The sequence below is a fragment of the Nothoprocta perdicaria genome, unplaced genomic scaffold (genome assembly GCF_003342845.1).
Source record: "Nothoprocta perdicaria isolate Ctin4 unplaced genomic scaffold, notPer1 scaffold_2, whole genome shotgun sequence".
Lineage (NCBI taxonomy): Eukaryota > Metazoa > Chordata > Aves > Tinamiformes > Tinamidae > Nothoprocta > Nothoprocta perdicaria.
In genome coordinates, this window is record NW_020455204.1 from 13,708,222 (window position 1) to 13,778,686 (window position 70,465).

Here is a 70,465-nt window from a genome sequence, read left to right on the forward strand (position 1 = left end):
AAGAAATTCAAAGGTAAAATATGCAGCAATAAATAAATAAATTAGAGGTTAGCTTTTACTGAAATAATCACTTCTATGATAATTTAATAGAATCATAATGTCATCAGTAAAATGTTAAAGCAAAGCAAAATTCTGGAATAACTCCACAACTTTTGCATACTATCTATGTATTGTCCAGAGGAGCTGAAGGGGCCATGTATACTTAAAAAACCTCTTAAAGACCTCGCCAAGTGCTGAATGTAAGATCAAGTCATACAGCATTGACATAATCACACACACATAAAATGAAGCAGGTCTCTGTCAGGTGCTCCATGCGACCAATACAGGAAAGTGGTAGGGGAAAAGGAAATACAGAATTACTTTAGAACACTATCCAGTCCAAAGGTTAGATATTTCCCTGTGGTATAAGAACAACAGGATTCATTTTCTTTCTGATTCAAACTTGGAGTGAAAAAAAATCTCTTAAAAGATCTCTTATTTCCTTCTGTTGAAGCTCTCGCACTTGCATAATTAAATATTTATGTTATTAGAGGGAGCTCATATCCTGGCAGCTAAGGTCTTATTCAGAACGCGGTAACCCAAGATTCAGGTCCTTGATACAGTTAATATTTAACCACTTTCACCAACTGTCAGTGCTTCAGGGGAGTTAAAACAATGCTCATCAACTTCACCTAGAAGAGACTGAGATTCAAGCTTCAAAACTGGGGGGATTTTGAACACAAAACACGTAAACTTCAGTTTGATGCTCTGTATGGTCCTACTGTAAATTCTAAGGTGTAAACTTGGACTAATGAGAAATTTCATCGTGATTCTCAAAAGATTGCAAACCAAAACTGATGCCTTTTTTTTTTCTAGCAAGAATTTTTCAAATGGAAAATTATTTTGTTGTAATATTTCCATCGAGTTGTGTTTCATTTTTATTTTTTGTGCTAGCAGTCAGTGAGCCTTCTTTCATTATTCCCTCAAAGTTGACTAGGAAGGATAGAGTCAGACTGGCTGTCTTTTGTTCTCCAGCGTATTCTTTGCTTACAGTCTGCTGAGTACTGACCATATATATGAAGTGATAGTCTTTGTGCCAAAGAGTCTATTGTGGTCACTGCAATAAATGTCTCTGAAATGATCAGACAGCTTTCAGGCATGTCACCAGTTGAATAAATGGACTGAAGAGTCTGAAAAGCCATCCATATGTCAGATCGAATGACAGTACTAGGTTACCCTTAAGTTCATGGTAACATAAAGCAGTCTGAATTTCCTACCTGGATTTCCTAGTAAAATGAACTATTTCTTATATTTTTCTAACACACTGGGTGGAACATAAAATGCAGTACACGTTTCCTTGTCAGTAGTGCCTGTCTGAGTCACTTGACAAAATATTTTCTCTGATCCTGTATTGCATTTTTAGTTCCATCAATAGCAAGATATTTTAAGGGAAATAATAATAATGCAGAAGGAAGGCAGTGAGAGACTGTCTTGACAGCAGCAGTTTGATGCATCTGGGAAAACAAAATTCATTTATAGTAAGTCTAGATTCACTTACAATGACAAGTCCTTTAAAAGGGCTCTGAGATTCTATTCTTTTTCTCTTTACTTTTATGTTCTAATTCCTACTAAGTTTTCTTTTTTCTTATGGCTAGGGGAAGAAGAGCTTTGACTGCTGGTGAACATAAGATAATTTACGTGTAGTACCTCCAGAGTTAGATGTGATTGCTAGCAGAGACAACAGTGCCAAACTTTTCCAGTAGAACTCAAATCAAATCAATTAATTTTACCTATGATTTTAAACAGCTTTGGGATCCTCTTGGCTGAGTTAGATCTGAACTCTGCAGCACCTCCCGGCAACTAGTCATGGCCTGGGAATTGGTATTCCTGGAGGATTTCACCAAAGTCCAAGTTTTGTGTCAAAATGAGTAGGTCCACACAACTGTGTGAACCGAGCAGTTCTGTATGTTGGGTATTTACCAATAATGCCCCCGAATTTGTGCCCTCATCACCCCTAGCTAGGCTGGAAGCACCCAGCGAGCTGCTTCTCAGAAAACCTCACATATTGCCTTTTGGTTTATTTGTAAAATCACAGTGTGTTTTGAAATGTGTCGTCTCTCCTCTGCCCGGAGAGAAAAAAAAAAAAAAAAAAGAAAAAAAAGAGATAGAAAAAGGGGGAAAAAGGAGGTAATATCTAATACAAAAGGCAAATAATATGTAAAATATGTTCAAGACCCAAAAGCGTTAAAGAGGGAAAAAGAAACACCATCACTTTAAAGACCTCTGTTGTTTGCCTAAGATGTGTCCTTCACGGACTTGCCTGGGCACAAAGGATTCAACATAAATGAGTAACTGCTCAACGGCTTCTGATCTGCAGATCATATTGTCCTGCTGACAGACCATGCATGTGAAGCAGAAGAGCTGATACAGGGTAGTGAAACCAGCAGTGAACCTGAGAAAATTGAGGAGGCGCAGCTGGCATATAAATGGGCAAAAGCAGCCTCTGAGAAGGCAAGGCAAAATCAAAAGGAAGAAAACAGGTAGGAGAGTAGATAAATGTGATGGTACCGCCCGCAAACGTAGCGTGCCTCCTCCAGAATGCATGCATGAAGCTGGGGAGGTTGGATGTTTATCTATCATCAGATTAAAAAGAATGTGAAAAAGAAGATTTCTGATACAAATTAGCACAGGTACTAAAACGTCTGTTCTAGCTATGATAGGTTATATCCTCATTCAGAGGCAGTTAAACCCTCATTACATGGAGCCCTGCAACATCTGTAGAGAGTCAGATTGAGTCGTTCTTCAGGAGACAAGCACTACATGTTTTCATTATGTTTCAATTACGTAGGCCTGTCCAGATCTTAAGGATTTACATGCTGGTGTTTTTTTTTTTTTTTTTTTTTTAATAATCATCCATTTCTTTAAAGTAGAACATGGATGTATCAATCATGTTAGTGCAGTGGCCACATGATGACAAAAATCAGCAGCAAAATGTGAAGTCATCCCCTTCTTAGGTCTACCTATGGATAAAAAAGGGTTGTGTTTTCCTTGATGCCTGGCAAAGACACTCTGATTTCTAAAAGCTGTATTTTAAAACACTTGCTTAAATCTCCAACGTGAGTATATCTGAGTAGTTGCATCAAAGAGACACAGTAGTTTGTATCTGATCCTGAAATTGTATTTTTTTACAGAAAAAAAAAAAAGATTGGTTTAGAAAGTTTGAAGCCTTCCTAATGAACCATGGAAAATGCTTAGAGAAGTGGAGAGTAATCTCCTGAAAAGACAGATGAACTCAAGATACCTACGGAGATTATAGAAGTGATAGAAATATGAGATTGAAGGGGAAAAAAACGGTGTTTGTGATTACAAAGCAGAATTGCAGAGAAGAAAGATGAAACACTAGAAGCAGATAAGTTTATCTAGCCAATGTATGGAGAAAGAAAGCAATGAAGATAACATATCTAGTGACAAAGACCACAGCGGTAGTTGAAGAGGAAGGCTGAGAGTTATTTTTTCAGACGTTGAATGACAACAGTGTATTCCTCTGATGCTGGCAAGGTGATGGCAGAAAAGTAGCTGCTGAGGAACAAGAAGAATCGAGACACCTACTTACTTTTGCAGGGAAAGCAGCGGACTGGTACTTGTATAACCTGGATTTTCACTTCCCGGTTATGTCCAAAGTCCTGTTTTTCTTGGCCAAGGCAGCTGCTTCTCCCTTCACTTTCCTATTGTAAGCTGGGGATGACTGTATTACTTTTGTGTCATCTTGTTCTTGGCTTTTTGGTCTGAGTTAAGGCAGGTGCTGTATGTCTGCTTAGACAGTAGCGGGATCCAGGTAGGACCTCTATGTAGCAGTATTGGAGAAGCCACAGCTAAGAAAGAGAGAGGATAAGAAAAGTTGAAGCTGTCAAAAGGCTTCGTATCAGGCACTAAACGTGATTATTTAAAAATACATATTGGGCTCTTTTATTTGCGTTCTGATCCTATCAAGCATACTCAAGGCATATTTCAGCTTATTTTTCACTTATTCCCTTGAATGTTCCTTTACTTCAAAAGAAAGTAGTGGTTGTCATCCAAGAGCTTGGGCTTTCTGAAAAACTCCAGCTCTCATCAGACTTATGATAGAAACATAAAAGCCAGTAACATTGAGAGTTCCTTTTGTTTTATAACCTTTCTTTTGTGAATATTTATCTTTCATTTGAATAATTAGCATCAAGAAAAAATGAAAACATTACGTTTGTGGGGACTGCAAGAAATTCTGGAATTAAAACGAGTGACATCCCTCAAAAATAAGAGATGAGAGTTATCTTTCTGCAAGAGTATTCTAAGTCTAGAATAAAAGACAGGAAAAAAAGAGGACTGCAATTCTCCAAATGTGAAGAAAAAATGGGGAAAAGATTCTGTGCAGTTTATCTACTAGGATTTATATAGTTTCACCTGTTTATATACTTTTTCTATGTTTTACTATTTACCTATTATATAAATGATGGGCATTCTAACACCATAACAATTCCTTTAATCAGTGGGTTTAATTTATAACTTTTTGATTTATTTTTCATTATTTGCTATTTGCTGGTGTAAACAAGAAGCTGTTTTCAGCAATAGGTTGTCACAGAAGCCTAAGAGGACATGTAAGATTGTGATATATTGCACAAATGATACTGTAAGCCACAGAAAAAATATGAACAAAGAAGAAAGATGAATGTACTCTCCAGAGCAGTACAGTTATAGGAATGTTAGTGAGAAACAGCAAATTTAGAAGAAAATGGACTACATTTTGGACTACATTTGGGGAAAATGCCTAAGTTTGATCTATAATTTGCAGGTAAAATATATGAACTCTATTTATGTCTTCAATGAATTAGAGTTGTAGGCTAAAACTCGTCCTTCGGGTTGTTCACCTCCAGTTTCAGGGGGCTGTGATCTGTAACGAACCATGGGCATTTATTAAACAGAATAATCCTAGGCTCAAAGAGAACTCCTGCTGGGTTTAGCCTATGATGTGGCTTGTGTTTCTTCCCATATAAACTGTAAGTGGCTGGAATAGGAGCTTTATTAATGGCGAGCCTGAGTGCTCGCCTGCTCACAGGGACACGGTGCTCTGGCAGGCCTCACAGCCGCTCCAGAGAACCAAAGTGCCGCTGCGCCCAGATGCCAAGGCACAAACAAGGCCGAACAGGGGCGAGATGGATGGTGGCGAGCACAATGGGTGCATGACTTGTTGTTTTGCCTCCTTCTGCCTGCTGGGGTGCTTAAAACAAGGCGCAATTGTGGGCGAGCCCACGCTGCCTGTCTGCGGCGCTGCAGATGAGGGCTGTGGCCCGGGGAACGGGGTGGCTGTGCTCCGTGACCCCGCGGCGCAGACACGCTGCCACTCGGGGGCACGGCCAGCACCGAGTCCCGGTGGCGTTAACCGGGAGCGGGCCCCGTGCCCCAAACCGCGCTGTGGGAAACGCGGCTTTCCCGCTACTCTGCCCCTGCGCGCGCGGGCGCACGGGGCGCCGCGCGGACCCCCGCCGCTCGAGGCCGGGCGCCTTGGTCCCCGCCGAGGGGGACGAACCCCGCCGGGCTGCGGCCGCCGGGCCCGCGGCGCCGCTGGGCGGCCCCGGGCGGGCGGCGAGCGGAGGCCGCAGGCCCCGCCTCTCCCGCGGCGCCTCCGCGCAGGCCGCGCGGGCCGCACCGGGGCAGCCATGAGCGCCCAGCGCAGCGAGAGCGACTGGCAGGGGCTGCTGAGCGAGGTGAGGCGGGGCGGGCGGCAGGGCCGGGCGCCCGTCACCCTCGCGGCGGGGCGGCCGCTTGCCCCTCCGCCGGGGCGGCCGGGGAGGGCGCGGGGCCTCCATGCGGGAGGCGGCTCGGGGGGCAGGAGCGGCGCCTGGCACCGCCTGCCGCGGCACGGGGAGGCACCCGGGTAACGTGGCAGTCCGGGGTCAGTGCCACGGACACCCGTGTCATCAAGTTAAATAGCTGTAATAGGCAAAATAAGCTGGAATTAGGCCGGTGTGCTTGAAGGTTGCATTGCTGTGCAGCGTGACAATAGAAATAATGCTCTTGTGTCTATAGCTTGGAAGCCAGGCTGTGAAAGGCACGTGGCCGAAGGGCATCGGAGTCTCCTGTCCCAGGCGGTGATGTTCGCAGACCAATTCCTTGGATCTCAGTAGGGTTTTGCCCCCGTTACGTTACCCACTGGCAGGTGCAGGTGCAGGCGAGTGGGCCCGGCCTGTGCCCGGCAGCGCTGCCCGGACTCCTGCCAAACACACTGCCCAACAAGAAGGGGAAAGAGCGGCCCTGCCAGCCCCCCGAGGAGCACGCGGTGCCCGAGGCTCCCCCAGGGAGCTTGGTTTGGGGGCGCCGGGCGGTGCCGTGTGGGTGACGATGGGAGAACTGCACGGCTGGGGGCACAGGAAATGTCCCCGTCCTTGACTTTCAAAAGTCGTTCCTATTTGCTTGGGAACATTCAGACTTTTTCTATGATTTAACCTACAAAATCAATCCTGAAATCACAGTGTTTGGGTGAAGGCTTATTTCTGCTTTAGAGGCTTCTTGATGGTAGCAAATTTTAATGACTGTGCTGAGCTACAGTCTTGCAAATACTGCAGCATATGTATAATTTCTTTTTCTCAGGAACAATTAGAGGCATAGTGATTTATATTCCACTTTTCCTTCCCTTCTCTCTGTTCCACAGCAGGTTTACAGCCTGTTTTCCTGCATGAGGTCTGTAGCACACACTGTCAGGGAACGGGCTTCCCTCTTCTGCCTCCCCTTCCTTTCTTGTGATTAACCTTCTGTGCTTTAGCCATTAAGTTCGGATAATACTCACGGGTGTGTGAGAAAGCAGCTCTAACTTCTCCAGTAACTTGTAATAACATTTTTTTTCCAGTTTACTGCGTTCCTCAACATGCAATTTCAGGTGAAGGTACAGAGGTTATCGAGGCCTTCTAGTCTTGGTATATGCTGGGTAGTTAATGGTTTTTTTCCCTACACAATGACAATGTTTCCTAAAAACAGAAATGCTCTCAAATGGAAGGCTTAACACGGGCAGAAAGAGTCGTGGTGGCTCTACTCATTTCCACATCCCATATGTTTTTGACAGCTAGGTGTAGAACTGGGTACAAAATATATGGGTGTAGACTATATGGGTATAGAACGACCAGAAGCCAGTGGATCCAGATCCCGTTTACTTCCACCAAATTTGAAAGTGAGGAGGCACTCAAAATACTTGTCAAAGCATCTGTGCCACGTGTTAACAGGTATCTTGGGTGTTAAGAGGAAAGTAAGAAGTGCTTTTGATCCATAATTGTACATATGCAAACACTCATGCACGTATCTGGATATTTTTGTAATTTGGCTTTTCAAAAATACATGTTTTTTGGTTTTTTTCGGTGGGTTACACACTTTTTTTCAGTATTTTTTCACCCTTTCATTGCCCTTTGCTGTGTACCCCTTCACACGTATGCCTTTCTCTACTTTTCTGATGTTCATTTCCAGGTTCTTGCTTGTTCTTTTACAGTTAAGTTACAGATTTTTTTCTCACTTAATCTGTTTTAGGCCTAGCATACAGGTGTGCTGAGCTCAGGTTTTCACCACCTGTATTTCTGAATGGCCTTTAAGCAAACTCTGAATAGGGTGACGTGGAAAGAAATACTGGGAAAAAGCCAACTTTCCAAGTGCTGTAGGAGGAGTCGTTGATAAGCTCACGGATACATAACAAAAGAACCAGCTTCAGGAAGGAGAATTCACATAAGTTTTGCTGTTCCTGAGCTGAGCTCAGCTAGTGATGCATGTACGTTTGTATGTACAAACATACAATAATCTTAATACTTTACAGAACTTGATGGAATACAGTAGTCTGTTGTGCGCAACTTTCTGAATATATAGAGTTTGCAGAAGTTCTGAGGTGAACCTGAAACTTGGCTTCTTAACTTTCCTTATGCTCTTCCTGGTTTTCTCTTTCCTGTGGAGTGACAAAATCCCCAGCTGAGTATTTCAGCTGAGCCCAAGCAATGTGTGTGCCACAAGGACAGGCCGGCCACTTTAATTGTTCCTAATGATCTAAACATTGAGACTAAGCTGCATGTGGGGAGGTAGTTTTTGAGAAATGTGTGTCAAACCCGTGTTCTGTTTTTCTCTTGAGTTGCCACAACGTTTTTGGTTACAGTCTGGATTTTGGTCTCATCTTCAGGTCACTGCCCAGCCTCGGTTACAGGCAAAGGCAGGATATTTAAAAGCCTGTGTTAAGCTATAGGGTGGAGACCAAGGCAGTAACTTTACTTCTTTGACACGAATGAAATGGAACCATAGGAAGAACTTTCTTGCTGACTAGACTGAGATTGTGGCCTCCAGAACAAGTGATCCTCATAAATCTCCAATTGCTGTCTCGAGAGTAGGACACATTCCTTTGAATGTCTCTTATTTAAAACAAAACCTTTTTCCACCTAGAAGAGGGTGAAAAAGAAAAATCTGACAGATAGGAGTTGCTTTGCCGAGTGCACCGCTGGGAGGTTGTTTTGCTGTTCTCGTACTACAAAGAATAGAATTCTTGGAAATAATTTTGGCCAGCAATATCTTGGTAGTAGAGTTCTATCTGTTTGCCTTCAAATATTGTTTAAATACCGAGAGTTGCTTCTTGGCCTGTCTTCTCTGTGGATAAGCTAAGGTGTTGATTTACACAAACTTGGGAGTCCTTTCCCTGCTGCCTCAGTTCTCCTTCCTCTATAATGGGCATGAAGTATATATAAAATAAAAAAAAAAAAAAAAGAAAAAAGCTCTCTATGAACTCCGAGGGTGGTTGAAGCAATTAACCCATGTCTGTTTTGGGAGATGGGGAAGCTTCCCGCTCTGTATGTTCTGCTGTACAGAAGGGTGGATTCTAGTCTTTGCCCAGATTCGGTGCAGTCTCTAGCAGTCCTTTGATTTGTGGCCAGTGACAGAATAAGTGATTGGAAAGGACCGAGTGGTTTCGCCATCGTGGTGGCTCGGGATGGTGTCCGGAGCACAAGGCCATCATGGCTGGGTGGGAAGGAGGCCTAAACGTGTGCTGGGCACGACCGCCTCCGTCCTTGTCACGGAGAGCCGACCTCCTGAGGGCTCGGCCTCCTTTCTGCTGAAGTTATTGAGGGTCCTTCCACCAGCTCCCTTGGGGGTTGGCCCAGGGCCCAACGTGGTGCTTGGAACGTATGTTCTGTGGGCAATTTTCTGCCTGGAAGGAAGCAGGAAAGGCTTCCTAGGACACCCATACTCTAGGGAGCCTGCGCTGTGTTTTACTGCTGGCTTCTCCCTTGCGTCTGCCAACTTCCAGAACTAAATCCAATGTCAAAATGCTTCTCTTCCCTGTCACCACCCACGTTTCAGCATTCACCGTGTGCTATTTGCAGCTACTCAGAGGTGACTGTACTTCCTAAAATTAGTTTGAAGAGATGTAGTCTCCATTCAGCCCGTCGTTCCAAGAGGCACTTTCTTGATCATTATCTCTTCCCTAATAATTGACAACTTAAAACTTGGGGAGAGAGTTGGGGGAATCATTTATCTCTTATGTAACCAGAGAGCAACAGTTCTAGTTGAAATACCTAAATGTTCCAGACGTGAAGTCTTCATAAGAGTGGGAAACCTAAGCTGCCTATAACTCTTTTTTTTTTTATTTATTTTATATGGACTAGAGAGAGAAGGAAGGAAAATCAGCGAGATATCCATCTTTGTAGCATCTTTTGCATTTTCTGTCACACTACCTTTTCAATAAGGAATCTTCTTAACCGAACCTGCGTGAAGGCACCGAATGTGTTTGGAACCGCTAGTTCTGGTGCTTTTCCAAATGTGGGCAAAGGCCGGAGGCCGCAGACTGGAGCGGAGCCCCCGACAATGGGCTTGGGGGTGAAGTGGCCTTGTGGAAATGGTGAAGGTGCTGACAGGGTGACACAGGTCTCAGCAGGGGCGAGCGGCAGTCTGGGCTGTCAGGGAGCAGGACACGGGTCTGCTGTCCAGGTCCCCCTGCTCCACGTTGGAATAAGACACCCAAAGGGATACTGAGAAAAAGGTGTAGAGAAAATAATGGCTAACCTGATGATGCATGGAATACACATGGTGAAGATTATCAGCAGAGTTATTTAGAATAATCAAATCAGACGACTTGATGCTAATTCTTAAACAATTGGCGAAGACACAGCGTGGTAATAACAGTGGTGGTGATATAAAGTACCAATAAAACCAGTGACACCGATAGTAACGCAAGGCGAGGGGCTTGGGAAGCTGCTCGAGTTGCTGCCCGTGAGGCAGTGGCACCAGCCTGCGCTGCGCCGCTGCAGCGAGCAGGCCCGTAGTGAGCAAAGCAGGAGGGCCAAAATCAAAGAAACTGCCTTTTCTGGGGGTTTGTTAAGGATGAGGGCGATGAGGTGGGCTGGAGGACACGGAACTGGTTACTTGAGGATTTCTCGGGGTTTGAGTGCTTCACTGCTCCAGATGTGTTGCCCGGTTTGATCTGAAGCCATAGACCACATTACCCAAACACGGTCAACAAGCGCCCCTCTAAGTGACCTCGCACTGCGTTTTGGTGCGTTTCCTTAGATCTGTCATTTTCACAGAAAAATCACCTGCAGGAGCGTGGGGAAGAGCCACTTGGTAGCAGTTAAATAGGAGTTGTAGCTCCTGTCGCAAGGGTGGTGATTCCATGTGAGGGTTTACCTGAGATCTTGGTGCTTGTCAGGTTTTCAGCCCATGCACCAGCGAGTTCACATCAGCATTTGGGAGATCGCTCAGTCTGGGCACCTGGGAATGCACAGAATGTGATCCACAGGAATTCCAAAGCAGCATTTGGAGATCCTGACAATATTTCTACTCTCAGGAAATTCCATGCTTTCCTTTTTGACTCCAATTCACATAAAATAGCCAAGCATAAGACAGTAATTATACAAATTTAAAATAAATCATTTTATGATATCAATTCAGTGTGTTTGTTAGTTAAAAAAAAAAAAAACTAAAACCCTGCCAGTGTCCCAGCTCCATCTGATTATTAGACCACGTCTACGTCGTCGCTAATGAGATCTGTCCAGATTTGTCACTAAAAATAGCGATGGACAAATAGTAAGTGTTTGATGTAGAGGGTCACCTTGGAGCAATTCCACTCTCCTGTAATGTCAGTCTCTTTTTACTCAATTTCTCTAAAGTAGTTATCTGGCTGTAAAGCAGTTCAGGCAGTGATCTAGGATGTCGTATATATTCCTTTAATTATTATGATCTTCCTTGTAGCAATTATAATTCGCTTTATTGCAGATAACAGTGAATTGGTAGATAAAAGTCACTAGACAGCTAGGAAAAGTTGCAGATTGAAAGTACAATAGCTGGTTCATATTTAACTTTGTTTTTTGAATATAAAGATTCTTTTTCAACATCAAATAAAAAGAAATAATAATAAGAGTATTTATATAAATATCTCTGTAACTAGAACACTTGACAGAAATAACTTTGTTGTCACATTGATTATTCAGTAACGCTAGCCATAGTATTTTTCCGTCAAATACAGAGGGAGAAATCTCTATAGGAATGTCAGAAGCATCAAGCAAATGCTTTTTCTGAAACTCTATTTGAAAATTTTGAAAATTTCCCATATTGCCATAATCTGCCATGCTCCCTGTTGAGAGCGCACCAACTTTCCTGGGCCTGTTCATTCATATCTAGGGAATTGTATATTACTTATTTATTTCCCTGAATAGAATCCTTTCCACGCGCCTGGCTGTTAAGTCACTTGATGGCCATTATTAATACCTGCTTTTAGCATTCAAAAGCGTATCCATTGAGTAACCTCTTTGAGGTCCATCCGGGTGTAATCTGTGTTTCTTTCGTGCTTGGAATTGGAAGCATAGTTTTGTTGAATAATCCCATTCCACAGGAATGCTCTGGATTTATTGTCTCTTGTACCGTGAACACATGGAAGCAAACTACTGTACATTATTACTGTTTTTATCCTATTGGGGGCAGAAGGTCAATACACACAAAGGGCAAAAATAGTTTCCGAAAGTCTGCTGGGTGCTTCTTTTCCTAGCAAAACGCGGGCAGTGCTGAGGAGAGCCGCACAGCCGCTCCCTTCCATATGGTGCTTTTCCAGTGCATAATTCATCAGGCTAGAAAGCGGTTTACACAAGGAGGAGACCATTACTCCTCTCCATTTCGGCTCTCAACACAGTTGTCCCCACAGTCTGTTTCGGGCTCGGTGCCTGTCACCCTCGTGGGAAACGCGCCATCCCCCCCAGTTTTGGTTAGCCCCAGATCTGCATTTCCCCCCCGTTAAATGTGATTTGGGGGTCAGTTGTGCCGGGCAGCAGGGAGCTCAGAAGCTCGTGCCTATCCAGGTGAGGTGTTTGCTTTGCTCCCCTCCCGTTTGGCTGCTTTCAGCCTGGCTGCTGATTAAAAGGTTTTTTGGCTTAGGGGTGGGTTTTTCTTTTTTCTTTATTTACTCAGTTTTATTTGCAATTACTGTGTCAGACTGTTAGTATTTAGAAACAGTTTAGTCAAGACATATTGTAGAATTGGCTGAGACACGAGATGAAACTGGCAAAAAGAAAGGAGATTGTCAGGACAAATATTTCACTGTAAGTGAAAAAGTCTTGGCTTGTTTGTGTTTTTTTTCAAGTTGGAAATTGCTTACTGTGTCACTATAATCACTTGCTGACAGTATTAAAGTTCAGTTTCCGGGACCTTTCAGCGCTTTATCGGGGGACCTGTCGTTTGTGTAAGGTATCAGTAAGGACACAAGCACATAGATACAGTTGCCTTTGGAAAGGTGATGCCGAGGCATCATAATCCAGAAAATTTATGGCAGAATTTCAACTTCAGTATTGCCAGAAATAAAATTAATCCAAGGTGGAAGTGTCCTTTCTGAGAGTTCAGATTCTTCTTAGAATTGCTTTTCTCCTTCCCTCCCTGCCTTTTTGCAAGCAAGCGTTCACAATTTTGGGGAAGTGTTGGCTGCACTAATGTGCCAGACTCCCGTTTCACTTTCTCATTACTTGAAATTGAGGTTAACAAAGTCAATTCCAAGCAAATAGTATATATGAGTAATGATTTTTGTCCCAAAGAACAGCACTGACTTGAGCAGTATGGAAGTGCTGATGCTCTTGCTTTGTACAAGAGCCCATAATGACAAAGTATTCTTGTCAGAGTATATAATGAAACTATAAATTGTTTTCATGAGTGCTGTGATATTTGGTCTCTTGCAGAGCAAATTCGGAAAGTATTTAGTGCCACATCTCATGTGAGGAACATCAGAAATAGAAATATATACTTTAGCATGAGCAGTGTCAAGTGATGGGCGAGAAGAATCTGCTGATTGAACATCAGGCTGAAGGGGAGAAGTTGCTTGAAGCTTCTGAGGGGTAAAAATCAGGCGCTTTGGGAAAATGAGATGTGCGCGTTGCCCTTCCCCTCCGCAGGGAAAGGCAGTGACGGGGCTGGGGCTGGGGCAGGACAGGGAGAATTTGTGGATTGGGCTTCCCTTGGTGCAGGAGCCCGAGTGGAGCAGCGCGTGGAGGCGCAAGGCCCGCGTGGCTCCGCTCCCTGCTAGTTCCTGTTCTTTGGATTACCCAGCAACGACCATCACAGCGTGCCAGGCACCGCATTTTTTTTGTCCTGTGTGTGTAGCCCATGTCACTGCAAGGGTTTCAGGTGCTAGGGGAGCTTTGGTTGCCCTTCGTGCCGCCCTTGGCTTCCTCACGTGGCTCTCGGTGGCTGCCGTGGAGGCCACTGCCAGTGGTGGGGAAGGAGGGCGCAGTGCAAGCCCGGTGTCCTGCCGAGAGCGGCGCGTTGCGGAGCGGAGCAGCAAGGGCAGTTTGCAAGCTTTTTCCTTCCCTGGCTTTCAGGTTGAATTGTGAGATGTCCCTTAGCGTTGTAGGTGAGCAAGCAGAGCAGAAAACTTAAGTGGCTGGCTTCTGTAACGTGCTGATAGGACAGTACGTGGTCTTGCAAACTGCTTTTCAGATTCTCATATAGCAGCTACCTTTGACTCGGTGCAGTCAGGTTCTGACTAGGGCAGAAATGGCTTGTTGCAGTTATCACAGAATCACAGAGTGGCTGGGGTTGGAAGGGACCTCTAGAGATCATCCAGTCCAACCCCCTGCTCAAGCAGGGACACCCAGAGCACGTGGCACAGGGTGGCATGCAGGCGAGTTTGGAAGATCTCCACAGAAGGAGACTCCACAGCCTCCCTGGGCAGCCTGTTCCAGGGCTCTGTCACCCTCACAGTGAAGAAGTTCCTCCTCACATGGAGATGGAAATTCTAGTATTTCAACTTGCACCCATTGCCCCTTGTCCTGTCACTGGCCACTACTGAGAAGAGTTTGGCCTCTTCCTCCCTACATCCCCCCTTCATGTACTTACACATATTGATCAGATCCCCTCTCAGCCTTCTCTTCTCTAGGCTAACCAGGCCCAACTCACTCATGTTTTGTGTTGCTTTGTTTCCTCTCCTCTGCAGTACCTGGTGTGTAAGCGGAAGCTGGAAAGCAAGAAGGAGGCCTTGCTCATCCTTTCCAAAGAGCTGGACACCTGTCAACAGGAACGAGACCAGTACCAGCTCATGGCCAACCAGCTGCGGGAACGGCACCAGTCTCTGAAAAAGAAGTACCGGGAGCTGATTGTAGGTTGTTCCTTACGAGTACTGAGCAACCTGGGGACAAGAATGGACCTGAATTTTGAAAGAAAACCATAGTGAGAGCTGTGAAAATATTTAAATACTGTTTACAGTAGTCATGCAGTCGTACAATCCTGGTGATACTATTCCTCATTTGTTGGGCATTGATGAGATAGTGGCTGTTATCTAAGGCACAACAAAATAGTTCCTGCACTGAGGAAATTAGTTTCAGTTATAATTCCATTTAAAAAAATTGACTGCAGTATTATTATTCCACAGCAGCTTAATGTACCGTTATGAAAAACAATGGAACATAAATTTGTAATGGCCTGCTGTTCTAGAAATGTAAACAAATCTTGAGCCTTCGAAAAGCTTTTGAGCTAAAATTAGTCTAACGTGAATCAAGAGGCAGTATTTTAGAAACCATTTTGAAAATATTGCAGTTACCTGTTCTAAAATTTGATCCACAAATTACTGGCTTTAGAAATAAGTTGCTAATAAAATATATCTCTTTGTTTGTAGGATGGGGACCCATCTCTTCCCCCTGAAAAGAGGAAACAGGTAGGATTTTTCAGTTGACGTTATTTATTTATGTACAACAAAGCTACACAAATATTGTAACATTTTGCAAAGCAGGAAAATACTGACTAAGAAGTCTGGTAAAAAGCAAATATTCCTTTGTATTGAAAGATCAGTCTTAAAATTGTGGCTTCTGGCTCTTTCTTTTAAAGAGGTTACATCCTGGCATATCAGAACTATCATTAATCGGAATATATGGCTACTGATTTTATGTTCACTTAAGACCGAAATTGGTCAGTGTGTGGAGACTTCAGATAATTCTCCTTGTTGTTTATCCTTCTTCTGTTGCATTCTAAAATGGGTGCATGACAGGACTTCTTACACTTGAAAAGCAGTTTGGGAATGCATTCTCTGCATCCCATAATTGTTAATTTATTGCTATGAGTGCTGTTTTCCATTAGGTATTCTCCCAGGTCATTTGGACTCTATGGGTTATAAACGGTAAGAACAACAGTAATTGCATTTTATGGGTCCCCTGAAAATCTTTTTGCCTGCTCACTTTTTTTTCTTTTGCTAGAGATCCACATAGCATGTCCCTGTTGCAGAGAGTTGGCTATCACATCCTGATATTATCTTGATTCCTAGTGAAAAACTGCACCAAAAAGAGAATGTGTGAGAAAAGAGGAGAATCTAGAACAAATATTGTTAGTCTTGAAATTCTTAAGCTGTTTAAAACAAGGTACCACATTCTCTTAATAGCTAAGAAGTTTTACCACCCTTCTCTGGGAGCTGGCATGCAGTTCTTGTTATTTCAATAAAAATTTGGGGCTTAAGTTGTTTGGAGGGTGTGTTTTTTTAACAAAGCTTTCAGAGACAACGTTTCAGGCCCTTAAACAAATAGCTACCAAGAATAGTGGCTCATTGCACAATCATTTGACTTGATATTATTTAGCATTATTTATTTAAAACGTTATTATTTCAACAGAGTTCTTATAAAAATTTATGACCAGATATAAGTTTGTGTATTGTTACTACTAAAATGGGAACTGAAACAGTATATTATATGTTCCTAAGATTAGTAGGAAGGGAGATTTGCCATGTCGTAGATATTATTCTCCTTCCTCCTCCATCGCTCAAAACAAATAATTCTGACTCTGGTTTCTAAAATACTATCAGAATTTAAGATAATTGCAGCTTCTAAATTTAGACTAAGTTTTGGCAAATCTTGATAAATGCCTAAAAAGCCATTTAATAATCTAGATAGGAAGGTGTGGGTTTTTTTTTTTTTTTTGATAAGTTATGTGTTTGTTCTAGGTAAGTCTTAAGTTTGTTCTAGTGAAACAAAAAAAATGTTCCTGGATGGGGTCCGTTTGTGCCCTTCTCGGAGTTCATTTAGAGAAGTGTGTCTGTAGCACAGAAGGTGTGTATGCCATGAATTAGCAGGGTCAGCCTTTCTACAAACAGTTTAAAATTGCTCAGACAAATGCGTCAAAGGAAAATAAAGTTATTAATGGTTTTGCATTACTACTGTAAATACATTTCTGACAGCACATTTGTTTCATGTAAGAAAGAGGCAAGTTCTTCTGGGCTCTTTGGGACTTTTCCTGTCCTCTCTGCCCAGCTGCCTGTTGGATGAAGTTTGTGACCCCCACAGTCGTTTTGTGCAGATAGAGACCCTGATCTTACAATGCACTTTGTGTGGTACAAACATGTGTGCCATTTCCATGCTCATAAACGCAGTGGACATGATATGCTGAATATTTTGCTGCTTGTGGTATTTCTTTAGAACTGAGGAATCATGGTTGAAATTTCAGTCTATTACTTTGACTGGGATGAGTTTGGGACTGCTGCTTTCTTCTTCATTCCTTTGTTTTTCACCTTCCTTATCAGTTAATACTTTGTGACTTTTTAAAACACCTTGTCTTCCACATCAGGCCCCCTCTCTGTTTCACAAAACACAATTTTCATATTTGGTAGGAGAAATCTTATGTAACTGGCAACTTGTGATCCACAGGGGGTTACCCAGAATGTGTGTTTGTAAGATTGGTTGTACTTAAGGGTATTCTAACATCCAGTGCTCTCTAGTATTTTCCTTGCCCACATAATCTCCCCATAATCCAAAGACTGCTGCATCCATAGAGTCTGCAGCCAAGTCTGCAGCCAACCAATACAAAGGAGAAATGAAATGAAAAACTGGGCTGCTGTGATCTCTTCCCATGCAGTAGACACGTTACATCGTTATCACAGACTGTTCTTAATATGACCCTCTTTATACCAGACATTGACAACTAGTAGCTGCGTTGGGTTGGCGTCAGGTGTAGAGCAATTTGGGGGTAAGTAAGGGGAGGTATTAAATGTTTAGAGAGCTTAGGGATAGTGCAGAGTCAATGTTGATGTCAAAACTCACCTTTTTTTTTTCCTGAAGAGATAGTGAACAACGGATACTTTGCATTTCAAAAGACATATTAGAATGTAACTGTGCATACAGAGTTCCTCTTGTGCTGTATAATCAAAGTTCTCCCATTTTGCAGTGGTAGCCAGTATTATGCATTTGGTGTGAATAAAGATTTTTTTTTTTAACATTGGCAAACAGACATTGGAAATCACCTGGGCAGTGTTACCCTGCTGGAAAGAGTATTTTTTAAAAAAAAAAAAAAAAAAAGAAGGAATGAAGAGAGAGAGTTCCTCATTTCATTTATACTGGCTATTATTTTCTTCTACATTGTTCATGTTTTCAGTATAACTAGTTTAGGAGGAGCTTTGCTGTTGCAATAACAGATCAGTGAATCCTTTGACCTTCTATATGAAATGGAAGTTCTTCTAATACAAATGAGATACTTTGAATAAATGAAGGTGAAGTAAAACGCATGGTTAGGAAAATGACTGTGCTGGGCCACAGTCCTAAATACGCTTTGCTTAATTTGATTTCACTGAGACCACTCAGTTGGAGATAATGGATTTGCAGTGGGGCTGTGTCTCAAAAATAAAGCCACAATGCATATGCTCCCTGGATGAGGTCCTCTATTTGTATTTTGAATTTGGCAGAAATCAAAATTAAATGGGGCTAACCATAATGACATGCAGCCCAGGTATAGGGCACTGCTTGATAGCCACTCTATCTACCAGACAAGAAGTTTCATCACATAAACTGGGGTATCTTTTAGTGCATCTTGCCTGGTGGCCGTGGTCCTTAACTCTGTTTTAGGTACCTATGGTTGTCCCGAGGTGGTGGATGGAGGCCTGGATTCACACTGCTTCAGCTCTGGAGCTGCCCTCTCAGCAAGCAAGCTACCCCAACTGCTGCCCAAGGCTTTGGGCAGCCTGACTGCTGTTCATGTACAGATTAGCCCTAGCCCTGATGTGTGACGGCAAACAGGACATCAGAAAGACTAGTTTCCAAACAAAAGTATGTTGGGATGAACTGCAAGGGGGTCCATTTTGATCCCTTTTACTCTGCCAGCTCCTAGATTAATGCACTCTGTTACCATTCACTTGCAAAAGAGACTGTGTTCAGGGACTGCCTCTTGCCTGTTGCTGGCATCATCAGGCAAGCCAGCTAGTGGGACTGTGCCTTGCTAATTAATGAATTCAGGAAGCCTTGCTAATCTTGGGCTGAGGCACAAAAGCTCCCGCCTTCTGAATCCTGTGAGATAACATCTGCAGATAGAGCCCGCTGCAGGGGCGGCCGTCACGCGGCGCTTATCGCGCGGGGCTGCTCTGGAGATTAGCCTGATCCCGCCTCTCTTCAGGAGGCTTGAGGCTGCAAACCACTAAGCATGCACCCAACTGAGACCATGCTTTGCTTTGTAGGTAGGTGCTGTTGATCCCCGGGATGTGAGCTGGCAGAGAGGGAACAGTGAGATGGTTTGTCCCTCAGACATCCATGTCCCTGTGCAATTCCTGATTATTCCCGTGCATTTCCTGATGCGCCTGCTCTGCAGGCTGGAGAGTTCACACACTAGGGTCCCTGCACAGGGGAGGCCCAGGGAGATTTGGTGTCCACTGGCACGAGCACGTGGCGGTGTACGAAGGCTGGGACCTCTTAGCCACACTTCAAATCCTGCTTTTTGAAATGGGAAAAGATGGTGATTCTAACAGATGTGATATAGTGTCTTTTTTAACATTTCAAGGCGTTCCTCTGACCTGACCTATATAATGTCCTCTCCTCCCCTGCTTGCTCTGACTTATCCTGATGGAACAGAGAGCCTTGCCTGCACCATGCACCTGAGTACTCTGGATAAGTATGTCCTGGTGAATTGGTCACAACACTCAAAACGCATCAGGGATTTTGCTGATTTTGCTCTTTTTCTCTGTTGTATCAAAGTTTAAGTCATCCTTAAAATCTCAAAGCAGCTAAGTTTTTTCTTATAAAAGAAACAAATGAAATTATCTTCTGGCATAGGCTAGAAAAACGTGGATTTTCTTGACTATGTTCATGTACTGTTGATGGAAACAACAGTGCTCTGCTCTGTGTGGAGTACATGAGGACTGAAGCATCTTGTTGAACCTTCACACTGAAGTACTTTCCTACCAGATAACTTTTTATACTTTCAACTTTCCAGTAGTTCATACTCAGACCCTCTCTCGTTGCTGGGAGCACATGGTGATGAGCTGCTTCCCTTTTTTGGTTTGTTGGCCTTCACCAAACACTGTAGCTCTGGTGGGTGAAGTGGTTGTTTGGTTCTGTGCAATGTTGTGCTAAGCTAACACACAGAAGATCAATTGAAAAAAGGAGGGAAAAAGTTTTAGTTCTACACATTTCTTAATAACATTTTTATAATTAACATTATAAATATTCTAATAATCTAATAATTCTAATAATTCTAATTGAGTATTTTATAATGACTTTTTAGTTCTACTGATCAGCTTCACAAAAATTCTGCTTTTTGGGCATCATCTTGGAATTTATTGAAGGGCGCGAGGCCCAACCCGTCTGCCTGCTCTTGCAAAGCCCTTGGAAGTCTAGGCTGGTGCCCCCCTGTACTGAGGTCCATGCCTGGCTTTCAGAGCTCCAGATATTTAGAGAAAAAAAGACTGTTTTCTTCTTGTTAATGTCAAGTTGCTGCTTAGTGAGGCTTTGGTTTTTGTTCTTGTTTCTCTGTGGGGAAGTATGAGTTTTGTTTAGCATGCCCAAGACCTGTAACTTGTAGCTCTGGCAGTATTGTATATGTGGTCTTTCAACTTAAGAAGAAAGATACAAGGATTTTTACTTTTTATAATAAGGGAACTGTAGTGCTAGGGGAGGTCATCAGTTCCTGTGCCTTGGAGTGAGCAGTGGTCATTGGTAAGCAAAGCAGGTTTTTCCTGTATTAATTCAACCATTGCAATCATATGAAAGCATTGGAGGAGAAACTGCAATTAAATTTGCTATCAGTCACACCCATCAAGTATGCCTACCATTTCGTCAAACTTTTTTTCTGTCCTATAATTCAGTTTTCTTCCTTGTTTGAAGCTGTGGCTGAAAGAAACAGACTGTAAATTGCAATGTGGAAAAGCCTGTTTGTATTAACAGAATAATTTCTAACATAAAAGATATGTTAGAAGTTTGGAAGCCTCCCTTCCCCTCAACAAAAATTACTTTTTTTTTCAGGCAGTATCTGAAGATAGAAAGACTTTGTTGTTTTTTCTTTTTCTTTTGTTTTTTCTTTTTTTTTTTTTTTTTTTAAGTGTCAGGTAAGATTTATGGGTAAGAGAATTGAGAGGTATATTAAACACTGTTACTATCTATCATTTTTACAGTTGTGTGAAGGAAAATAGCACTGTATGTGTGTGTGGCTAGATTTGCAAAATTGTTAAAGGAGCCAAATTTAAGTGCAATGCATAATTCCAAGGATGACTATGTGGAGGTACAACTTCTTTCTTCTTGGATCATCTGTTGAAATTCAGTCCACTGATAGTGAAGAAAGATCAGTTGCTGCTTGACAATTATTAACTGACTTACTCAGACTGATAAATAAATATTGATAGGCATTTTCTTCACTGGTTTCACTATTCATCTATAGCTAAAGTAAAGCTCTTATCCACTTGCTGTCCCCCCAAAAGTTGTTGAGAGTTTAAATGGAGTCTAGGTAGAGATGTTCTCACTTCCTTTTTCTTTTATTTTTTCCTCCCTTCTTCGCAGCATCTGGAGGGATCTTAGCCCATGGCTGCATTTGCTTTTTGGCCAGAGGAGAAAGCAATATGGGAAGTTATGTACTGTGCTGTTTTGGGGGTCTCAGGTCTTTCACACGAGTTTCCCGGGGCTAATACCTATAAAACAATTTGCTTCTCATGTTGAAGGAGCTGAGGAATAAGGGGAAATGAAGTTGAGACAGAGGGGCCGAACTCCAGGAAGATTTTCTGATATGGGGCAATTAATTAGATGCTTGAAAGAAGCACTAACTATTATTTAGTATTAAAATAGTTGCATTGAGAGAGAGAGGAGAAATGAACAGTTTCCGCTGCCTTTCCCCCGCTCCCACAGCTTCCGCCGCTCCCTGGAGCTCTCTTCTCCAGGACCTCGGAGCTAAAGTTCTGAGCAGGGCAGGAGCGACCGAGCGGGCAGTGAAGTTGCCGGCAGTCGAACGAGCCGCTTCTGAGGCCTCACTGAGACTCAAAAGAAACCGTCAAACCTAGGGAATGCAGAAAAGCTGCGTTTGACTAAATTTCAGAGTTGTTCTGTGTGTTGCGTAAGTAAGTGCAGTGAGCTTTATTGTCCACTGAAGTAACTTGCCTTGAATTCCCAAATTCCACATGAATTCTGTGTTTCTTCTATAAATGTTGAAAAGTAGGTAGAAAAATGAATCACCTTTCCCTTTGCACAGATTTCTCCCTTTTCTTCAGAAATACGTGCTTACAGTATGCAGCCAGTCTTCCATTGTTAATTTTATCATCTTTTGACCATATGTTGGTACGTTTTCTATATATGCCAAAGAAATGATGCCAAGCCCAGGTGTCATTTAAAGTATCTTCTTGGCTCTCTTTAAGCCCTATAGAGCACTTGAAAATCAAAAATTTCTCCTATCCGCACTTCACTGAGAGCTTTAATGAGGTCTTGCCAAAACCTCTAAAACAGGGAGCAATCTGAATTATGTGTTGTATGGAAGCGCCGTGCCAGGGAAATGAGTAATTGCTGGAGACTACTTGTGTGACAGAGCTTACCAGGAGAGCGGCAGCGGCTTTGCGTTAAGGAACAGGGCTATACTTAGCTCCCCTAATGCTCTTAGCGTGCTTAAAGGAGGCTGTTTTATTTTGATGCCTGAAATTCGTCATTTCGAGCCTCTCCCAAAATCTCCATCTCCAGGATAAAGGTTTTTGTCCCGTTAAGTCATTTATATGACTGACAAATAAAATGCAGCGGAGAATTGCAATCCCAGGGAAATGGTTTTAAAGGAAATAAATCCGAGAAGGAAGATTTAATACAGGTAGGGTAATGCTCTCCTTGCAGTCAGTGGGAGCTGGATTTCGGCTTCAGCCTGCTTGAATGCTGCTGTTGGAGCTGCAAACACTGATCAGTGAGATTGAGTTCTTCCCAGGTGTAGACATTACATGTGCTGTCGCGGTGCGAGGGCTTGTGCAAATTCATCTAAAGAGGGACTTTGCAAATAGAAGTGTTTCGGGGAGCGTCGTGCAAAGAGACTTCCTTTTCACTAACTCGGCCTGATGGTTAGATGGCCCTTGTTGAAGTCAGTCAGCTTTCTTTAAAAAAAATACATTTGCAGATTAGCCATAGATGCTTCAGTTTAAATAAACAGCCATTAAGAAGTACCTCTCAGAACCCTTGATTGAATGTGTCCTAAAGCTGCTCAGTCCATTCAGTATATGGATAACTATTACTCATTTGTTTAGCTAATAGAAAAAATTATTCTACCAAAGCATACTTGAAAAAGCTTTTGCATTCCTTGAATGGTTGCTCTCCTGAAAATTAGAAGCAGATTAATTTTACATCCTACAATTGGATGTGTAAGTTGGTTTGATATGATTCATTTTCCACAGATTATTTATTTGCAGTCTATGGGTTTACCATTAATTAAAAAAAAAATTCTGCCAAAATTATGAGAAACTTGCATAAATTTCTTATGAACACTTTGCTCTCAGTGCCCTAGAAGTACAATAACTGTAGCAGCAAATCAGGCTTGTTTTTCATCTAGAAGAATACATCAGTTTATTCAGTTGTTTTTCCTGATTAAATGTTTGAAGCTCCCATTATTCTAGACCAATGGCTATTACAAAGTTGACTAGTAGAAGGCTGGAGTAGCTTTCTATGTATAGTGCTTAACACAGGTTCCAAGTGATCATAGTTTAATAGTCTAATTCATTAAAAGCTATATTCATGTTGGTAGTTTTCTTGGAATGGAAAACACGAAGTGTGGAAATAGTATTTGATAAACAAGTGAGAGAGAGTTCACGGGAATGGGTGGGTGTTAGACATCATGTGGCTTTGAAAGTGTATGAGTTTTAAAAGAGAACTCACAAGAATGTCATAGGAGACTGTCGAGTGATAGTATAAATGAAGGGGTGAAAGAGCAGGGAAGAAGAGAAAGAGGTATTGAAATAGAAAAAGGAGGAAGTTCAAAGAGGAGCACAGCAAGTGGGGACGCTAAAACCAAACCTAAAATATCAGGAAGGAAAGAGGAGCTGTCAGTTGATGTGCTGGCCTCAAAGCCACAGCCTGTGTGTAAGGGTAGCTTGGAAGCCCTGATTCATGGGGCTCTACCAGATCATGTCTGGAAGAGCTGGAAATTCTTTCCCATTTCTTCTTATGCCCTTCAGAGTGATGGCAATGGATGGCATACCTCGCTGGCCATAAGTGGCATCTTGACAGGCTGCATTTGGGTGCTGTGATTATTATGCTTTTAGAAGAGATCTTGTGGGTAGCCTTTTTCTCCTCTGAGTCAACTGCCTAGGTATTTGTGAGATGTATTTAGTGGAAAATGCAGTATGCTTTTCTGTAGTATTTGGTCATCTCATGCATAAGAAAGAGATTACATTATTCTTTGGTTAGTAACCAAGTAGCTCACATTTTATTAAAATTAGAGACCAGAGTGTTCAACCTGTTGATTCAATAGGGTAATGAGAATGCTAACTTTTGATCTGGATTATTTTGAGGCCTTTTTTGCCTGTTTGCTTCCCCCAAGTCAGTCCACCTTTATCTTCCAACGGAGCAAAGGGTCCTTCTCCAGCAGGGATGTTTTCCAGAGGCCTGTGTGCTGGCCAGCAGCACAAGCCAGGTCAGGTTTGAGGTTCTGTGCCATTAGACAGCCAAGGTATCACTCCATAGAGGGGCAGGAATTTAGGCTGGCACCCTCCTTATTGGGTAGGAACCTGCTCTGCACCCTGACATAGTTATTCCTCTGCTCAGCCTTTTGAGTAATCCCAGGTGAGTTCAGAACTTTGTCTAAATGTTATCTAAATACTTTATGCTTTGCTCTTCCCCCCACGCGAGGTATCACAGCTAGTGTGGATATTCTTACCTGGTTTTGTTTGAGTTTTATGTGCTGTTCTAGGACTTTGTATGCACGCAGGCTGTGCTTCGACTATTTCCCACTAATTTACCTATAGGATTCCCAATGGCTTTTGTTATGGTTCTGGAGAAGTTGTAGTTTGGACCAAACCCAGTAAATCGGAAGATTGTTGGTGCATAATGAGGAAATCCTGGCTTTCCTTTCAATCATCACATACATTCCATAAACACAACCTTTAGTCTGATATCTGCTCCTCTTCCAGGCAAATCTTGTTCAGCTACTGAGTGAGGCTCAAGATCGAAACAAACGTCTTGGCGAAGAGATTAGAGAACTTCAGCAGAGACTGGGAGAAGTGCAAGGGGACAATAAGGTATTGCAAGCCTTTCTTTTTTCCTTTTTCTTAGTAAGTGGCATGAGATGTGTGACCTGAGCTGGAGTTTTGCATTTACTTCTCAGAAAAACAAAGAAATAAATCAAAACAATGGATTACAGAACTTCGAGACTATTTGAATTAAAATACTGCTCAAAACAGGGGAACAAAAAAAGCCTGTACAGGGTAGTAGTAAGTGCAGCGTATTATGTATTGGTGTATGCTGCTTTTGCCTGTTGTTCTTAGCTATTTATTTTGTTCTTCACTTTGTTTTAATGGTCTCAGGCTTTCTCTTTAAAATCTATATAAATTTATATATATGTATATATACACACACATTTGGTCAGTGGTATTTCCTTTTGTGAGTATGAAGGCATGTCATCTTCAGAACATGATATTTTTCACTATAGTGAAATTGCAGAATTTTAGTATATGATAAAATCATATACTAAAGGCTGGAGGCTGATATCCCCTCAAAAACATTGGGCAGGTGATCATATATATATATAGCCTTATGTCAAGCCCTCATCCTGTTACCTTTACATAAGCAATTTATTTTATTGCTAAATTTAGCAAGTTATATGGAACATTGCTCAAAATCTGCCATTTGGTATTAATCTAGCTCCTGTTGTCTCTGTTAATTGAAATATTTCAACTCAAGCCAAATCAGTGTAACGTTCACAGCTGGGGCTGTTTGCAGAAGCACATCCAGAGATGAGACTAGCGAGAGGTTGGCTTTGAGACCAGTTGGTGGGGATAGCAAAGAAAGGAAAGGCAGAGCAAACAATGGATGAAAACTTTCCTTCCCTCCGCTGAAATTTTAAAAGTTACAGGTTTTGAAAATGTGAATAAAAAGTTGTTTGGTATTAAATTATTCAGTTGGGGGTTTGTTTGTTTCTGGGTTTGCTGTTTTTATTTCTATATATGTATGCTGTGATAATACACTTCTATTTAGCGGTTATCACAGGTGTCTTTTGTGGGTTGTTTGGGAATTGGGGAAAGAGTCAGGTAAGACCTGAGCTTCTGGTACCCATGACATTCAGCTTAACTTGCTCAGGCCTTCAAAGAGCAGCTCCTTGAGCGTTTCTTTACATTTGCGTGTTACTGTTTGAACTGTACGACAGTCCTGAGTGCCTGGCAGTTCTGCACTACCAAAGGAAACCATGAGAGAGAGTAAGTACCGGGGGCAGCCGGTGCTTTTGCAGCCTCTCGGCGCTGGGTTTGCCATGCAGCTTCTCCCAGGGCAGCTCTGGACACCTCACAGGGGCTTCTTAGTCAGCACAAACGCACAGGTAAACACTTACATGGAAAAGCCGTATACAGTTATAATGAGTTGCTGCAGGGATATTACATCACACCGACACAGAACCTTAGAGAGCCTTTAATTCATAGCGTGGCTGTAACTGCAGAGATTGAAGTTGTGTAACGCGGTGTATGCTGATCCAAGTGCTACATGGTGTATTCTGCTGCTCACGTACCTGAGCCTAGGTGGGCTGCACTTATGAGTCAGGGTGTCTCTAAGCCACTCGGCGAGTTACTAGCTGGCCGTTTTGTAAGATCAGTATCTGGGAATTAATTTAAATTAATGATCTTCACAAGAAGTGGAACAACACACAGAGCGACATTCCCTGCCGAACGTGTGGAATAGTGTATCCTTGAAAAGAGGGAGGAAGGAATTGCATCAGACAGGGGATTGTTTTAGACCAGGATTTTCAGTTTTGGAACACATTCTTCACTTTCTTAGTACGTGAGAAACAGAGTTTATTTTAGAGTCAGGTTGCTGTTCCTTGAAGTGCCTAAAAAAGCTCTCTGAGGGATTTAACGCTTCCCTCCTGTGGCAGATTTTGCTCCCTTCTAGCTTTGGTGATAAAATTCAGGGCTTGTTCCCGAAGCCATTCTGTTCAGCTCATCAGTTCCCCTGTGCTGGCAGCTGGGTTACTTCAAGCCCTGAAGTCCAGATACTGCATGGTATATACACAAACAAAGAACTATAATAATTTGCTTGTTCTTACATTTTTTTTTCCCCTGCATTCTTCTCTCTGTTTTTTCCAAAGTGAGGGAGGGCATCCTGCCCAGCTGGTCTACGTCAACCTTACTTCTGGCAAGGGATGAACAAACAGCTGCTTTTGCAGCAAGTGAAGCTGCTTATGGATGAACAATTCTGCCTGTGTCTGAGCAGGGGTGACTCATGCAGGCTTTGTCACTGAGTGGCAAGGGCTTTGTAGGACTGAAACAGAAAAAAAAAAGCTCTTTTTAAAATCATACATAAGCTCTATTGATAAATGTTTTGATGGCTTGACTTGTTTTTACTTGCTTTAATGTTTGCTGCTGTGAACATCCAGTCACTTGTATTAGCAAGGAGACATTAAAGTGATGACCAGTTACTTGCTGTTGAAATCATGTTAAATATGTAATCAGGTAGGCAATAGCAAAGTACTTGTATTTGGTTTAACTGGACTATTTTTTTCTGTTAATTCCACTAGAATTCTCATGGCACAAATAATAAAACATCCTCAGGAAGTCTCCAGAAGGATTTGTTGCTGCAGCTTCAGAAGTGCCACGACAGTTACGCTGCAGCATTCCAGCAACAGATCTCTAAGGCCGTTTATTTCTATGATTGATCACAATCTCTTATCAACTCTGACACATGAAAACTGTTCAGTGTTTGAGATATTTATTTGGAAATCTTTCTCCTTCCTTAACATTCAGCCAGTAATACTTGGCGAACAATTACTGAAACTTAGAGCAGGGTAATTATGAAATCTCATTCTTTCTCTTAATGGGGAGAAAATGGAAAGCAGGAGAGAAACTGGAGGCTTCTAGAAGATGAGATGATGACTCAGTTCCCTCTGCTTGAATTCCTACCCACACAAAGGAGTGATTTTGTGAGCTGTCGACGGCAGTGCTAAGTGAGAGGAAGATACTTGATGCGTGGCAAACAATAGCTGCCACATTACTGACAGCTCGTTATTATAAGGCAGACAGTCATTTATGCAGTAACAGTGCAAAAAAAAGTTAAACGTGGTGCATACGTTTTGGCAGCACTGGGACTTTATGTAACAAATTTGCATAGTTCTGGTCCACGCTTTAAGGTTTTGCAGGCTCCGTGGTGGAGTTTGCTGCCGGTGGCTGTGGCTGCACGTGCTGGTCCTTGTCTTCTGTGAGCATCGCTCTCTTTGTGCCTGTCTCCTCCTTTTCCTTCTGCGTGTTTTGCTGGCACTCAGGCACTGGAAACGCTTTGGTGGCGACGCTGTTCTGGGTCTGTCAGCCTGCCCAGCAGCCAGCACAGGGAAGCCTCCTTGGGGCACCACGGGGCTCCCCCGGGGGTGCTGCTTTCTGAGTAATTATTCACATATAAATAATAGCTGCAGTATTTAAATGACTGTTTTTGCTAGTGGTGTGCTGGGTGACATGCGGATAGTGCATCCTCCGATGGAGACGGGAGCCTCTGCTGCCGCGTGGCATCAAGCAGCGCAACAGAAATAAAAACAAATAAAAATACCGCAGCCAGAGGGCAGGTGTATAAAATTTATCATAAAGCACTAAAATATGAACTAAACTCTTAATCACCCGGCATGTACCACTCGGTGTCTCCTTGGGTCACAGCGTTTCAGGGAAGAATTTTCCAGCAGGTGCGGCTGCCTCTGGAGACACTCGCAGTGCGGAATTCAAGGACTCGGCCTGTTCTGCCCCGTCACCCCCCTGACTGGCCACCTGTCTGTCCACGAGATTCTCGCTCTTGTTTTATGCATTGGCAGTTTGCTTTAGTTTGTGAATGTCTGAGTGTTGCCTTGACTGGCGGAACTGGGATTTCGGACGCAGCCCTTCCCTAAGACTTCCTACCTTGTTTCCCCTCCAGCTTCTTAGTAAATAAAGTGCCTGCCGTTGTTGCTCGGCCTTGCCAGGAGTAACTGCAGGGTCTCTAGCACTGCCTTGGTTTCTCGCTGCCCTTCTCACTCAGAGGGATTCTGGAAGAAATTGTTAATTGTGTTATCCTGCCTTTTCCTTGTCAGCCTTTTAGCGTTTAAAGAAATGACCCCATAGCTGTGAAACCATTCCAGAATTTGCCAGTTGCTGCTTTGGCTTACTAGTTGGTGCTTTGTTTTGATAAAGCATTTAGAAATTGTATCTTCTCTGACCCATTCAGCTCTACTGACTGTGCAGTAGTTTGTGCTTCCCCTGTGGGCAGAGGGCTATGTAGTTTGCCAGAAATAGTTACTTTTGGGGCCGCTGCTTTCCCTTAACAAGTGAGCTGCTTATCAGAACGAGTTGTGCTGGCTTCATTGAGTCGCACTGAACTGGAGCTGCAGTAAGTGGGGAGGATCATTCGGGTAGCCTGTCTTGCATCAGCAGGATTTTAATTGGCACATTGCAGCCGTGGTGAGTGGCATCCCATAAATACCAAAGATAGATATTAATGTGCGATCTTCCCCTTTCAGAAGATTGCTTTTCCTAACCTGGCAATATAATAATGGACATTAATTTCTTGGTGCTGTTGAAAATGTGGGGAAAGTCAGGAGGATTCTCACAGCGGGTTTCTCTGGGCTCTCCTGCAAATTAGTCCTCGGGGAGGCCACACTTTCGCCCACTTGTACACAGTTTGAACCACTGTAAATGCTGCCTGCTGTTATTTTATTCCTTGTAATTCTTGCAAGGCAATCCTCATGGTAGTTGCTATTCGAGTCAGATATTGGATATGACTGACTTAGAAGCTAAGTGAGACTGTTTTCAACAGGCACAAACTTGACGAGCTCATTAACTGTTTGCAGATTTTGGCCAACTCCTGTGTTGCAAGTGCATCTTTTTTGTTTTTAATGTGAATTAACTTTTGTGAGTAGTCAAAAATAATGCACAAACAAATGTATAAGCAGCAGCTGATGCTAGTTCTGCATTGAGATATTGCAGTGGGATTCAGTTTAATTGGTGTTGGAAAGGCGAAGCTGAGCAAGCCACTTTGTGTGGTTTTTTTTCTTATCTGTGAGAAGATAAGTGCTTATTTTCTTAAGGCCTGTATATGAAAATGCCCTTCTGAGAAGTCTCTAGTTTTAGTCTGACCAGAATTATTTCCTGTCACTTTTAAAAGCATTGACCACATCTCTGTGCTTCCTTAGGCTCTCATCATTTGTATACTGTGGTGACGATTATTGCAGGTCTAATGCAGCTCCTGCTGATGCTTTTGGGGCTTCGACTGGAATTTCTCACTGACAACAGCATCAAGCTCTCAGCTCAGAATATTCCCTCTGGTTTAAATAATACAAGCTTTCTGGTTTGGACGAGATGACATCTGTGACAGCTTTACTGTTTCTAATGCAGATGTGTGCTAATGCTACAGCCTGTGTTCCCTTGCTTATGGAATCTGCTTTTGTAATCGCAGCTCCTTCGGATGACAATAGCAAAGCAGAGAGTTGGAGGTGAAGAGCTTGGGGCTCGCTACTTTGCAGCACATGAACGTGAAGACCTCGTTGGACAACTGGAGAAAGCTCGAGAACAAGTAATAACCGCATGGATGTATATGTGGTTGTTTACAGAGCTGGTGTGGTAGCAAGTAAATGCCTGTTTCTGTTGGGTTTTGATGGTTAGTAGCTGATTAGCAGCACGGATAGTGATGAGGGTGCTGGGAATTTTACTGCAGTAGTTCTTATGTGCACTAACTTGAACAGGCCTACATGCTAGGAGCGGGTTGCCTCACCTCCCAGATTCCTCCTCCTCTAGCTTATTTATTCTCCTCTTTTTTTAATGCACAGCAACGCCTGGTGACAAGTCACTAGTGACAGTGAAAGAGTTTCTTTAGGGAAAGCTGTTACAAGTTGGGTATGCAACTTGTACAGTATAATAATACAGTGACAGATGCATCCCTTAAATACATTGTTTGAATCAAATTTCCTGTACAAGGGTGAGTTTTCCCTCCTCTCCCTCCTGTCTCTTCACCATTCTTTCCCCACATTTGGAAGCTTCTTGCGTCAGACCTATTTTCCCTCCTTCAAGGCCATATTAATATTATGTGCCATGTACTAGCAACCTGTCAGACTCTTTCCCTGATATTGATCCCTGATGTCTTTTGGAGGATTTGTGGGGGTGGAGAGGGTGTTGCATTTTCCTCATTTCATACTCATTCCTACCAGTATCGGTTCCATCCTGAATGAGCCATTTGGTGACTCAGGAGGAGGTGTGTATTTCTTGTTCTTCAAAGTGCAGCAGGACTGTTCGCTGTATTTGCTTTTTCTCTGATAAGATTATTTCTCTGATTTCTCCATTCCTGAGTTCTCTTCTCTCCTAAATCACCTAGCCCCTTTTCACTTTGTCTTTTGTTACCTTTGGGGGTTTATCAGTGCTGTCTGAGGCGACAATAAAGACTTCTCATCACATTGCAGACTTTTTACATTCAGTTTTCTCTCCTTGAAGGATTGAGACACTTTGCCCTTGGGTATTTTTTGTGCTGGCCTTCTTTACCCTTTTGCTTAATAGCTAAGTGCACCCTGTCAATTGAATCCTGGCTTACTGTGTACTTTTCTGAGTTCCTTTTCTTATTCTATAGAGCTTTCTTGCTGAAAATCCCACGTAATTGCATACTCATATAAGATGGGTACAGCTCCCCCTTAGAAACTTTCTTTTTGTTCTTTATCGTTCAAGTTTACCTACTTCTAATTCAGTTGAGTTAAGCTCTGAAGTTCCAGAAGTTACATGCTAAGAAGTGCATAGTGTATTTGTAGCATCATATATGAATTAAGCTTCTTTTGCTGTTATGCTTTAGTCATTTTTTAACCACTTTGTGAACAAGTCTTAGCTGCTAAAGTTAACTTCATATTAATGCAATAGCTCCAAAATAGAGTAAAAATAATTTAAAAATATTGTTTCAAGTGTCATCAATACAAAATGGCAGCCATTGGGATTTTTTTTCTTCCTTGTCAATAAAATCTAAGAGGAGTTATGTGTGCAGGGGAGAGCATGGAAGTACAGGTGTGTGAGTGTTCAAGTCAGTAGTTACAGAGTGCTGCAGCAAAGTTACGATCAGAGCTTTTCTTTCAGTATTGTAAATGGTACCAATGAGGACAATAATTAATTGTAAATGTACTTAATGAATGTGTTTCAAATGCAACTCTGATTTCTTCTGATTTCTTCTTTGGAGCTTTAAGGATATTTTGAGCCATGCTTGTCTTTTATAAATTTTTAATGAGCTTTTGCAGGATGGGAGTTGGGAGCTTTGGAAACAGTTTGGACCTTCCAAAATCAGTCCTGTTGTGAAGTACTTGCTTCCTTTTTCAGTTTAAACACTGTGCAGTCTTTGGTTTAAACTTCAAAACAGCAACACAGTTCCTTTTTTTTTTTTCAGACTGAGTCTCTGAGACTTGATCTTCAGTCTGCACTGGATGAACTAGAGGATTTGAAAGATGAACGCTCGTTTTACCAAGATAAGGCTGACAGACTAAACCAAGAACTTAATCATGTCTTAGGAGGGCATGAAAACCGCATCATTGACATAGATGCTTTGTGTATGGAGAACAGGTGAGCACCTGGCACACTTTACTGTTCCCCTAGGAAAAGTAGTATGTTGCTGCAGCTTCAGGAAGTCAATCACAAGAAAACTTTAAAGAAAATACATCCAGGCATAAAAACTAAGAGATTTGGTTAATTTGTTTAGTGTATTTTATTCTACTGTTGCTGTGACATTGCTACTAAGATATTGCTGTGACTTTTTCCCTTCAAAATAGTTGAACTGGCACAATCCTAATACAGAAAGTTACATATGCCTTTTATAGGAGAAAAAAATGAGGGGAAAAAAGTATTATTTTTTTTCTTATATGGAGATAGTGGCCTAGTCTAAGTGCATAAACTCTGTAAGGACAAGCTGCCTATTACTTGCTTACCACTTTTCAACTATCCTGTTAAATTTCTTACTTTATGATTGCTTATGAGACATGCTGTGTAAGTGTTTGATGTTGCAGTTGAAAAGCTCTGTGTAGCCAGGTCTTGTGTTGCCATATATACAAATCTTCAAGCATCCATCTTGCAAACCTTCAAGTGCAGAGGACACAAGTAAAAGCTTCCTGACTAAGTACTTCCTCTGGCCATAAAAAGATCCTTCCAAGAACCTGAGGATGAAAATAAAATGGTTTTGCAGCATGCTTGACAAACCTAACACAAGGGCAGCATATTTTTCTAATGCTTTTTGTTTGCCTACTTAAACTTTTATGGGGTTAAAAGTAATAAGATTTTATTATTTTATGCTTTAGGAATAGGAGGAAAAGAATTCTGTCACGGTTAAAAAACAGCAGATGTCAAATAGTAAGGAGACACAAAAATAGTTGTGTGTATCATGGTGGAATTTATTATGTGATTTTTTTTCCAGATATCTTCAGGAGAGGAAAATCAACCTTCAAGAAGAAATAAACCTTCTTAAGTCTAATATTACTAAATACAAGGTAGAGTCCTCTGATTGTATCATCTGAACTGTACTCCATTATTTATAGAGGATATTATTCATTCTCATGTTTTTATGCATTTAAAGAACAAAATAGTGCCTGCAAAGAAAAATGCACCATTAACATTCTGATAATATTAGTACCTATACATATTATATGCCAAATAATCTTCCCTGTAGACCTCTCAGACAATGTAGTACCAAGTGATACCTTTAGGAGTTTCTTGAAAAGGAATGAAACGCCTTTCCTAAGTTCTTTCACTCGTAACCTACTGGTAAGTGAGAAGTAAGGGGGCCAGGCAGCGTGTGCGAGTGAATACAGCTGTACTTCTGTCACAAGCAGGTCTGTCTCCCTGCTCCCTCACTATAGGACTTTTTCTTGATGCATCTTAGTGGTTACGAAGTCTTTATTATTCCTTCATTTGTTTGGATATATGCTGTTTTTCAGGAATGAGCCCGAAGGGCAAAATATTCTTGCTCTTCCCCGAAGGCAAGCAGCCCCTTTTCTTCTGCTTGTGATTTTGGGGTGTCGGAGGCGACGGCTGCTAGTCAGAGCACAGGAGGAGCTGTCTTAGTCAGTAGGATTTTTCACTAGTTAGATCACTGTGAAGCAATCACAGCACTAATTGCTTTTTATGCATGAGCAAAGATCCTTAAAGTATTGCCAGCTTCATTTCAGTGTTTATTTACTCTTATGACTTGCGTCTCTCAGAGTATGAGTTAGCAGTTTTTCTGAGAATCACAGGAGTCTCTTGGATTTCATGGAATTGCAAAGGCAATAGAACAGCTGAACTTCTGAGGCAGGATCATGATTCTGCTGCGGACTCCTAAAAGTTAGTATTTACTACTGAAAGAGCTTCTAGAAACTGTGTTTGGTAGAGGGATGTGTTTGGGTTTTCCTTTTGAACCCTGTACAAAGAAATGATGGGGGAAATCTGATTTCATTCCCAGCTGACGTTCTCCATGGGATATTGCAACATCTTCCCTGGCACTCATCAGTTTATTCAGAAGTAGGCAAATCTTAAAAATGCATGAGGAGTGGAGGAGGAGTGGGAGGAATACAATAAAGTCATTGTAATGAGAGAGAATGAGTCTTTTAACATTTCAAAGACTGTTTTGGCTAGAGAGTCTCATACTCCAAAAGCATCACATCCTTAAGAATAGTGTGGATGTCACTTCAGGGGGAAGTTCTGAGACCAAAATCCAAAGTATCAGATCCTTTACTCCTAATGAAAAGTTTTGGAGCTATTGTTGTTCTAAACTGTAATGTTTTTTTTTCTTTAGAATGCACTAGAGAGGCGAAAAAATTCGAAGACTCAGGGTAGATCGAGTAGCAGTGCTCTGACTGGAGTCCTTTCTGCAAAGCAAGGTATCACACAGATGCAGTACGGTGTTACCTAGCTTACTGAGTTCCTCCTATCTTACATCTTGGTTTCTATTACTTTTTCTAACCAGCCAAGCCAAAATCTTTCCTCTTTTTCACATTTATTATCATATCCTTGTTTTTTATCCTTTCCTCAGGACTTGATGTTATAAAATTTCCCTCCTAATTAGTACCACTTCTCCTTTAGCTACTCTTGTCATTCATTCTTTACCCAGTCAATTGGATAAAGTCTGTTTTTTCTTGTATCTAAGCCCATCTGCAATTTTGACCATAACAAATAATCTTTTAGCTCTGCTGATGAAGACAGTCCCGATGTATATTCAGGGGAGAGAAAAAAAAAAAGATTTGGGATGAGGGGGAAAGGTGCTAAGTTGGACTTCTTGCTCCTGTTCTTGGAAGCTTTATGTTTCGATAGTTTGCATGAAAACTTTTTGCCCCATGTTTCTTCATGAGAAGGGAAACAGATAAGAACCAAAAAGCAGAATATCAGATAAAATTCTTCTGTGTGCTACACAATGTCCCTGTACCCTACAGTTTTCCCTTTCTTCTTGTATTTGTGTATTCACATATACAAATGCATATGAGATTAGTAATGTTTATCATTGTCAGTTGAAACTCAGTTTTCTGGTTTTCACTCCGTATGTCCTGTGTTTCCTAGCATATGTCTGTATAAAGAGGAGGGGCCAGACTCTAGATTCTAGTAAACTTGCTGATGTGCTTGAGAAGTGAACAGGTTTTAAGCTCCAGAGGAAAAATTCATGGGTGGCTGTATTTTCACACTAATCTGAACTAACCCAGAGGTTGTAATAATTCTAAAAAGTACTATAAAAGCTTACTTGTGGGCTTGTGTTTTAATGTTGAAGGGAGAGAAATGCCCCACTTGTCCCATCTGCGTGGCTCAGTGGCGTAGAAGAATGAGTTTGTTTCCTGCAGAACAAAAATTACTTGTCTGAAAGCAAAATGAAGTTAGCAGAAAATGTATCTGCCTATACTTGTTCTAGCAATTGCTGTGGAATAACAATTAGCTCAAAAAGCCACCACCTTCATGCCAATTGGGTATTGTATTTCTGATCTTTGTTTTGTTTGTTAATTGAAGGAAAATCTTTATTCATTTATGCAACGAGAATAGTTCTTTAATGCTAAGTAAATGTTTGTGTCATCTCTGTGCATGAGAAGCCAAAACTCATTTGTGTTTTTAACTTTATAGTCCAAGAACTCTTGTCGGAGGATCAAGGCTGCAGCCTGCCAGTCACACCGCAGTCCATTTCAGATCTCAAATCACTGGCCACTGCGTTGCTGGAGACTATCCATGAGAAAAACATGATCATACAACACCAAAGACAAACCAACAAGTAGGTTGCATGATTCCTGCATAAAGGAGAATTTACCAAGCTATGAAAAAAATGATGGATTTGCAGAATTTTGGGGAAATGGGAAGGAGGATGTGTTTTCCATGAGATCCATTGTCACTGTTAACAAGTGGGCTCTTTCATTTTTAGACACAAAGATCAGCCATGTGTTTGGAAAAACAGCACTTTGTAGCAACAAGTCTGGGCTTTGTAGCGTAGCCCTCCAGCTTCTGCTAGAAAAGGGTTGGGCGACTGCTCAGATTGTAAAGGAAAAGGGAGCTGCTGAATTTGTTGCTAATGTCACAATTTGCTAAGGAACATTGCTGGGAATGGCAAATGCTGCCCTAAGGAATCTGGAAAGACTGAACGTAACATTTGACAGAGGCCAGGAGACTATGGGTCACACAGCTTACAGCCATTGCTCCTAGAGGTACTTTTGCCAGAAGTTTTAGGAGATAAACACAGTTGGATTGCAAGTGCTTGCTTTTTTTTTTTTTTTTTTTAAATCTGAACTTTCAAGAAGGAGAATTTGTTTACTCTTAAGTGTTCTACTAATCAGTAGAATTCTTTGTATCCTGCACAGCACCTATGATGGCAGAATGTAATCATGTTGGACTCATTTTCTGATAGTCTGATATTATTGTTCTTCTGTAATGTATGGAAATCAGAGCTGGGAAGTGTTCCTTGATTCTGTGCTCATTTTTTTTTTTTTTCAACACTGAGTCACTACTGGTAATCAGAGGTTATTCAGGCTTCTCAAAGGCACATCAGGACCAGATGCCAGGAACAGGCAGGCATCTTTCATGGAAGGAAGGAGTATTACTGAAGTAAATTGTATTGCACTAGAATAGATTATTCCTTTGGAAAATTGATAACTGATACTAGGCAGAATCCACTGCCTATTTCTTAGCGATGTGGCAACAGAAGTGGAGGAGCAGTTTATAGTCACTCTTAAATACTCCTGAGAAAGCAAGTGCCAAATCAGCTGCAAGGAGACTAAAGCAGTGAACGTGTAGCCTGCATCTAATTGGTGGCAGCTGGGTAGCCTCAGGTCTGCAGGCTCGTCATGGAGCAGGGCTTCTCTGCTGAGCTGTGTTAATGGAGGAGCTGGGGCCCTGGTAAGCAGCTCCTCACACCCTTGTTACTGCTCTTGTAACTGCTGAAGGAATCATAGAATCCTTAAGGTTGGAAGGGACCTCTAGAGGTCATCCAGTCCAACCCCCTGCATACGCAGGGTCACCTAGAGCACGTGGCACAGGGCGGCATCCAAACGCCAAGAGCTCCAGAGAAGGCGACTCCACAACCTTTTGACTGTGTCATTCTTGGGGTGCTAGTTTGCCTGTTCTTGCCTATAACTGTAGCAAACTTCTTCCTTGTGTCTCTTTTTGGATCACAGGCAGTGTCCTGCATCTCTCAGATGTGTACATGTGATAATGGCTGTAGCTTCTGTTTTAAACTCTGAAGTGTGGGTTTTCTTTAGATCAGCCTTCACAAGGAGATACTATTCTCTTAGCTGCTTTCCAAGCTGGTAGTATGTAGCTAGTAGAGTTGTGTGTGCACCCCAACTACTATTTTATGCACAACAGAATGATCAACTTACAAGGATCTTACAGGGAGGTGATAACCCACCCCTCTCCTGAGTAAGGGTGCTCAGGATAGTGATGCTGTATTCAGTTTAGGACACTTTAGCGGGGGAAAAGGATAGATCCTGGGCAAGCTGAGTGAAAATCCTCACAAACACTTTCTGTTACTTCTGGCTTTAGCTTTCTTTTGGAAGGAGCTGGCCAGAAATGGGACGTACTTCACATAGAAGCATCTGAGATATGAAAGGGTTGCAGTGAAAGAGAGAAATGCAGGCAGGACATCAGGAAGAAACAGCCTTTAGTTGAGGTGTCATAGTTGGTTGTTTGGGACACTTAATTACAATGTAGGCCAGAATAAATCAGAAGGTAGATATCTTCTCCTTTATCCTCCTGTTCTCTTTCCCTGTGCAAAGAGCATGTTCAGAGGATACTGTTACTCACTCATACTGTTGGGTTAAGAGTGTGAGGTTTGGGGTGCTTACTTCATTGTGGGGAGAAGTTTTACTTGTGCTATTTGATAGATGATTGATCCGTTAGTGATTCTCTTACCAGTAAATGAGCATCCTGAGACCATATGAACCCATTTGCCTCCAAACCATTAACCTGCCCTGTGTTGCTGCTGGGAGATTGGGCTATGGCCACTTAAGTTTACAATAACAGAACGGTAGATGGCTTTTTGATTAACTGATGCTATAACAGATTAATGGTTCTTTTCTTTTTTAGTTAGATTAGATTTTGGATGTACTATAGAAGATGGCTTTCTGCGGCTGTTAAAACCATCCACTGCCTCTTGCTCTTGGAACAGACACGCTTTTATTGGCTTCTATTATTGCTGTTTTTCTAAATATGTGGCAAGATAGAGAGAACTGTAGGAATATATGCCTAGGAATGACTGGCGTAAATCCAGCCTTTAATTTTTTTCAGTTCCATGTTTAAGAAAAGTGAGTATATTTTCTAAAGAAAAGAGGTCAATTTCTATAGGTGATTGGTAGCTCCTACTGCTAAGGTATAAGCAGTGTCCTATATTTTTCCTCACAAACAAATGAGCTTCATTTGAAAAGGAAGTCCTAAATGAATTGTGCATGCAGCGAGATATTGCGAGATTAAATAGTTACAGAAATGTGGAAATAAGCAGCTCTAACTCAGCCTAGAAAACTGTTTCTGGCTTATACCAGTAATAAGTAGTTTCTTATATATTCTTTTGTAGCACATTTTGTTCATGAATTTGCCAGCACCCATACAAGCTGGGTGGGTTTAGAGGTTGCTCTGCTGGAGCAATGTTGCACTAAGTTTGAAGTCATTCACTTGGGTGAATTCAGTCGTGGCCAAAATAGCAAAAAGGATCGTGTCAGCCTGTAGCTGAGCAGGTGCCTCCCCGTGATGCACAGAACGGGAAGCGTGGCAGTGACAGGCCCTATTTACAGGCCTTTGGGTGACCGGATCCGTTTGAGGGCACGTGCCAAGACCCACGGTGAGGGTGAGCTGCAGAGCTCAGGTGCATCTCGTCAAGCAGCACGTCCCCCTTGAGGTTGTGTCCTCATTGCTGCTGGTATGTGGGCCACAGAAATACCACGTTTCTGCAAAACCTCATCTTGGAGAAAGGCTTAGACTAATTGCCGTATTGCATTAGGCCCGGGTCTAGATGACGGCAGAAGTAGCTCTTGTCTAGATGACGGCAGAAGCACCTTTGCCAGTGACATGATCTTTTGTGTCAACTGAAGGATCTGGTTCGCTGGGGCTAGAGACAGAAAACACGTTGGGCAGTTTGATGCACTCATCCCATGCTGCTGTTTGGAAAGGTTGCAGGCCAGTGCACCTTCCCACAGCACATACGGAGGCAGCAAATTGTCTGGAGCCTCGCAAGGGAGAGGAGTAAATGGGACAAACTGTTCTGTATTCAGGACTACTTACACCCTTATTTTGTCAAAAAATATTTTTGTGGTTATGTGGTCTGCATGCCCAGCAGCTGGACACTCGGGAGCCTGGTCCGTAAATTGAAATATGGAAATGGAATTATCAGGTCTGAGATTCTCATACCAGAGGGAAGTATTCTGAAAGCAAAATAAAGACTCCATCAGTTTTGGAGTCAGCTGGAGGAGGCAGTAGTAGATCCATCATAACCCTGGCCTACCTGATTGCTGTAGTTCAAAGGAGGAATAACCATAACTGCTCCCCAATGTTTTCTCTGCTGTGAGCATCAAGGGCTGGTTGCTCTGTAATTGTCACAGATCCCCGCACATCTCCACGCTTTCTTTGATATTTATTATGAACTTTTCCTTTCTCTTTTCATATGAATTCTCTCTCTCATCTTAATGTTTTGCAACCTTTAAAATACTGCAGGCTTTTATTGCATCCCCACCAAGCTTTAAAACGTATTATTTTCTCCTTGGTAACGGATTTTTCAAGCCCCTTCCGTTTCCACCATCCCGCATCTGCAGCGACAGCCCCGGGATGCTCAGGTGGCTGCGGCATAAACCTGAGGGCAGAATGGGGCGACTGGGATGTGCTGCCCCCCAGCACGCAGCTCCCACGGGGCCGGCGGCTCCTCCGGCTCTGATGTGAGGTGCCCCTGCCACCACGGTCCCCCCTCTGCTGAATGGGAGCTCTTTAAAGGTGTCTTAAAAGACTCCAGGCTCTAGGAGACGCGGCCCTGCCTGGGGGAGAGACGCTTCCAGAAATGCACTGCAAAAAATAATTCTTTGCAAGATCAAAATCATTCGATCCTGCGAGAGAATTAAGACTAAAAGGTAAATCCTGCAGGAGAGCTAACTGCAAATAGCATTTATGGAGGAATCAGATACAAAAGGAGAGGTGGCCCCAGCAGTGCGGTGAAAACTACGAGTGGGTGATAAGGGCCATGAAGTGTTTGAAACTTTTTGGTAAGAAAGAAAGAATTCGGGACTAAAATAAAAGATTTAGCAGGAAAGGTATCGCTTGCCCTGTTAAGCAGTGTTAGGGCTAGGCAAACCTCTGTGAATAAAGCAAGAGGCCAAAAGGATGTCTCGAAAGTTCAGAACCAGTCCAGATGTTGCCTTGAGTTTTACAGTCTGTTTGCTTAGCTTTCCTGCCTGATTTCAGCTGTAAGGAAGCTGCAAGTAGTCTGAAAAGGGAGTATTTGCAGATAAGGAGATGGAAACACTGTGAATTGTTACTGGTGGTCTTAAAAGTAGAGCACAGGTCAAATGTCCACTGCCTCCTAAACTTTTTTTTTCTTATCGTAGGATATTAGGCAACCACATTTCATTTTCCCAGAGCTTAGAGGTGTTATCCATTGCCTTAAAGTAACACTTTAAGAACTGAAGTGCATGTAAATGGTGATCTTTGGTTAGGTGACTGTGACGTGAAATTTCATCTCAGCTAAATATCACTTTTGTTTTCCCCCCGCTTTTTTTTCTCAAAGAATTCTAGGTAATCGAGTGGAAGAACTAGAAAAGAAGTTAAGGACTTTGGAAATTGCTGGCTTGTGGAGTCTTCCAGGTTAGTAGAAGTCCTCAAGAGCAGTTTCCATTATGTAGTTTTCAATGGTATATCTGCATTTAAGAAAAGCTTGGCTATAATAATTTTTTTAATGCGACAGTGATTTTGCAAATGTGATGTTCAGCACATCTGAGAAATTAAAACCCTCTAATAAATGTTAAATTGAAACAAAAAATCACTAGACTATTTAAGATGGGTTTCAAAGCTGTATATTGCATAGTTTGAAGGCAAAAAAAAGGCTGTTTTATTTAAGTGGTTGTATAAAATGATACATTCAGAATATTAGCTATTAACTTTTTCAATAAATTTTATTTATTAATTTTGTACTTTCTGTAATTTCCATAGGGTTTATTGCTGTATTTTTTCATATTTTTTCCCGTAGAATCATAAATTCTGAGAAATTGTAAATGTAAAAGAGCTTAAATTTTCTAGTCCATCTCTCTAGAGGAGGATTATTTGTGGTAGCATCATCTTAAATTTTGCATTTGGTTTTAAATTACTCAAGTAATGGGAGATTAATCTGTTTCCTAATAGACCTTGCTATTAGGAAAATGTGCAATATTTGATTTACATTTACTTTTTGCTTCTTTTTCTCTCATTACACCTAATTGCATCTCCTTCACCCACTGTGAATTATTCCTCTCCATTGTCTGCACCACCAGGCACTTTTGTTCTCCATTTTCAATGGTTCAGAGCTTTCACCAGTGCTCCTGGTGGTAGAAACTTTTGTGCCAGTTGAAGTCAAAAGGGCTTCTAGCTTTGGACTCCCTGTTATTTAGCACTGAAGTTTCCCTGCAGAAGACAGCGTTTGACACAGCTGAGGAGCCCCTGTGACAAGTGCTCGTGGCCTACACTGTGCAACCCGTTGGACTGCAATGGTGCATCTCCCCTTTAGCTTGTCCCTTGTAGGTCCTTCCGAAGTTTCACTTTTCTGAAACTGCTTTTCTCCATCATTGTTGCTTCTCAGAGCTCAAGGTCACAAATCTGCTCCATGGAGTGCAGTTCAGTTAGTTACCTGATGCACGTACTATGAGCGGTGCATTTGTCCCTTGCCACCTTGCCCAAATGCAGGCAAAATACTGATCTAGACTCTGCTAGTGCAGCTTGCACGTTGGTACAAATATGTATCATAAATTTAACAGTTTAATGTGCTGAAGGGTTTTGGGGTTTTTTTCCCAAAAATACTGTTCCATTCATATATTCATAAATGCAGTGTTTCTAAACTTTGCAAAATGTATTGAAAAAGAGTATGTGAAACAATGGGAACTTCTTGTTCCATTGTTGCTCTATTTAGGTAAGATATCAAATTGATATTTGTACAATAACAACTGTTTTTTTCTCCTTCCTTTCTTTTGCTGCGTGGAGGCCTGAGCTACAATGTCTCAGTGGGATTTGGGAGTAGGTTCTGCTTGACATGTATATTTTCAGTAACTGATTTTAGCAGTATGTTAAATATTGTCACTGCATGTAAATAAATGGAAATGTTATCTGAATACTTTTATATCTGTCAGATTAAGATGTTCCAATGAGCGAGTTAGATGACCACCAGGAAAAGGGAGGCTGCTGGATAAGACTGTTCCTTTAAATTGATGAAAATAGTGACAAGAAATGATCTTAAATAGATGTAATGGAATTTTACACTGGATTGCAAATTCTGTTGAGCATCAAGGCTTGTTGGTTGATTTACTGATTCTCTATTAAATCAAGAGAGTATTTTTTATTTGCAAGTGCAGGCTGGTCCCAAGGTGGTCAGAAAGAGCCTTGCAACACCTGGTGGGTCGCTAGTTAGAGAACATTGAAACCTTCTGCTCCATAAAACAGCAGCGTATAACAAATAATGTGGAAACTATCATAATGGCCTGTGCAGCTGTGTCTTGGCTAGGGTGAGAAGGCAGCATGTGAAGAGCTTCTCATCTGGTCTGTCTTAAGTCCAGAGAGAAAAATACCATTGGGTTGTGAGTTGAACTTTCTCTTACTGGAAAAACTTACCCATGAAGGCCGATGATCTGCTAATAGAAGACAGCACATTGATAAATGGCAGATATTTTACTTGAAGTTAATGTTCCCAGTTAGGCATCCTTGTTTATATATCATTTATAACATCCACCGTCACCATGATACTGATATGTTCCAAATGCTTGGAAATGATCTTAATAAGCTTTACCCCACTGAAGTAGACTTTACCCTACTGGATCGCTTCTAACTTTTTAGTCATGTATTTAGTTACGTATTTGTCATCTGTTTTATGTGCAATTCAGGAATAAATGGTGGAGAAACTAGATCAAGAGGAACTGCATATTTTTGATTTTGAAATAGTGCAAGTGGGAGCATAAGTTCAGTTTCCGTAAAAGTTCTGCCTACCACAAGCTGCAGCTTCCCCTATCTGGAAAATGGCTCTAATTAATCTAATCTCTTATGAAATGTTTGAAAAGAGAAAGCTTGAGTGTAGATTTCTCTCTTATGAACCCTTGTTGAGAAGGCAGCCAAGAATGCGATATTCACAGAAACGTTGCATTCTTTGCTCAGTCTCAGGTTTGTTGCAGTTGGTTGACACATGCACGTGCATTTTATTCAACATATTAAGTGATAATAATGGCCAGCTTATTCCTCTCAAAATTTCATGTTCAGATTCAGGCCTTCATGTAAGCAGTTCTGTATTATTCAAATCACTATTTCCTGAAAATCCCTGATGTCCAGTGCCTAAGAAGAAGAAAATCACCCATGGTTGAGGTGTTTCCTTTCTAGGTTCGTCGGAGTGTTTCCGAACTCCTCGCTCTGCAGTAGTCAGCATGGAGCAGTGGAGGGGTGGCATTGAGTTGCTCATAGCCAGTTACAGTAGGGTAGGATTGTTTAAATGGAGAAGAGGAGGTAAAAGGATCCTCGAGACTGGGAATCCTTTGGAGGAGTCTGCTTGTCCTGGAGAAGGAAGCAAATAACTGAATTTACTACTGTTGAAGAGCTATTTCCTTGCCTATTTTGTGATCTCCACTGTAATCACGAGAGCCCTTGAGAAATTCGTTTTATAGAGGGACTCTGCCCAAAGCCATATGAGTTACAAAATTCACTGGACCTGCAGCTAATAGAACTTTCCTGTATGTAGTCCAACATCAGGCCATGATTCACAGGCCAGCAAGAGCCACGGCCCTCTTTCATGAAATGATGTAAATCAGTGTAAGTAAATAGGAACTCAGTTGCATAGCTGTGGCTTAAATGTGTGGGAGGTTAGCTGTTATTTTCTGTAACTAAGTCAGTTTTCATAAAAAATGTTGTGAAAGTGAATGTGTTTACTGCGTAAATGCTGGCTGGAAGTCAAGAAGTTTCTTTTTCAAAGCTTGTCTTGGGAGCTTCAGGGATCCCAGCTCAGGCTTCGCTTTATTATGCTGACAAACAGCAACAACAAACACCTTTAAAAATTATTCAGGTTAATCTTTTGGGATCTTGTTCTGTTGAGTGTTATTGGATCTTTGGGATATGGATGGACTATGTGTGTGAATATCTGCTGGATGTTTTCATACCACTATTTCCCGTCTAGTTTAGCTCTCCTTCCCAAAGAAAATTCCCGCACCAATACAGGAAAGTGCATTCCCTCTTCCAGGGGCTTTTGTGGTTTGAAATAGCAGTTGGGCTTGTTTTGCCTAGTTACCATTTTTAGTTAATTTGCCTTAACATTGTGAATTCTTTTATTCCACTCCATTCTTTGCTAGTTAATCTTACAGTGTTATTATTTGCTATAGCAAAGGCAAAATCCTTGATGCATCCTTGCTTGCCAAATTCAAGTGCATTCACGCTGTTGCAGCCTATACCCAGCTTGTCAGGGATATTTCTACAAAATCCATGACAGCTTCAGGATCGAGATATTTACAGCCACTCTTTTCAAAAGTATTTAGGGGTTGGGACAGTGCAGCTGGACTCCGTGAGAGGAGCTCAACTTTTATTGCTTCACAGAAGGCACCAGAACTTTGCCAAAGTTGGATTTATTCGCACTGTCGCCTGACCTGGTGCTCTTTTGAAAGTCTCTGTCTCCAAAGGGTGATTAGATTTAGGATGTTGGCTTAAGGGGAAATGTACAAACAGATTTAGAGGGGGGGAAAAGTGATAGTAACATAAATGTCCGGTCTTATGGAGATAAATAGAGCAGGAGCTGCCACCTCTGCAGCCATTACTTAGCAGCTGGCAGCGCGCTGGAGGCCGTGCAGGGCCCTGCTTAGCTGATCTTGCAGATTTCCTGCCATTTCCCCTCCAGGTTTAAGGCAGTGTCAGTCACTAAAAGACCTGAGAATCCTGAATAGTGGAGGATTTGCTAAAGGATCTGCAGGTGTTGCTTTCTGTATTGCTAAAACATGTAAAGGCTACGCATCTACAGCAGAGCCCTTAGCTGAAGAGTTTCTTGCACAATTTTCTCTACAAAAGAGCTGGAAAGAGGCCCTTTTCCATTTGGCTTGCGGCAGAACTGCTCAGAAATGATTTGGGAGTTTTCAGATGAAAATCCCTGCCGTTCCCTGGCAGGGTGCGCGTGCTTCTCCCTCGGCTCTGGCGTCCTCCGCGGAGCTTTTTGCTTAGCTCTCTCTTTGAAAGGGGCTTTGTGGGCTCGTGTGCAGGGGGGAGCGTGCTGCAAAACCCAGTTCGAGGTGCAAACAGGTGCAGTGCTGAGGCAGGACGTGCAGGGCCCCGAGTCAGGGCTGCGTGGCAGCGGGCAGGCGATCCGTGTGCCAGGGTAAAGCCTTACCTCAGAATGCCTCTTGCAAAACTTCTGCTCTGATCAGATGATTAATATGCTGAATTGTGTGGCTAATACAATTTGCTGAATGCAGCATCTGGTCCTCTTTCAAAGTCTGTCCTTTCCCCAGTAGTGTGGGTAGAAAAATGCCTTTTCTGTGTTTGACTTGCGTATTTCAGCTGCAGTACAGAAGGTTTTTTCCATGCTATGGAAGGATCATTTGAGATGCTTTTCCTGTTCTGTTCTTCCTATAACATTGCAAAATGTGTTTGAGTATCGGGAATGAACAGTGAAGGCAGTTGATGAGTTAGTGATTCCAGCATTTTCTTTGTTTCAGGTGGAAAGGATACTATAACATTCAACGATCCAAATTTGCCTGTTATGCAGCGGTCTAGGTCACCCTTGTTAGCATCTACAGACAAGTCACAGCAAACTAAAGTACCAGGTGAGCACCAGCAACGTAAGGAAAATGATGGAAGCTGAGCACTCATTTCTTTGCAAATAAAAAGTACTAAATTTTCATGCTGGGGTACCAGAAGGCAGAGTTTCACTGGTGACAGAGATTGAATAAATCAACCACAAGTAAAATGGATAGATGGTCCCAGTATAAATAGCAGAGATACCTCTAAAAAATGACTGTTGGATAGATTACACCGTGCTGGATATCTGATCTTACACCTCAAAGAATTTTCGTGCCAGATAACTCAATACTATGAGAAGTTATTCATGCCCTCTGTGTTACAGCTAACTGCCTCCCGCTCGCTTTGCCTCTGTTAAAATGCACAATAGGAAAGCAGTGGGTAGAGCTGGCTTAGCACTTCCCTGCTTTATACCTCATATCTACATGAAAGGCTTCCTGATTGCACCCGATAAATTGAAATACCCTACTCCTTTTTTCCAGAGAAATTGACTTTTCTTTTATAGCCTTCAACGTATTTTGTTAAATCCTTCCCCAAAAGCAAGCTTTAACATCTTCTTTCCAAAGTCAAGCTTAACTTTATTTGACAGTAGCAAAAAAAGAGTATGCTATGCATAACCTTAATTTTCTCCCTAGTTTTTCATAATGGATGGAATGTGAATTATTATGCTTGCCTGTCAGCATTTGGATAAGCTCTTTAATGGGCATAAGGTTTTTGGTATGCCCAGATCTTTCTCAGCATGGTTATGAAACATTAAAACAATTTATTTGTTAGTCTTGAAACTAAATAGATGTAGCTTAATTTTGACTTTATTATCCATATCATCAGCTGATAAAACCTGACAGCCAGACTGATCATTTTTTATAATCTTGATCAGCTGATCTTTTGGTTGAAAATAAGAAATGAAACTAGAGTGAATAGTTCTCCAGTGAGTAATAACAACTCATGAATATTCATTTTTGTAGGCCTGCTAAATCATTGATCTTTATTAAATGTGCAGTTTCTGAAAGTATTTGCTTGATGGCCTTGTGCTCTTTTCGCTGCGTAGTTGTCCTAGGTGAGGCTGGTGTTACGCTTTTGGTTAAAGCTCCCTGTCAGATCTCATCAGCCCCTGTTCTTGTAGCGCTCTAATGCTGCCCAACCTCACTGTGGGCTGAAGCTTTCCATGCTGCATTTTCTACTTTAGATTTTTTTGTTCATTTGTTACCTAAATCAGTTGTTGTTTTCACTTATAACAAGGGATTTACACCCCACAACAAATCATTCACTTTTAATTCCCATGTGATTTTTTTAAAATAGATTATTCTGACTTTGAGCTTATTGAACGCTACCAGGGCTGATAAAACTGCATGCCCCTGTCCCTCAAGATACTGTAAATGTGGTAGGCAGGAAACCTGGCACAGAGAGGACAGAAAGTCTGCAGAAGAGCACTCTGAGGTCAGGACTCCCACGTGATGGGGAGATTAGAAGAGATGAGGACTGGAAGGGATGAAGGGAGTCTGAGTGAGGGGGGGCCTGGGTCTGGCGTCACTGCAAGCACAGGAGGGAGGAACTGAAATTCTGACCAAAAGTGGTGTCGTAATAAAGACTGAAAGAGGATGGGAAACAGGCAGTGTGTGTCGGACCTGAATGCACAAAGGGAAATAGGGAAGAGCTAGATGAGAGAGAGAAAGAGAGAGAGAGAGAGAGAGAAAGAAAGAAAGAAAGGGAGGGAGGGAGGGAAAGGAAGGAAGGGAGGGAGGGAAAGGAAGGAAGGAAAGGAAAAGAAAAAAAAAAGAAAAAAGAAAAGAAAAGAGAAGAAAAGGAGAAGAAAAGAGAAGAAAAGGAGAAGAAAAGAGAAGAGAAGAGAGAGAAATGCCCCTGGAAGGCAGACACGAGGCTCTGGTGATGGTAAGAAGCATCAGTGCCTGACAGGTCACACTGGTTCCCCTCCAAGATAAAAGACAGAGACCTTTCCTGTGAAAAAACTAGAATGGGTTGAGAAATTACTGAAATTACCCATCTTTAAATCTAGGCCTGATGATTCATGTTAGTGAACTGCAGTCATGTAAGTAGTACAGAACAGTTTATGCTTGCTACATATTTGGCCCAGGAAGCCTGTGCAGGAACATATGTTCTTTATCAGAAGCTTCTACAAAGGTATCAAATGTTGCCCTAGCCATATCTGCAGGTATTCAGAGGGGCTTTTTTAGGCTTGCTTGATCTAATCTAATCTGTTTACCCTCTTCTCATCAAGGCCTGTTTTAATCTGTAATTGTTTGCCCTGTTGCAGTTAAACTGGATGATACACGTCTGTAGAATGCAGCATGTGGCCTCCTTGTGAAAATGTTTCATCTTGCAGCGAGGCTGCATGACTTAAAGATGGCTTTTTCCACAGGATTTCCCTTTACCCGGTGCACAGGATGGGGGTGTGTGTGCTCGATGGTGCTGGAGCGTCGCAGCTCTCAGTGAGCAGCTCCTCAGAGGTCTTTTCCCTTCACCACTGAGCACATCGTGCCTTGTTGGCTGTGCACTGTTCCAAGCATTCTCTGAAGACAGAAGTAGTTTTTCAATGAGCTTTTCTGTGGGGTTCAAGTGCTTGCAAATGATTCATCTTCACAAAATTACAGCAAGGTGATGGGGTGGTGTTAGCCCACACTATAGAGGCAGGAGGCTGAGGCATGGGAAGAATAGTGTAGACTCCCTACTAATTTTGAATGCCAATTTGAGCTACATAAGTTTTGTTTATTTTTAGAGCACTTCAGATATTCATGTTCAGATGCATAACGGGAGCCTGACAGTGCTGCAAAACCAGCTCCCAGGGTTCCAGTTGAGCGCTCAGATAATGAGGATTAGATCCAGTGGGTAATCACCTTGGAAAGTTAATTTATCCCCGCTTTGCCACAGACTCTTAAATCCAGCTCTTCCAGCTTTCCAGGCTTCCTTAGTCGTAGCAACGCTGCCCGTTCCCTTCATTCAGCAGCTGCCAGGCTGGGAAGGAGAGGGGCCGACGGAGGCAGGAGGGATCCCACCGCGCAGGCCCCGGTCCCTCCTGCATGGGGCGGCTCGTGCTCTCCGTGGGGGACGAGCCCCCAAGGTGCCCACACAGCCGAGGCCCTGCACGTGCAGCGCAGGAGATACTTGGAGCTGTCTCTACAGCCGTACTGCTTTCATATCCTGATTTCTCTTCCTTGACTTTGCGAGCTTATTTTCAATGAGACTTTTTGTCCTTAATTGATAGAAGGTCAGATTCTTTTCATTTTATAAAGCTGTTTGTTTATACGTTGCTGTTTTCTCTATTCTGATACTTTTTATCCAGTGTTTGGCTTTGGGTATAATGATATTCCTCATGTTCTTCCACTGCGGCTTCATTTTATGCCGTTACCCCAATGAGGAACACCTTTTGTGGTAGGAAAGGTGCTGCAGGACCCATAACACAGGTTCGTTGTTGGATAAAAACTTGCGAACAGAAAAGTGGAGCTTGTGTTAGCCCTGAAAAAACAGCAGTGATTTGGGGACTGATGTTGAGCTCTGCCAAAAAACCCTGCAGCCAAGGGCCTTGCTGTGTTATCAGTGGCTGAGTGGGCCATCCCACACTGTGGTTTGGGCTATGCCTCCTTAGAGCTGGCAAAGCAGCCTCATCCAGCCAATGCTGATGGCTAGAAATCTCAGAAAAGGGCCTAGGGTGGGACAAGGAGTCGCTCCAGATAATCCCTTACCAAGGTAGAAGTCTCTGTGCTCTGAGCCTGTTGTGAGGGTCTTCAGGTCAGACATACATAAATACATGAGCCTGAGTGGACCATGTTGCTGTTTCACTTCTCTTTCAGCAGAGCAAAAGGGAGAACGTGATGAAACTTGTGCTGTTGCAAGAGAAACTGATAAAGAGGAAAATGATAAAGATTCTGTCAATTCCCCAGCAAACTTAAATAACCAAAATAAACATTTTTATCCTGCATTACCTCAATTACCTTCTGAGGAAGGAGAAATAAGCAACCTTGGAAGTCAAGTAAATGAATTGCCAGAAAAACAGGACGTTGCAGAACTGGAAGGGAAGGGAGCAGAAAAGCCAGCAGGGGTGGAGAACACATTAGTTGGGCCTGAGCTTAATGGTTCTTCTGAGGGAGAGCTCCCTATATCCAGCTCCGGCCGATCCGAGTCCGCAGATCCCTCAGCCTCGGAGAATGAACAGGCAGCTGAGGCTGACCTCCTAAAAGAGAGCAACTGTGAAGTGATGAAAGAAAAAGGGAATCAAAATAGCAGCACCATGGATCTTGAGGGCCCTGGAAGGCTTGGAGGTCTCCATGTCACAGCTGCTCACACAAGTAACAGCCCTGAGGAGCAACCTGAATCTGAAGGCAAGAAGCCATCCAGTCCTGCTGAAAACTCTGAATATTTGGATAACAGTTTGGCTTGAGGTATGAAGTCCTAGCCCTTGAGTTTCTTTCTGTCATCCTCTTGCATTGCAAGCTGTGGTGCTGCTGTGGATGTGGCTGGTTACTGCAGTAGTGTGTCATAGAGTTGAGCTTTGCATCAGTCTGTTAATATTTGTCTAATAAGGGTGTTTTCATGTTAATTTTGGCCATAGCCTACCAAAAATATAGATTACCTAAGAGAAAGAACGTGAAGCCACTGAGATTGGATTTTTTTTTTTTTTTTTTTTTTTTGGTAATGTTTGGAAGGTTCTAGATAGGAAGACATAATTAAAACGCCATGGTGAAGAGACCAGTGGTGATAATGTGTCATGTCGGGTTATGGCCAGGCGTCTGCAGTTGGTTTGGTCTTAGGGCTACTGTGTTCTGATGACTAGAAATATCTCCCAAAGACAGAAAGTCTGAAATGATAAACCATAGAAGAGTCTTCAAGTAGAAGGCTTTTGTTTGCTTCTGTGTTCTGCTTCTCTGCACAATGACTCAAGTATATACTTAAAATCAGTTATTCCTTTATAGGAATCAAAATACTTTCTGAAAAACCCTCCTTGCATGTTTGTCGTTCCCCCGTTTCCAAACAATCCATTCTCAATTGCCTAAATTTTGTACTTTCCTCTCCTGCCTTGCCTCAGGAAGCTGCAGGGAGTTTCTTCACCAGAGAAGCCCACGTGCTGGAGCTCTAGAGGAGGCCTCCCCGGAGAGGCCAGAAGCCCTTCCCTGACCTGCAGCTGCAGTTCCCATGTGCCGTGGGCAGCAGGGACAGCCTGTCCACCCGCTTGGCTCTCGGGCCACCGCTCGGGATCGCGCTCCTCAACCTCGAGCTGTTGGAACAGCCCGTGGGCTGCGTGACCGGCGCTCGCTTCCAGCCTGCTCCGTTTCTGCCCTTGCTTTGAAAGGAGTCAAGGCCTTCCTATTTTCTCCTGGTTTGGAATTTGGGATAATTCTCCGTTTCACCCACAGTTCGCCAATCTTGGGTAGAGTAGGAGGCTGATTTCATTTGCTGTGGCTTCTTTATCCCTCTTCCCTTGCTGATGTTGAGCTGCAAGAAAACCCTGCAGTGCTAACGGGGGAGGGAGGGGGCTGCTGTGGCCGTCCCCAGCTCCCTCCTGGTGCTGGAGCCGAGCCACTCTGCTCCCGGGAAGGCAGCAACACGGGAGAAGCAGCACTGGAGGCAGCAGCTGTGGGAGAAGGGGAGGCTCCTCCTTCCTCCCCTCTTTGGAGCGCGAGGAAGAGGCTCTGCAGCTGTGGGGCTTCTATGGGCCAGCAGCCGGCAAGGCAATTTTTCTGCTGGCGTGGGACCTAATTGTCTGTAAATGTGCATTGCTCACTCCTCGAACTTGAAACCAATCAGGGAGAATTAAACCAAATTTAATAAAATACTACTAATAAAGAGGAAAATCCCTCCCAGGCTGAGTCCTCTTTTGACAAATAACTGCCAGCTGCAAATTTTTACAGCCCACTCGTCAGCTACTGAATAAACAGAGTTTATATTAGCAGCACTGACAAACTCTTCTGTCTGTGGAAGCTGAGCTAGCAGGTGCTGCTGTAATCAAGGTGTCGAAGTCCATGAACAGTTTGTATTCAGCAGAAGAAAGGCTGTATGTAAATGATTACATACAAATATAAGGAATTATGGTGGGAAGGTGAAAAATGTGGCTTGTCTCTGTTTTCATGCATTTTTTTTCCTACCAGGTGCATTCATGTAACCCTTTGAGTGTCTCCTTGCAGGCAATGAAGTGATACTCGCCCTGCTCTTCACTAATGTTTCCTTTCTCTTTAAAGGTGCTTTGGCATTGCAGCATTTTGCTGGTAGCAGCAGCAGCAGCCCCGAGGAACAGAGAACATCTATATATTTAAGTGTGTTAGGGACGTGAGGCAGCAAAAAGTTTTCGTTCAGTACCCTGATCTCATCTTAAGTTCCTCATCACCTGAAACCAAGAAGAGTTTAAGTTTTTGAAAGATTGTTATGCTGTTGCCATTAATTGCAGCTGACTGCGTTATTGACTCATTTATATGACAGTACTGACAAGGCAGGAGAGAAATTGCTGCAGACCCTGACATCTCTGGGAGAATCCTGAATCTCTGGCAGGATTTTTTAACTTTAATGCCAGGATGTTACGTGAAGTGTCACTTTATTGAAGATATATTCTTTTCCATGTTCCATGGAGTACCGCTGCGCAGAGCTGAGCATCACTGCAGTCGGAACTGAGGCAGGATTCTGGCAGAAAGGTCAGGATTCCCCAGAGCTGGACTGAGATGCTCAGGGTGGTTTATGGCCGTTGTTTTCCTCTCTCATCTCTTAGCTCCTGGACTCTTAGTTGTCAGTTAATGCTTTAAATTAACAAAGTTCTGGTGAAAAGATTAAAGCAGACAGAAGCGGTCACTTTTTCATGCCTAAGTCGTTTACTTTTTTTCATTTCTTTCACAGAGGGGATGTATGGCCATCAGTTAGGTCATCTTGCCAGCTACCATCACACCGTTCTTTCCTCTTAAATGCCCTTTTTATATCTTTGCAGTCATTTAGTGCCAGCTTATATATCTAGATCTCTGGAAACCTCATTTCTCGTGCTATGTTGCTGGTGCAGCCATGTTCTGTCCTTTGGGCCCCAGTGGAAGCAAGTTCCTAGCTATGACTTTAGCCTTCTCCTGGGAGCACAAGGCTTGGATTCCCGGACGCTTGTCCAAGGAAGACAACACTGCTGCACTATGTAATAGCTAACTGTTATTGTGAACAATCCCTTGGATGTTGCTTTAATTGATAATGTTGTGTGATTTTTTTTTTTTTTTTTCAGAAAATCCATTCCTATTTTGTTGAGGAGAAAATCAGCATTATTTTGTTTGGTCTTGAGGCTTGCGCTGTTTATTTCTAGGACTTAAAGAATGCAGAAATCACATGCACAAGCCCTTTCAGTGCTGGGCCCTGGGGAGGCGAGCTGGGGGGAGCAGCCTTGTGGCAGGGGTACGCGGCAAATGGACCCAGTTTACAATTGGCTTTAGGGAAGTTGTCTCCCCTTAAAGTGATTTTGTGCATTATTTGTGAGAAGGATTTGAAAGTTCCACGTTGTGGTTATTTGGAAAGCTGCGTCGAGTGAATCTGTGGAATAAGTGTGTGAAAATGACAGATTAAGAAGCATCTTTTAGAATAATGCTTCCTTTCTAAATGAGACTATTTTTAAGCATATGGTGATTTGTATAATAAAGGCGGAGGAGTTTCTTTAATCCATATGAGCTCAGGAATGCATTTTACAATCTTAGCTGAGATTAAGTTGAAAGTCTGCTGCATTTTTGAGAGATAAGATTTTGTTTACTGGCTTCTGTTTTGCAGTTCTATTTTAATGCAGTTTTATTTATTTGCATACCTTTCTTTTGTTGATACTTGAATTAAATACGTAATGTAGTCCAAAAATATTAATATATTTTGTCATCTTTAATAAAAACACACATTTCCTGATACGCTGCTTTTATATGCTTATTTCCTTGTTTTCTCAGTATCAGATGAATGTTAGTTATGAGTTAGTTTTTCAGCATTTTCAATGGCCTGTGTTAAACTGTGAGGCATTAAAAAATTAAAGCTTTTAAGTGTGAGTTTTACGTCTGTCAAAAATTATCTGACTTACGTGTTTTCTCTGTCACTTTTCCAGGTCTAACTTGCTTCCATCTTTGTGTGAACAATCATGCTGTGTGTTTTAGCTCTGAAAATACTATTTCTCTCTGATCTACTGACTTTATCACAAGCAACATTAAACCTTTTGTATGTAATCGAGTTGCTAAACGTCATAAACTAGGAGTGTTAGGGAGCTTTTGTGGGGGAGTGAGCATGTGGGCAGCAAACGGGACCCTTCGTACCGGTCTGCTCTCCGCCTTGGAGCCTGTGACTCGGCCAGAGCCCTGCGGGCAACCTAAACAAGGGAAGTTACCAGTTAACGTACACGTGTTTGAGAATAAAACCTGCAAATACGAGAGGAAAGATCTAAAATTTGAAACAGAAACTGTCTGCGCTTCCCCTGCATTTGAGGGCTTCGCCGTTATCCGGGTTGCACAACGCGCCCTCACAGCTCTTGGAAGCACAGGGATCTCTTCACCTTTCACACTTGCAGCCGAGTACCCGATCATGTCTAATCAGAGGCAGTTTTCAGATTTACTGTTGTTTTTTTCTTTTGGTCTTTGCTGCTTCAGCTCACAGTGTCCTGAGCCCTCCTGACAGGGCCAGTGTCTTTGCCCAAACTATCAGCCCTCTCTATCAGCTCTTAACTACATGCATTCAGCTTCCAACTGCATAAGGGAATCCTGCATCTTCAAGAAGAGTCACCACAAGGTTGAGTTGATGCTGTTTTTATTGATCTGCCTACAGGAAAGACCCGCTCTACAAAGCGATACACGTTTCTTAAAGCAGCAGCAGAAAGGAAAGGGAGCCCTCCTGTCAGGTGTTCGGGTGGCCGGTGGCAGAGCTGAAGGTGCTTTGTGCAGGCTGTGGGGCTGCTCAGTTAAGCCTGGTCCTGCTCGTTGAGCCTCTCTTCTTCCTGTCTGCAGCCTCAGACAGCTTCTTGTCCCACAGGTTCTTGGTGCTCATCCCGATCACGCAGCAGGCGAGACGCTTGCCGGCATTCCCATTTTCCAGACTGGCCTTGTTGCCCTTGCCCATGTCATCTTCCTGCTCGTGAAGCACTATGGATCTGCCCAGGATGGAATACGGGCCAAACACAGTGGCTAGGAGGTTTGGCTTGTATTTCCAGATCTTGCCCTCTTTAGGAAAAAAGTTGCCAAAGTCCCCAGGGTGGCGAGGGTGGTTCACACCGAAAGGGTTATAGTGGCCTCCCGTAGAGTCACAGCCATCGCTGAGGTCTCCAAGCTGGTGGATGTGGATAGCTCTGCCAGACTGGTTGTTCTCTAGCGGAAACCCATCCAGGTCAAAAATTGCTTCTAATCTTCCGTGCGAGTAGCACTGCTTGAACAAAACCTGTCCAGTCACTCGTGGCTTGTCAGCATCTATTTTGGGGCTGGGCAGCATTTCACAGGTGGCATAAATCACCCCCTCGGTCTCGTTATTAACCATCGCTGGGTAGAGCAGGCTCTGCCAGAGGTCATTCACTTTCCTCTGTATGTCCTTAAGCGGTTCTGAGTTCGGATCAGGGTCTGTCACGACATCAGAGGCAGAAAGGGCAAGTCCAGCGACCAGAGAAAGCAGCAGAAGCATCTCGGCCGTGCGGAGCCTGCAAAAGAAGCCACGAGAGTTAAAGGCAGTTTGCAGCAGTTGCCTGGAGAGAGAGGGAGAGCCCCGGGAGCCGCTGCCCTCGGAGCTTGCCCACAGCAGCGAGTCCTGAGTAAATCAGGATGCTTACGCACTTTTAAAAACACATAGAGCCAAGGGCCAGGACTAAAAACATACTGGTGAGTTCATATTTCACACCAGAGTTTGGTCTGGAACAAATGCTTCTTTTTCCCTGCAGAAATGAAGTAATCTGGATCGATGTTTGATCAGTTTTGGGGTTTGCACTGATAGTTTTCTCCTGCCCCAGTTCCTGTAAGACAGTTTGCCAGGAGGCAAGCTTTGCCAGGTTTTGGTGCACATCTGGAAGTGTTAGTTAGCCCTCAGGATTGCAAAGAGAAAGCCAAGCAGCGGGTTACCTTTCGGAGCTGCTCCCAAGCCTGTCCCTCCTCAGCAGCTGCCCGTCCGTGCGATGGAGGCGCGGTGCCTGTGCCGTGTGAGCCTGGAGCCTTTGGGCTCTGCTTGTTTTGCAGGAATTAGGTAAGAGCGGCGCGGGGAGGGGTCACTGCCGGCCGGGGAGGGAGGGCAGCGTCTCCGCGTCCCCTTCGGGGCAGGGTAACAGCCTGGCCTCTCCCCCGCGCTGCCTCCCGCTCCTCACCGGCATTCCAGAAAACAGAAGGGAAGAAAACATTCACGTTCTTAAAATAATCTTCCTCTGGGTGACTTCATGTACTTATCTAAACCGAGCGGCCTCCGGCATGCAGCCAGAGAAGAGATCTGGCTTTAGGGCACACGGGACCGTTCTTTCCCTTGAATATGTTTGGCATAGAGTTGTTCTGCATTTTTACTTCTTCATGAGGTTAAACTTAAACTGCTGCTTTAGCAACACAAGACGTTTCACATGGGCGTATGCCAAAGTTTCGGTGGTTTCAAACCTGAAAGGCCCAATTAAATATCAGACACTGAGGTTTCTCTTAACGATGCTTCTCTGCAAGGTTTTAGGGCTGCCCTGGCCTCGCCAGGTCTCCATCCTGTGAAGGAGGTTCCCCCACGCTGCCCCTGCCGCCGTGGGGCTGAGAGGTGCCCGTGCCGTGGGGAGCCCCTCGGCGGCCTGGGGCTCCGCAGAGAGCAAAGGGCCGCGCTCCCTACACAGGAACACGTGAAGAAGGAAATCCCCTTCCCCAGCCCCTGGCTTCTGCCGGCTGGGCAGAGGTACGAGGCGCTCCCAGCTTCTGGAATGGTCAAACTGCGCATTAATCCCGCTGGTGGGTTATTCTAGCTCAGTTCCAAGATACTCAGTTATTTTAGAGCTGGTGTTTTGTCTTGCTCTGTGAGGAAGAGCAGAGCTACAGGAGTATCCGCCACTTGGATCGCTAGCGAGGGGCTTGAAATCCTGCAGTTGAACCGTGCTGTGCGGCTTGGAGACACCAAACACAGTGCCGTGGCCCTGAGCTCCAGCTCCGGATCTCTGGAACACGCCAGGCAGTGCCTAGGAGCAGCAGTGCCCCGTTCCTGCAGGGCAGGTTAAGAAATAGCCAAATGTAGCCAAATTTACCATTTAAACTTGTAAAATACATGAAGCAAGTGTCCAAAGCAGGGTCTGCTTGAAAAAATTGCACCTAAGCATCATAAACCATTTCCACAGGGACATGATGTCTGGAATGGGAGGAAGGAGGTTGCTTTGAGTCACAACGTACAGGATGGACTGAGCTTTATGCCTTGCAAGGAGATTCCTAAAGCAGCAGTCAGTGCTCCAAGAGAAAAAACGGTAAAAACTAGGTTAAATTATTAGGCATTTCAAGAGAGAAACGGCCAGAATTTCAGGTGTCGAAAGTACAGCAATGCTATTGACTTTAGGGGGATTTGTGCTATTTTCCCCCAGCTGGGGATCTGCTTTCCCTCCCTCCCAAAGAGAAGAGGACCTGGAAAAGCCCAGGTTTTTAGTGCAAAGCCCTTTCTCCATGCGCTGCACGTGCGGGAATTACGCACAAGTCCAGAGGGGTATAAAGGAGATGATCAAAGGGACAGGAAGGACTGCAGCAAAGCGCAGTGATGGATTTGTAGTGAAGAGAGTGCAAGGGAAATGCTAGCTGCGGGTTTCTGTCAGAAAGATGTATTTTAGAAAGGAGAACAACTGATAACTCTAAGCAATGCGATTGCTAGGGTGATCTGGCATCAGTTCTGCTTTCTGAAAGGTGAGTAATAAGCAGGGGTATCCTTAAAACCTATGGTTTCCCGACTGCCTATGTTTTGGGGTTTATTTTGGTTTAAGAAGAGGTGCCAAATAATGAGCTAATAATCTTTAAAGTTGCTGGCAGGTAGTGGGAGGAAAGCCCAGACTGAGCTGCCTGTGTACTTTTACGTATGTTGTAATTCCTGTGTGAAAAATAGACCTCCCCCTTTACTGCAGCCCTCCGGAATCTGTTGTACACTGAATTTTGTGCAATGCTCCAGAATTCCCTGGCCTATGCAAGACAGAGTCACTGAAACAAGCCAGGACTGTAGCTCATCCGGCTGCAGATGCTGCCTAAGAGCAGAGTTTGTGCCCGTATCCCTTGGGTGCCCGGGATCTCCCTCCAACCAAGGTGCTCGGGTTTGTGCTGGCAGCGACGCTGCAGCACTGGCTGTGCCCGGGGCCTCCGCCTGCTCCCGGCGCGGCCCTTCGGCAGCTGCCCTGGGAAAGCTGGAAGCACCTTTGCCCAGGGACCTCGCGGTGGGCTTTATGATAGGCTCTGCTTGCAAATTCTTAGTCCACTGTGACCTTCTGGGCTAGCTGGTTGGTTTAGTGGTGTAAAAAAAAAAAAAAAAATTGGATATATTGGATTTGGAAGCAATCCTATTGTATCACATTGCCCTTTGACATTACATAATTTGATCTGTCCGGTGTAGTGCTAAGCCTGGGAAGGAAATGCTGCCTAGGAGAGGGTCTTGTGCAGCGAGCAGTGGTCGTGTTCTGTGTCTCCAGCACCCTGCTTTCAGTGACCTTTATTTTACGGTAGCATAAAAACAGCACCCAGGGAAACCACTTTTCACAGAATCACAGAATGTTCAAGGTGGGAAGGGACCTCTAGAGACCGTCTAGTCCACCGCAGGGCCCCAAACCAGAGCAAGTTGCCTGCGGCCACCGGCACGACTGGCAGGGGGAGAGCAGGGACCTCCCTGCTCACGTTCCTGTCCACGTCGCACGTTTCCATCCCTTGCCTTGGTGCTTCTGTTTAAAGAAATAAGCACGTTAAGTGCCTGAGATCAGTATCCGTTTATAATATGCTTGCAAAAACAAAGGCCATGCGCGTTTCCAGCTCTTCAGGGCACTGCTCTTAGGAAAATCCTGTTAAATAAACATAAAGGGAAACAACTCTGTTCTCTATGGGAGCTTATTTCTCTTGAAAATAGAAGATCATGAGGCTAGATCTAGTCCAGTTATCTGATTTTGTTGATCAATTAGAGAAACTCTTGAAATTCGTCCCCTTTAATATGTTGGGAAGAAGTGGTTTTATGAGAGTGAGGAAGGGGAGAGATGAACCATAAGGAAGCTTTTGGAAAAAGCTGCATTCAGAAGCTCATCCTACTTCTGTCAACCTAATTTAACAGAATTTCATCTCCACAGTGGATAAAAAGTATAAATGTGTAATGTAAAAAGTAGGGAATGAACCCAATTATGAGATAATTTAGGTTATTATCCAGTGTTTGCATTAATTCCCTGATCCTTTATTGAATATTTATCCTTTCTCTACATAGCATGAATCTGAAGAGGGTTTTACTCTTTGAGAGGAGGGGAGGAGCTACCAGCGGCCACAAAATGGAAAACATTTTTTGTTCAAAATGCCCATTGTACATAATGTGAATTGGCACAACTGCAAAACTACGCTCAGGTCCAAGGTCAAAACCCACAGGAAGGAGGTCCACCAGGTCAGCCATCCAACCACCCCTTATGTACAAATAAATACAACATGATTTTTCTTCCTCAGCCCTTTTTATGACCCTTGATAGCAGTGTCTCAGGTGCCTGATGATCCTCGTGGAGGAGCTGGCCATGACTTTCAGGTGGTTCTCGCCTTGTGCTGGATTAAAGGGACGTGGCTGCTGATGGGAGATGAGTCTGCCCCCCTGCTTGGGGGTGTGGTGATGCCTCTGCTGCTGTTGCTGCTGGGGTGGGAGATGGGTCTGTGGCTGCAGACCCCACAGGGAAGGGCCTGCTTGGGAGCAGTAGGTTTGAGACCTCCATTTTTGTTAATGCAAGGCAGCAGCCCTTTGCAGGGTCACGAAGGGAGAGCTCTGTCCTGTCCGACAGGCCCTGCCCGGGCTCAGGACCCTCTCAGCAGTGTGAGGGAGTGGATCGGAGGGACGGGCACCAGGGCCAGGAGGTGGCACCAAGGGAGGGTCTCTTGGGAGGATGAGTTTCAGCTGCTCCTATAGGCAGGAGGTTTAGGAGTCCCCATAATGGCCTGATCCTTCTTATTTCACTTTAACTTTTGTGGTGAAATATAGAGGATTGGTCCAGCTTCACTTACATAGCAGATAGTATTCCAGATAAGAGGATTTAAATTCCTTCAGTCTGTGTATTGCCATACAGATACTCTTTGCTGTATTTCAAAAAGACAGACCCAGACTTCTCTTGAAATATCTCTGAAATTTATTAGCAAATGCTATGGACTAACCTGGGTGCCCAGTGCCCAGTGCAGGGCAAGACCGGGAGCGAAACAAGGAGCTGGACTGTGCAGGATTCTGTCTGACTCCCTGGGAAGCCAGTGCTGGCCATAGAGCCTGGGATGAGCCTGCAGAGCAGCTATAGGCAGCAGCATTACTGCTGCCCCAGCCTTGGGCAAGTCTGAATCAATATATTGTCTCAGAACAATTAGCTCGGGTAGCTTATGGAGAAATGACCATTAGTTGGGTGTCATTTTGCAGAACAAGGTTAGGGTTATAGGTTTTTTTTTTGTTTGTTTGTTTGTTTTTTACTCCCTGGTGTCCTTTGCATTTTTAGGGAGCTATGTGTAAGTGTTGTATGAGTTCAGTGTGATCCTGCTGGACAGTTAGGTCCTCCATGGTGAGGATAACTGGCCCAAGAGGGAAGGTCCTGTTGGAAGCAGCCCATGTGGCCAGTGCTGGCTGCTGGGCCAGCCCCAGGAGCAGCTCGGGATGGGGCAGAAACTCAAGGGCTCTTCAGAGCAGAAGGGAGAATGGCCTCAAGACAGGATATTTAGGAAGATTTCTTGTGCTTTATCTTACAAGAAGGATAATCAGGATGCTCTGAAGAGCCTCCCTGTGCATCTGGAATTCGCTCACATTTCTCAAGGCTTTTTTCTGAGGTTTAAGTTGTAAACCAGAAGGCTTGTGCCTTCAGCAAGCCTGAGAAAAATGGATGTGTGCTGTGACAGGAGTGTAAACTAGGGCGAGCAGCTGGGCCCTTATCCAGCTCCAGAAGCAATGAGAGAAAGAGGGCTGCTTCCCCTTCCAGACGTGTATCTGTGTGCCCAGGGATTATAGAATAGTGTCTGTCTAGTCAGTCTTGCTTCTTCTCACTGTCCCACTGAGCCTTGCACTGCTATGAGGGCTAAACTTCAGCAAGAGAGATGGCAAGGTCCCGTAGTAAGAATAAATCTAGTTTTGTGCATACCCCTGGTGAGGGTGAGGTCCAAGTCCTTGGTTCGGAAGGACTGGAACCTCAACAGGTATTCCAGCAACTAGGGTAGGAGGTAAGAGGCAATCAGGCCTACGTCTGATATGTTTGTGGGGCTTTAGGCTTTGAAGAACATTTTGTCTTGTCTCTGTGGAAGGTTATGGTGGTAAACCCGTACTCTTGCAAAATAATTTCAGGTTTTGCAGTATTGGGATACAATATTGGGTTCCTCCAAATGCAGTATTCCACTTTCTTCTTGAGAAGCGTTGGATTATAGACACGTTGCTGTGCTAGGCATTTCTGACTGGCTGTGGGACTGGAGTTGAAGTAGGAAACCCTCCCCATGGCAGGGAGAGCTGCTGCACCCAGTGTAGGGCTCTGGGTCTGTGTCTCGGGCACAGAGCAGCTGGGCCTGGGCTTGTCTGTCCTGTTCATACAAGCTGCTCCTAAGGGAGAAGCTACTGTGGCCTGTGACTTCACTCTACCTCCTTTTAGAGTTTTGGGTTTGGTTTGAACTTTCCTCCTACATTTCCAGGGTTCCTAAACTGGGTAGATCATCTTTTCCTATGGACCGTCTGCACATTTTTTTCCAAAAAAGAAATGTGCCAGTTCCTCAGCACTTCAGCTGAATAGTAGGGACTGCCTCACTTGCCTTGCGAGCTCTGTTGCTGCCGGTATCGCACTGTGATATTTGCCTTTTCCACAACAGCGTGATGTTGTTCAGCTTATGATCGACTATAACACCTGATCCTTTCCTACCTAATTGCTCTCTACGTGGTTGCTTCCATTTTGTGTTTATGTACTTGGCTAGTTCTGCCAAATATGGAGTTTTAGCTTTGTCTTAACTAAGTTTTCTCCTTTTTGATTTTCCCCACCTTTTATTGTCTCACCAGCTTGTCGTGATCATTTTGAATTCAAATCCTTCCCTACAGAGTATTTACAGCCCTTCAGGCTTGATGTCAGCTGTGAATTTAATAAGCTTACTTTTTGTTCTGTCATCCAAATCATTAATGGAAGTGTTTGAGCAAAAGCCAGATCAAAGAGGAACTTCTGCCGAGCCCTACGCAGGCTGTGCTCCTGTGCCTCCTGTGGACGCAGGGCCCTCGCGGTGTCTGTACCTGCTCTATAGCAGTGTGAGCAAGACGTTTTTCCCCACGTCATGTGAAACAGCAGCTAGAGTCAAGATATATGTGTACTTCTGTATTTGCAAGGCTTGTCATCCTCTCATAGAAGGGCAGCAATAAGTTCCTCTTTTATTCATTTCCATTTCTGACTTCCAGGTGAATACAAGAACTTTGCCTTTCCTGGAGTGTTGTGCCTTGATTTCATGGCTTTTATTTCCCCTTCCTTTGCCAAGCTGGGCAGCACAGTTGCCCTTTGCCAGGTTCCTGGAGCTTCACAGATCCTCCCGAGCCTTCAGAGGTTGTGGACTCTGTGTCTTCCACTGGAGCTATCTCAGTGTATCCACGTTGCTGCTATTCCACTTGGAGAGACCAAGTGTCTTTGTTGAACTACCTATGTGATGTTTGAAACCTTCATCAGGCATCCAAACCTAATGAAAACATACTTTGTAGGCACACCTCCTCCCCACGTCTAGCTCTCTTCTGCAGTACCGCAGATTAAGGACGTTTCCAATGCTTCACTTTTATGATCCTTTTCGCTTTTGCAAGCAGCGCTTGTTTCTAAGAGTCCCTGAACTTGTCCGAATTCCTTGCTGTCCTCAATAATATTGCCAGTGAGGTACAACTCGCCAGAATCAGGAAAGCTTTGTGTGTTCCCAAGTTTGTGTTTTGGTGCAGAAGCATGTGTGCCTGTTGAGTTGCTAAGGAAAAATTCTTGAGTCTTTGTTTCCAAACCCAGCAGGACCTTGGCGCTCCCATCCCAAACAAGAAGCCTCCAATTAGGATGTAAACTCTTGCTAAGTCTCGCAGGTGCCAAAACCTCTGCTTTGCACGGGGCAGGCTGGGCCTCAGCAGAAGCTGAGGGATCCCATCCCATATCCTCATCCAACAGAGGCCCCTCAGGCCTTGAGGTGGGAGGGCAGATCCTGCTCTGCTGAGCACCCAGCTGCAAGGGTCGCTCTCACGGGCCAGGAGCTGTGAAAGGCAACAGCCCTTGGCTCTGCCCATGCATGTTGGGAAGCAAGGGACAGTGTTTGTGCTGGGGCCAGAGTGTCACCCGCGTGGTGGCTCCCTGGCTGTGGAAGTCTCCTGCCCTGTGAACGCTGCAGGGTGCAGGAGAGCTGGGCCTGGAGGCCTCCTCAAACCAGGCCCCTCACCACTGATCTTGCTGGATTCCAGTCTCCTTTGAAACTTGCGCCGAGTAGATCAGGGCCCGGAAGCCTGAATGCTTTTCAAAAAGGTTTGTGGAAATAATTGCTGTATTTGTATCTTTCAGAATAGCAGAAAAGGAAAAGAAACATTTTCTTTTTTCTGTAGAGTAAAAATTGTTTTCATGGTAAAGTGGCTCCCCACCTTTTTAGCTATATTTATTCTAATGGGTTGATTTTGTAAGTATAACTCAAACCCTGGGAGACTAATGAAGTTTAACAGTGTGTGTTAATTATATCCATTTTTGTTGTCTCAGTGAAAGTACAAGATCCTAAATCCTATTTACAATCTGAAATTTCAGAGGTTCCAGGTCCCTCATCTGACCTTAACATCTCTTGGTTTCATGCAGCTTTCATAAGCCTGTGCACATATTTAAGTTCCCCCCGTGGAGAATGCTTTCTGAGATCAGATGTTGCGGGGATTATGAACACAAGGATTTTCTTACCTTGTTTAAAATCATTTTGACATTTTAGTATGAGTTGTTAGGATTGTTTTCTCAAACTGTCAAATGGGCCTCTAATTTTTAGAAAAATTAAATAAAGCCATTTTACTTTCTGAATGACTCATCTTAAGATAAGATTGTTCCCGTCAATATTTTGTACACTGAACAAATCCACTCTGAATATTTTGTACACAATTTGAGGTGAATGTTTCCATATGAATTCCTCCCAGAGTAATCTTTCCATCTCAGCAAATAATTAAGGCCAGGAGGACATCCTGGGGGAGAGCAAATAGGAAGAGCTGCTCCCGCCTGAGGGTGCTCATGCCTGACCCTCAGGTTTGCTGCCTGTTTCCTCTCTTAGGTGGGCAGATGAAGGGTATTTCTTAGGGAGGCGTCGGGATTTAGGATCCCTGCCGAGGTGCAGAGCAGCTCTGCTGATCCTGCTTTCAGACCAGGTGAATCCCATTAGTTCCAGCCCAGCAGTACAGAGGATGTGAGCAGCCCTCAGAAGCAGCGTGTTTGGGCCTAGAAAAGGACAGAATAGATATGAGGAAAAAAAAAAAACAAAAAAAAACCCACCACCACAAAGAGACTACATTTTTCCCAGATCCAATGTATGCATTAATAAACAAGGCTGAGAATGCCACCTGCTTACAGAAAGGTTTTTAACTCTCAGGGCATGGAGTTTTTAATAGTATTCCATTAGATATAATGAGGTTTACTGGTGCAGATTTTCCCCATGAAGTTGGTACACATTTGTTCAAAATAAGGCTCCTGCTGGGTTGCTTTATGAATGTTGAGGCTTTCGGTTCCAGTTAAATAGGTTAAGCAGCTGCTTCTTGGGATACGTGGAGAAATCCGTGGACTGGTGGCTCTTCCCACTCTTATTAGGATGCCTGTAACAAAAGAATACAAATACAGTGGATATTTCACAGTGGCCTTGCTGAAGGGAAGGCCACCCTTTGCATGCATCAGAAAATGTTGTTATAATACATAGAGCAAACAGCAGAGAGAAAAACCTGTTATCTTTGAAACTGCCCTTTTTATTTTGCTGCAAACTCGCCTCCCATCTTCAGCTCCCAGGTTTCCCTCCCGTGAGTCATCATGTGTTTGTCACTTGCGAGATTTTACTCTCAAAGCCTGCAGATGTTATTAAAAGTGTGGATTATAAGGTTATGAAGTGCTTTGTGGAAGCCAGATACAGATTGGATGTTTCTATTAGAGGATTACCAAATTTTGTTAACTGGAGCGAGGCTGAGTAATTCTCCTGGATGTTGTGCTGGGCTAGTTACGAAAGGGCCGATCTCGGAGAAGACTCCGGGCTGCACCTTGGCGAGGGGCACTTCTCAACAGTGCCATGGGGAGGTCGGGCTTGCGAGGGGGCAGGTTGGGGCACGGCCAAGGCAGCGTTGTGATTTACCTGGGGAAAGCACCGCAGTCGTGGCAGGAAAAGCCTCATCCGCTGCGGAATACAGAGTCGCAGAAGGGCTGAGGTTGGAAGGGACCTCTAGAGATCATCCAGTCCAGCCCCTGCTCCAGCAGGGACACCCGGAGCACGGGGCACAGGGCGGCATCCAGGCGGGTTTGGAAGACCTCCAGAGAAGGAAATACCCAATACCCAGATCTCTTGCTCACCTCAGAAGACTTGTGCACTGCTGCTGGGCTGGCACGCGTTATGAACAGTATAACTACAACATAATAAAATCAACACCTAAGGAGTGTAATTCAATGCTACTTTTAAACATACTGAAAATGTCTGCATTTCATATCTTCTTGTAACTTGCACATTCCTATATAGTACTGAAGGTATCGTATCGGCCCTTAAAAGGCCTTAGATGCTGGCCCTTAAGCAATGGTGCCTTTCTGAAGTGGTGCGGTTTTGATGACATTTTAACCGAACCCCCTTAATATAAGTACACTGGTGGGCTTGGTGAGGGGGGAGGCAACCCGAGCTAATGAAGCACAAACAGCAGCTCCGAGGAGACAAAAAGCTGCCCCTGGAAGCTGTAATGGCACAAGCTGCCTGACTGAGGCTGTCCTGGAGCTGCTAAGGAGGTAACTTCTCCAGGCCATTCACTTAAGAGGAGAAGAGCCAAGAAATCTCCTGGAGTTTCTAGCTGTTTGCATCAGTATCCATTCCATACAAAGCTGGACACTGACAGAGCTGTGCAAGGGAAGAGAAAAGGAAACAAGCAAACAACAAAAACTAGATTTCTAAGTCATAGCTAAAGGGGTTTGTAATTCTGAGAGGAAAGGGAAAATAGTTGAATAAGGATTTTGTTTTCCAAATGCCCCTTCCCTTCGGCTAACGGGCTGAATTTCTGCTGCTGTAATAACAAAGTCTATTTGGTTTGTCCGAACAGACTCCTAATCACTTAATAAATCACTTGAAAAGTTATTTGATAGGGTGACAAATCATTAACTGGCTGGAGATCCAGCAAGCAACACCTGTTTCATACAAAAAAACTTGACAGGGAGAACTGGCCAAGGAATGCCAGTGTCCAGTGCCAGAACCATTTTTGTTTCTAATTTTTGGAGTTACTCTCCATTTATGTCAGTGGAGAAAGGAAAACAAAATTAGTTCATGTATATAATTTCAAAGTGTGAGCTATATTAGTATGTTTGGTATTTATGCTGTATTTATGCGCTTCTTTGCGGTGAATTAGGCATGTGGATCCATTTCCACTCAGAGAGAATCTGTTTATCAATCTGGATTCTTATGGTTATTCAGTTTATTAAAATCTGGTTGTGTGTTTCTATCGCGGAGTATCTTTTGCTCTGGTTACAGATATTTACTCATACTTTTGGCTAGATATAACCTGGCAAGGTGAAATTCTTGGCTTTGTTTTGATTTAATGGATGATTTTGAATCTTAAGATTGTTCTGACAGTATCCAACTGGGTAGGGGCTTTGAAATCTGCCTTTGGGGAGTTCAGCTTGAATTCAATTATGCAATTCAAATTAAAAAAAAATCTGAAGATAAATTTCCTTGAGAATAGAAGATGGATACTAGACGTGACCATATAGTTATACTGTTTTTTATTGCAGTCGTATTTATAAAAGAAAATCTTTGTGTTCTGAGTGATTTGGGTTTGTGTGACCACATAGCTAGATAGCTGTTGTGAGCAGTTTTGCCAAAGAAAATTGTTACATCCTAACAAGAAATACAGTCCTAAGATTAAATGGCAGATCTGGATTTTGGATGCACTTTATTCAGTGTTTTTGGTGACGTGGAATAAGCTACGTAACCTCAACTGCCTCCAATTTGCCCTTTTGCAGCGTGGTGATAACAATGACTCACTTCCTCATGGGGGTATTCTGAGGCTTAGTTGAAGTCTGAGAAGTTGTTTCTGACCCTGAGAAAATTGATGTCAGAAATTGCAATATTGGAATACTAATCTTTCCAGGCTTGGATAAATAATTATCAACAAACTAAAAGCTCTTCTCTCTGCATTTTTTGTGCCCCTCTGATATTCCTTAACTTATTGGAATCTGTACTTCATATGGGCAAGAGAGGAAATAGTGGATTTAAATAAACAAGAGCCAGAGCTCAAATTATTAGTAAATACCAAGGCTTCATTTAGGTTGAATAACGCTGCAATCCAACAAATAAATGAGCCATCAAGTTTGAATTTATGTAGCATACGAAACACATTAAAGCCATCTGACCATGACAAAGGCCCTTTCTGCTGTGAATAATGAGGCCAACACATTATAATATCCTTTAGATGAGACATTAAACCCAAGGTCCTTTTTGTTTGTCTCTGGTGGCTCTCCAGGTGGAAGTTAAAGACTCCAGGATGTTTTGCAAAAAAACATAGAAAAGTTCCAGCCGCTGGCAGTATTATCAGCTTCGTAAAACAGATAAGAATAGTCAAAGCTGTGTGTGGTTTGATTATTATTAAGCAAAATGCAAAATATCTGCCAGTTTGCTTGGCCAGGAGGACACGGGGGAAAGCTCTCTTGCGTTTGTAGGGACAGAACCAGGGTCCCTGGTGCCAGTGTCTGATCTGAAAACAATCTGAGATCTTAACAAAGTAAATCGTATAAAAATACTTCTTAGTGTCATCATTAATGTGTGTTATGGTAAAGGACAATAATTCCAAACAATACAGCAAATTTTTACATGAGTTCGTGCTTATTTATCTAGAAATGCAGACTGACGTGTGTAATTTCTCATAACAGTTTGGACACAAATGGAAATGATGTTAGGTAAAATTTCTTACCATAGCCTCTAGATAAGTGATTTATTTTTGGAAATCCATCTCAAATGTCATTTTCTCTTGTTTAATCCTAATGGTTTGGTATCCCTCAAGGAATTTCTGCCATACCTTCCTTTTGGTATGAATCTCAGTGATCTTTCACCTACCCAGAGAAAAATAGGCTCTTTTTCACAGCCCCTGTGTCCTAGCTGCAGAGTATTGCACACAAGTATCTTAGCATGAGACTCGTGTAATACTGTGATTTAAGAGGTATCGTGTGAAGGGTAGACTTTGGAGTCCTCCTGTAGGTGTATATCTGTTACCTTATTCTTACCAAGCTGACTGAATTCACTTATTTAAATTTAAAGGAACAAAAGAGAAGTTCTTTGAAACAAAGTTGGAGCCGTGCTAGAGCTGAGCCCCTGAATAACCGAGCTGACAGGGAAGCCTTTCACGACGGGCTGACTGATGAATCTGGGCATCCGTCAATTTTCTGAATAATGAGCCAGTTCTTCCCTCTTGCCAAGGAACATATGGGATGTGAGGAAATCAGCTGGAAACCCTGCGGTGAGCTGTGCTTTCCACTAGAGGGTGGAAAGTGGTGCCTTACAAGAAGAGAAGGTTTGAGGGAAACCTTGGTGCCCATTCAGTTCTTACAACTCTTGGGCCCCTTAGTGTTTGCTCCCTGTTTACAACAGTGACCAGCAGGGATGTCACAGAAAGCTTTGACTCTTGCCCAACAGTGGTCAACACTGGTTGGGCTGAGGAAGTCAGTTCTGCCTCCCTTTCTTAATGTGCATCTTGAAACCCCCATCCTGGTGGAAGTGTTCCCCAGGTTACATCTTTCAGGTGCTAGTATTTGAGAAAGACCCTTTCCAGGTGAGGAGAGGAGAGGGCATATGGGGAGATGATGTAAATACCCGTCTTTGACACATCTTCATATTGATTTAATTGACTGTCTCCACATTAGGCTTAGGAAGACTTCCTAAGTAATAATGACCAAAAGCACACCCTGGCAGTGATTTTTCAAAAGTAAGTAAAGACCACATTTTAAATGTATTTAATGGCCCCTTCATAAAGATGTAGGTATTTTGAAGGTTCTTTTTATTTTCTGAAGTACTAAGACCTTCATGGTTTGGACCACTTCTATCAGTCTCACCTCCCCACTCACCCTCTACATCTGCAGAGATGGCTCAGCTTTCCTCGGGCGTGAGGCGCTTCTCAGTCCCAGAGGAAGATGCGAGGCACCTCGCAGGCGGCCCAGGTTGATGCTGTTGATGGCAACCCTAGGCTCTGCCTGCGGAGCGAGGAGGGCTCCGCTCGGCCCTAAGCACCAGGCGAGGTGAGGGCGTCTGCGCCGCTCTGACGCTAACGGGATCTTCTGCACCATCAGCAGGAACAACATCAGCGACAGGGTGTGAACGCGGCCTGTGGCTTTCATATTCGCAGGAAACGTGAGCCAAGCTGAAAATTAGCTTTCTCAGCTGTAGCATATTAGATATTTATTGTCTGGAGATTTTTGAGGTGTTTAAGGGAGATTGAAGTACCCTATGAAAACACTGCCTTGTTTTGTGTACATATTCTGGGTCATGGTAGAAAGGAAAACCCAAAGATGTGTAGCTTTCCACATCCTTATCAGCCAATACATGGCTCCACCCTAGGAGGTGAAATTCTCAGGAAGTTAAAAAATGTTCCAAATCTTTCTATAAACAAAAAAGCTACTGTATTACTCTCTAAATGTGAAGGGCTACAAAGAAGATATTTATTATTAAGAAGATATTTAAATATCAAAAATTTTTTTAAATATGCCCTTTTTCACGGCAGTAGTTTAAGGTGTTATTTTAATATATAGGGACAGATTCATCCTGTGCTTTGTGATAGCCTTACAAGTAGCAGAAACAGCCTTCAAAGCAACAGTAGAGGTTTCTATGTGTTGGTAAGGATGATCCAGAAAATAATGTCCGTCAAATCTTGCTCAGCAACTTATAAA

The 70,465-nt window shown here is 43.3% G+C and overlaps 3 protein-coding genes across 6 annotated transcripts in view; 2 read left to right on the plus strand and 1 right to left on the minus strand.

The window, feature by feature from the left end:
- Positions 1 to 5,675: 5,675 nt before the first annotated feature.
- CCDC149 (coiled-coil domain containing 149) lies at positions 5,676 to 51,812 on the plus strand. Of its 4 annotated transcripts, XM_026037808.1 has the most exons (14): positions 5,676 to 5,717; positions 14,435 to 14,596; positions 15,113 to 15,151; positions 24,815 to 24,922; positions 30,297 to 30,413; positions 32,253 to 32,425; positions 33,270 to 33,342; positions 34,626 to 34,710; positions 35,933 to 36,077; positions 41,058 to 41,134; positions 42,500 to 42,532; positions 46,189 to 46,296; positions 50,077 to 50,664; positions 51,309 to 51,812. In XM_026037808.1, the coding sequence occupies exons 2-13, from the start codon at positions 14,537 to 14,539 to the stop codon at positions 50,661 to 50,663; spliced, it is 1,605 nt and encodes a 534-aa protein (XP_025893593.1). In that variant the 5' UTR covers positions 5,676 to 5,717; positions 14,435 to 14,536; the 3' UTR covers position 50,664; positions 51,309 to 51,812. The 4 variants fall into 4 exon arrangements, with proteins under 4 accessions (XP_025893593.1, XP_025893597.1, XP_025893595.1 ...); XM_026037812.1 differs by lacking the exon at positions 42,500 to 42,532; XM_026037810.1 differs by lacking the exon at positions 5,676 to 5,717 and having other exon boundaries at positions 14,475 to 14,596; positions 50,080 to 50,664.
- A 3,224-nt stretch (positions 51,813 to 55,036) lies between these two features.
- Positions 55,037 to 56,387, minus strand: SOD3 (superoxide dismutase 3). The gene is made up of 2 exons (XM_026037786.1): positions 56,302 to 56,387; positions 55,037 to 55,886 (listed from the first exon to the last, which is right to left on the minus strand). The coding sequence occupies exon 2, from the start codon at positions 55,868 to 55,870 to the stop codon at positions 55,157 to 55,159; it is 714 nt and encodes a 237-aa protein (XP_025893571.1). The 5' UTR covers positions 55,871 to 55,886; positions 56,302 to 56,387; the 3' UTR covers positions 55,037 to 55,156.
- A 7,431-nt stretch (positions 56,388 to 63,818) lies between these two features.
- Positions 63,819 to 70,465, plus strand: part of DHX15 (DEAH-box helicase 15) — a 77,126-nt gene continuing 70,479 nt past the window's right edge. Inside the window, exon 1 of the mRNA XM_026037534.1 lies at positions 63,819 to 63,862. The gene's annotated coding sequence lies outside the window, so the exon portion shown is untranslated. The remainder of the gene's footprint in view (positions 63,863 to 70,465) is intronic.

Coding starts and splice junctions, on each gene's coding strand:
- CCDC149 (XM_026037808.1), top strand. CDS start 14,537: ATGGCCAACCAGCTGCGGGAACGGCACCAGTCTCTGAAAAAGAAGTAC. Junction 14,597..15,112: donor AGAAGTACCGGGAGCTGATT/GTAGGTTGTTCC, acceptor CTTTGTTTGTAG/GATGGGGACCCATCTCTTCC. Junction 42,533..46,188: donor TGTCTCAGTGGGATTTGGGA/GTAGGTTCTGCT, acceptor TCTTTGTTTCAG/GTGGAAAGGATACTATAACA.
- SOD3 (XM_026037786.1), bottom strand. CDS start 55,870: ATGCTTCTGCTGCTTTCTCTGGTCGCTGGACTTGCCCTTTCTGCCTCT.